Genomic DNA, 72,089 nt, shown 5'->3' with positions numbered 1-72,089 from the left:
CCAACTTTACAATGGTTTTATAGCCTGCTTTTTAAGTAACAATATATTGTGAACATTTCTCCAGGTCATTGCAACTGCTTTTTCTTCTATAACTTAATTGTAATAGCAGCATGATATTCTGTTGTTATGTACATACTGCCATTGATTTATCTACTTGCATATCATTGGGCTCTCAGGTTGTTTCCACTTTTTCACACACACACACATATATATGTGTATATATATATGATTATATATATATATATATACATATATACTGGGATAAACATTCTTGTCTCTCTTTATTCCCATTCATTATAATTATAATAACAAATTATAATAATTTCCTTATAATAATCCCCAGAAGTAGACTTTCTGGGTGAAAGGATAAACCAAAAACTTACATCTTTTGGAATGTACATAGAGAAACCCTGGTTTCCGGTTTCCGAGTAGTGATGTTTTTGCCCCGAGCTCTAACCCGACTCTGTGACCTTGAGTTTAATTACTCCATCTGTAGAATGGGAAACATGGTCACACACCCACTGTATTTCAAAAGATGATTCTGTAAAGAAGAGTGCAGTAAGGCTTTTGAAATATAGCATGTGATAGGCACTGATGGTGGTCTGCTCAGCTGCCATTCTTCATCATTCCAACAAGCCTTGGTTTTTGTCAGGTATTCACCCTTCCCCATTGTAGGCCTTGTACCTTTAGGGTAGGCCCGAATTGTCTGAGTACAATCTCCTCATCCTTGTCAGTGATAGGTTCAGGAATGGGCATGTGAACCAGTTTGGTTTCATGAGATTCAAGGGGGAAGTTTGCTGGGGCTTCTGGCAAATTCCCCACTCTTAAGAGGGAGCGATAGGAAGAGAGAGTCTCTCTCCCTGGACACTGAAATGTACAAACAGCAAGCTTGGCCATATTTGCTGCAATTGCCATATTTTCCCAGCCCGAGAATGGAACTGAACACAGAGTTGTGCATCGTGGAGAAGTGGGACGGGGGCCATTGCATTAGTCACCCTGCAAGACTGCCCTACCTCTCTTGTCCAGCGAGACCCAAATCTGCTGGTGTATTCTCTTGGAATCCATCACCTCGAATATAACTCCAATCCTGATCATTGTCCTTTTCATTTTCTTTCTGAATTATGGGACATGATTTTCAGTCTCTTATAGGTTTCCTTCCAGCCTCTCAGAGTCTCCCTTACCCAAATTTCAAAATAATTATGCATCAAGGGAATATCTGAGTGAAGAGGATAGTGCTCATGCAAACAATTCAGAAATGACTCACTCAGATCTGCTGAAAGAGCCTAAACCTGGCCTTCCAATTTAGTCATAGGAGCAGAAGATTTTCCACGTTGGAAGGAAAGTTGGTGTTCAACAAGTCCTGATCCTCTCTTGTAGACGAGGAAACTGAGCTTCAGAAAGCGTTATGATAATTTGCTACAAAGTCCATGCCAGCTGGGTGCTCCCCAGGCAGCAGCTGTGGGAGACTCACCTGCAATGCCAGGTGACTCCTGCCATCTTCAATGGGGAGCTTAAACCAAAATGTATCAGAATTGGCTCTTTCCCCTACCATTTGTTTCACGTGAATCAAAGTATCCCATTTGTAGCAAGAACCCTACCCATTACATTGGAAGTCCAGTCTTCTCCCAGTTCTTTCTAGGGATTTTTTATAGAAGTCCCTGGGGAGAGGTCTCCCAAAGAAGCCAGACTTCTTCCTGCAATTCTCCAGAGCTACTCTGGAGCTTCTCTTGGTCTACACCTCTTGCTGCCTTCTGCTACTTTAGCCTTTCATGGGACAAAAGCCTCTCATTTTGTATCAGAGTGTCAAAGAGGGCTGTTGTCACTATAATGATTGAAAACCACTGGTCTCTAGATGGTCTCTAAACCAGCTGGTCTCTAAAGCTGTTTAAGGTCCAATGGTCTGTGACCCTGGGATTCTGTATACAATACAGGCTTGTCACAAATGTACCAAATGCAAAATCATTTGGCCATTCTCCCAAACTACTCTATCTCATTCTTAAGTGGGTACAAGAGTTTGTGCAAGAATTTTTAGCTTTATTTGCACTGGAGATGTTGTATTGTCTTAAGAGAATAATAAAAGATTAGGAGTTGAAGCTTTTATTAGCAAGATATTAGTACTCTACCCATAAAAGATTATTTATTCTAACCTCAAATACTGTAAATACTGGGAGATCTTTCTTTTCATAGCAGCAAGATCTTGGAAACTATACTGACTGGATGGATGGTGGAGAAAGAGTGGTGCTTAGGTCTGGCTCCCTTTCCAGGTGCTCCTTCCCTTCGAGGAGTGAGAGGCCTGGGGGAGGCCTTACTTATCCTCTATCTGGCCACCTGTAGTTTCCCAATGACCCCTAGGTGGGGTCTTCTGTTAGTAAGGGGCATGGTAACCACTTAACATGAGAGCCCATGGTGATGACCGATCGCTGAAACTGTCAGTTGGTCAAATGATAAATGAAATATACGTGATTTTTAACCACAATTGGAAGACAGTATTGGGAAGATGACCACAGAAATTTTCCTGTATACTTATAGTAAAATTTGGAAATATTTAGCATAAGCCCAATCATTGAAAATATGATTTAAGTGTGATGTTCTGAGGATGCTGTCAGATTTTTCTTTTAATGGTGGTCAAATACACATCACATAAAATTTACCATCTTAACCATTTCTAAGTGCATTAAGTACATTCACATTGTGGCATAACCAATCTCCAGAACTCTTCATCTTGCAAAACTGGAACTCTATGCCATTAAACAGCTCCCCATTCTCTCCTCTGCCAGCACCCCTCCACCACCACCTTCCACTTTGTGTCTCTAGGTCCCTCGTATAAGTGGAATCCTACAGTATTAATTTTTTGTGACTGGCTTCTTTCATTTAGTGTAATGTCCTCAAGAGGAATCTGTCCATTTTTACATCAGTGTTATTTTAATTTATAAAGAAAATTTGGCAATTAAGAAAAAACAGATGACTGGCCTGTGGATTCACACAGACAGCTTCACAGGCAAAGGCTCTTGTTCAAACCACTGAAAGTCAAAACCTCACCCGCCGTGTCTGCCAGGGGGTCTTCTAAGGCTCTGCCAACCATGCAGACTCACAAGACCTCCTTGCCCTATGGACACCAGTAGACTCAAAAGGAGGCATAGGCCAGGATGCAGAGGGTTTCAGTGGGCACAGATGGCATTGCTCTTCTGCAGGGCCTTGCAGCAGGAAACAAGGCCATCCATACTGAGGTCAAAAGCTATTCTCTTTGGCCCCCAGGTAACAACTCTGGTGTGAAGAGATGAGACTCATGTCAGAAGGGCATGGAGGTCACCCTGTATTGGAAGCCCCATATCCCACAGGCATAGCTTCTGTTGTCCCTACGGGGTCATGCCAGTTATAAGAGTCACTGCCCTATGGGACACCCAAAGGTATGGCTTCCAATCTATTTACAGTTGTCCCAGTCTGGATACAGTTTACAATCAAGGCCATGTTTACTTTCTTCTATCAGGTTTCCAGAAAGCAGAGCAACAAAGTTAACCAAAAGTCAAATGTTCATGCCAAAGGGGAAAGGGTTTTGTTAATCCTTTATTCTTAGCCCTTCAAATGGTTGAATTAGAATTTCTGACATAGCATCTGGTTAAATAGAAAGGAGTCAGAATGACAAAGTGATCTGAAGAACTAAATTGCACAGGGAAATCTGTCATCTCTCATTGGTTACAAGTCTGTTCCCCAGCACACCCAGATTGATGGTGATGGAGCTATAATTAGAATGCTGCTGCCTGACAATGTGCCATCAAATATCACATTCTTTCCTAAGAAAAGGAAGAGAAAGCACATGGAAAGGGAAGACAGGGGTGCTGATCTATGAAGAAGGAAGCAGAGTGAGAAAGAGGAAGGCATTTGTTCCTGGCAGTGTCTGCCCCACTGGCAGGGGATTAGCAGCCCGTGGAGGTGCTGGACAGGAGTCCACATGGGTAAAAAAGGGAATTTGGGCAGCAATTTGTGAACTCTGTGATCTTGCTAAAGAGGGGTCTCTTTCTGACTTCAAGAGAGGAAAGTAATTCAGGCTATCAGTCATTCTGCAGGGGCTTTGAATTGCAAATAGAAAAACTGTGGACTGCCTAAGAGGTAGTGGGTCAGGGCTGGGATCTTCCCCTGCCCGTCCCTACTCCCCAGTCTTTTGTTGTAAGGTCAGCATTTGTAGTCAAAATGGACTACATACATCATCCCTATAGCTTTTTATTTTCATTGAAGACAGGAGTCCCTTTCTACATGTTACATATTTAATATACATAAAGACATTTCTGGATCTTCATTTATGATAAAGAGGGCGTGATGAGGAGAAACTTGAAAGATGGTTGCAAAGCCACTGTCACACTGAGGACAAGTAAAAGATGAGTTTCTCAAGAAACAGCCAGTCCATGAGTATGGGAAGCGCCAGTTTGAGGGATGGAAGAGGAAAGTTTGGCCTGACCCAAAGAAGGTCCCATGTGAACAGTGAGGTCAGGGGAGGTTTCCTGTTGGATGGCACTCAAGAGTATGGTCTGGAAAAAGCCAACAAAAGGACCTGTCTTCTCTGACTGAAGGAAGAACTCCAGTCCCTACTGGGATAAGAGCTAGGAAAAAGATGTCTATGCTAGGAGGAGCTTGAACAGGGGAGCCATCTGCCACAGCTGAGCAAGGTCAAACATCCACTTGTAACTTGAACAGACCAGAATGGAGTTCCTGTTCAGGATACCCCACCCCCACCACACACACACACACACACACACAAGTGAAGCCCTAGGAAGACAAAAGTTTTCTTCTTGTAATCCCAGCCCCTGGAAGCACTTAGCATTGAGCAAGCTATTCAATATGGCAGAACAAACATGGCCGGTCGGGAATGCTGCTGGATGCCTCGCTACTGAGGAACCAATTCTCCCTAACTTTTCTGGGGCATTCTTTTTTTTTTTTAAAGATTTTATTTATTTATTTGACAGAGAGAGACACAGCCAGAGAGGGAACACAAGCAGGGGGAGTGGGAGAGGGAGAAGCAGGCTTCCCACGGAGCAGGGAGCCCGATGCGGGGCTCGATCCCAGGACCTGGAATCATGACCTGAGCCGAAGGCAGACGCTTAACGACTGAGCCACCCAGGCGCCCCTTCTGGGGCATTCTTAATTCCTGACCCATGGCCAACCAGTGAGCTCTGACAAGAAAATGTACTTGCTCTAGGGATGTGAAGATCTGTGGAGAGTCATCATCAATGAGATAGACCCACAGGGTCTCAAGAGGTGACATGTGAGAAGAGCAGGAATCTCTTATGTATGTGTGGGCGTGCGCGCGCGCACACACACACACACACGCACACACACACAACCTCCAGGTTCCTCTCTTAGGACACAGTTACATTTGGGTTTTTTGTCTTGTTTTGTTTTGTAGTTTGGTGACATCTGGCAGCATTCAGTCTCTCCTCCAAGCTAACGCATAAAGAACTAAGGTGACCCGGTGTCACTAAATCATCACCAGCTGTGTCTAGCTTTTAAAAATCTGTTATTAATATCAGAGCTGAATGTTAGTTATTAACCAAACACTGCTTATTAATCATTTACAGGTATGTGGTGGTGGTGGTAGAGTCAAGCCCTCAAAGACAATGCCCTGGCAGCTAAGAATTTATGGGCTTTCATAATGAGAACAACAATAGAGTGGGAGAAGGGCCAATAGCACGCGTAAAGAAGAGGGCACAGGAGAATATGAACCTTCATCTAATACACTGTTCTGTTTAAATTGCCTTTTTTTTTTTAAAGATTTTATTTATTTTTCAACAGAGAGAGACACAGCGAGAGAGGGAACACAAGCAGGGGGAGCGGAGAGGGAGAAGCAGGCTTCCCGCCGAGCAGGGAGCCTGGTGTGGGACTCAATCCCAGGACCCTGGGATCATGACCTGAGCTGAAGGCAGACGCTTAACGACTGAGCCACCCAGGCGCCCTAAATTGCCTTTTAAGATGCTTGGAGGAAAGGGGTGGCACTACCCTGTGAGGACGGGAAGCAGTTACTGTCAGAGGAAATCCAGAACCTCCGAAAGTGGGGATGGGAACATAAAGCTGGAGAATCAGGCAGTTCATCCATTTCCTCCTCCAGCTGAGTGCCAACGGCCTGTGGGGTGCTCCTCTGGCAGAGTCTCTCTCCTGTCCCTGGAGCTCAGCAGTTTTAGGGTTCAGCTCTGGAGGTGTCTTCTCTAATCCTAAAGAATGTGACACCACATGTGAGCCCTTCTGCCAAGGGGCACACGAGCAAAGCTGCAGACCAGAAAACCACAGTCCTCTCCTCTTCCTCCCTCCTCCATCCCAGAGTATGACGGTGGAGACCAAGGCCAGGGTCCCTGGCGGCCCTATTACTGCTAAACTGGCAATGGCCACCTGCCAGGAACCCTTGGTAGAAGGCTGGGGGTTCCGTTCTAGGAAATCATCTCTCCAGAAGCATGGTCTGAGGTTACACAGAGTTTGAGGGTTCACCAGAGACACAAAGGATTCTGGTTGAGACGGAAGGAGTAGCCCAGAGCTTCGGGGCACCCGTGCGCATGCGTGGGCCTGCACACACCCCATGTGTTATACTATGTATGCACGTGCCTGTGCATTTGTGGAGTGCTCACAGCCACGGAACCAGCTCCTCTGACCAAACTATACTTGTGCTCTCTTTCTCAGATGACAGTAAAAATGTATGATCACTGTAGGGGAAAAATCAGAAAACACAGCAAGGTAGGAAGAAGAAAATAATCCCATCACCAAGAGAAACACTTAAACATCTTGTATCTGGCACTGCCATCTTTTCGCTTAGCATACTGAGAGTTCTTTATTTTGTTTTTCAAAATTGGGATCCTACCCAGTGTACTGTTTAGTTTGTTAACAATGTACTATTAAATTATTTTAAGTTACGGATGTATTGTGAATGTTCCCCCATATTCCCATGATTTTCAGTGCTGGTCTAGTAGTCCATGTCTGGATGCACCCAGCCAGATACTTTAACTACAATCAGGATAAGTACGTTTACTCATAACCTTGGCTCAAAGCACAAGTAAAGACGATGAGATCTCTGCTTGGCCCTATAACCCCCCAAATCCCATGACACGGCATTTTATTGGCAGCAGAGGGCACAGAGCATTTCATTGGCAGCTGAGGGCATACAAAACCATCTGTGTTCTCTTTCTTGTGTGTGTTTCTGGAGACAGAGACCTTTCTCTTCTCTCCTGGGAGGGGAGTGGTTTTCTCTCTCTCTTTGCTCCATTGTGGTCCATTGTTTTCCAGGAGCTCCAGTGTCTTTTGTTGGAGCATTTCTGAGTGGTTCAGAGCCTGAAAGGGGGGTGGGGGTTGGGGGGGGAAGCATTGGAGGGGGGAATACAAACCTCTAATTCTTGAATGCCTGTCAGTCAGCCTGCAGGCATTCCTTGGGTCTGAAAAGCAGCCCTAGTAGCCCTTTCAGAGCTAGGGGCACCAGGAGAGTGGACGGGAGGCCTGCGGTGTGGGTGGGGAGCCTTCACGCCTCCTTCTCCTCTCTGCTACCATTTAAAACCATCTGGAGGCAGGGAGGTAATTTGTTCAGCCCTTCAACTGTGTGACCACACACATTCTTTAAAGAGATGTTTACGTGCTTCACAGGAAAACAAAATTCTCCACAGAAAAAAGTCAGGAAAATAGTCTCCATTTTCTCTGCTTTCCCCTTGTATGACTCTCCACAAGAAAGGTATTTGTGGCCTCTCTTCAAGCATGCTTCAGATTTTCACTTTGGCTTTGGTTTTTCCCTCGCACCTTCCTCTTGCTACTGTGAAATGTGGTTGCCTGAAGTGGCTTTTCCTTTCATTCCTATCTTTCCAAGATAATCCATGGGCTCGTGTCTCAGTGAGGGAGAAGGTAGGAAGACCTTCCTAGGGTCATTCCCGACCCTCCTCAGACCCCTATTCTGGCCAGGGAGAGTGGGGTCAGCCGCCGGGCAAGGCGGAAGGCCCAAGCTCCTGACAGGGCCCACTGAGGATTGTACAGAAGCTGGGCAGAAAAAGCACAGGACTTTTTCTTTTTTAGAATTCTACCCTGCTTTTTCTTCTTATTTTTTCTCTGTGTTAGTGACCCAAGAATAAAGCTAAGGAGAAAGGGCAAATGTGATTCCTCAGGCCTAGTGAAGGTGGCGAAAGGCAGGATAGAACAACAGGTAATGATGAATAACAAAACACCACAGTTGATAGTTGTCACAGTTTAAAGAGCAATCTCATATGCATTATCTCCTTAGCTCCTCACACTAGCCCAAAGAGAAATACACGGCAGACATTACAGTTACCTCTGTAACTAGAGCCTGGGAACTGCAGGTCTCCAGTGGATGCTATGGTGTGCTCCCCAGATGTCCCCTCAGGACAGAGAAACTCAATCCCCTTGGCTGTGGGGAGTGTTGGCTGCTGAGTCCCCCACTGGGAACTGCTCTCCGTTGAAGGGCTCTGCCTCAACCAGGGTTTCACTCCCTCCCTGAGCCCTTGCTTTGATTCCAGGCACCTCAGAAAGGCCATCCCAGCTCCTGTCCACCCTGTGGGATCAGCCGAGAACTCTATAGCAACTGCGTCAGCGTCCAACACATCAGGTTTTACTCTGTGTGCCTCTTGGAAAGCTGCAATTTTCTTTTCTCAGTCAGTAACTCATCTTGGCTCTCTATCCATATCAACGAGTGTAGACATATAGTCTTCAACAGCTGGAAAATATCCCAGGGATATCTCATAATTTATTTATCCAATCCCTTATTGTTGAATATTTAGGTACTTTCCAATTATTTTTTATCAATTATACTTTGTTGAACATCTTTGTATATACATCTTTGCAAACTTGTCCAACTATCTTTAGGATGAATTTCTAGAAGGGGATTGCTGGGTCAAAAGATACTGCTCTCCAGAAGAGTGGCAACAATTTATATTCCCACCACAAGTGTTGGGAAAATCCCCAAATCTGTCTGTCTCAGTTCAAATTCATGACGCTAAAACTCAAATGGACACTCAGCGCTGCAATCCTACCACACGTTCTTACATAGTTTGCTTTCCTACTTTTCAAGATAATTCTTTAAATTGGTTTCATTTCTTCTTAACCCTACTGCATCCCTCCCCCCACACACACACATGTCCAGCTGATATCCTGGTTTCCTACCTAAAAAAGAAAAAAAAAAAATAGAAGCCATAGAGGGCAACACTCTTATCCATTCACCCCCAAATCAGTGCGCCCCCCAATCCCCGCCACAAACACTGTGTACTGGAACCCCATTTTCTCTGTCTTTCTCTTTCACTGTGGCAGAGTCCACGTGGCTAGCCATGGTCAACACCTTACTTGAACCACATTTGCCCAACTGCTCAAGGACTTCTCTCCTGTAACATTCCCTTTCCTTCCTACATCATCGTCATCATCTCTATCTTCTGTCTCCTGGATCATTGCCAACAGCATACAAGAAACTCTCTCATCTCCCATCTTAAAATACAAACAGATCAAAAATAACAAAAAAACAAAACCCCTCTTTTGAGCCCATGGCCCCTCTAGCCTTCACTCCATTTCTCTTAGGTTCCCTTCCCAAAAGGGAACATGTTCTCCACACTCTTCGCCACAAATTGCTTACTGTACATCCATTCTCCATGCTCTCCCAGTGAGTCCCTAGCACTCACTCCAATTGTTCTTGTCTAGATCATGGATTCCTTTCATGTTGCCACATCTAAGGGACACATCTTGGGCCTTGTCTTGATTGAGCCCCAGCGGCAGAGGCAGCGTCTACAACCAGCCACTCTCCTGAAAACACCCAACCATCCCAAATCCTATGATAATACACTCTGCTGGTTTCTTTTCTAACTTACAGGCTTCTCCTGCTCAGGTTTTTTTGCAGGCACCTCTCCCTCCATGTGAACTCTGAACAATTGGAGCACCCCAGGGCTCATCCTTGGCCTGTGAAACCCATCTCCTTCCTCCCCCACCCCTTTCTCCTTCTCGGTAATGGGCACAAAAAATCAATACCAAAAATTGACAAAGACAGCCCAAAAGGAAATAAATACAGATTAATGTCATATCATTTATCCACTCACTCAGTACACATTTATTGAATGCCTACTATGTGCCAAGCACTAAGGGAAGAGAATGGTGAATGAAATAAAGTCTCTGTTCCAAAGTCATGTGCCATAAAGTCAAAAATCTCCACTCAGAGCAGAGGTGAGTTCATTGCCAAGATCTCTGAATGGAGTAATTGCATGTGATAGCCTTTTTATTTTTTTATTTTTTTAAATATGTTTGGCTTGGAGCACCTGGGTGGTTCAGTCCGTTGAGTGTCCAACTCTTGATTTTGGCTCAGGTCATAATCTCAGGGTTGTGAGATTGAGCCCCACGTCAGGCTCCGAGCTGGCTGTGGAGTCTGCTTAAGATTCTCTCTCTCCCTCTCCCTCTGGCCCTCCACCCCACCCTGCTCATGCTCACACGCTCGCTCTCACTCTCTCTCTCTAAAATAAGTAAATCTTTAAATATATATATACATGTGGCTTTACTAAAGGTTTTGGGTTTTTGTTTTTTTTTTTTTAAGAGAAAGGGAAAACCAGGTTTATGCCTCTGAAGAAAATTTTGGCATAGTTTCTAAACAAACACACTAAAGATTCTCTAATCTTCTTAGAGTCATAAATGAACTATTTCCTTAAGTATAATTAGGAATAGCTTATTTTCTCAATTTTAAGTGAGTTTCTGAAACATACCACATGACACCAAGGATGAGTGGAAATTAGAAGCTGTTGCTCCTCTTTCTAGGTCATGAATCATAGCATCCTGCCTTTCTTCTACAATTTGCTGCAACTAATGTCTGAAATCTAACACCCCTGTCCTGGATTAACTTATAATTTAGAGTTAAAAGGACATTACCCAACTCAGCGCTGTGGGTGATTATTTACATCATGCATGTGGTGATAAATTAGGAAATCCTTGGGGCGCCTGGGTGGCTCAGTCGTTAAGCGTCTGCCTTCGGCTCAGGTCATGATCCCAGGGTCCTAAGATCGAGCCCTGCATCGGGCTCCCTGTTTGATGGGGAGCCTGCTTCTCCTTCTCCCTCTGCCCCTCCCCATGCTTGTACTCTCTCACACACACTCTCTCTCTCTCAAATAAATGAATAAAATCTTAAAAAAAAAAAAAGAAAAGAAAAAAATTAGGAAATCCTTGTATATTTAAGATCTTCCTCTCAGAGCATTTGGATATCTCTGTAACACTGCCTGTCGGGTAAAAAAGTAAGATGGGGTGGGGGTTGGTCTGGAGTTGTTTTCAGATATCTTAACAAACATTTGGACTAAATACGTAGAAAAAACAATACATTTATATATGTATAAATTATTTTTTCCCCCAAATAGCCACAGTGATGAACACTTCTGCATGTACACACACTTAGTCTACTGGCTTTCTGGCTTTATCTGTCCCTCCTCTTCAGACTTTGTGGGGCCCACTGTGTGGACATCTTGACTCATGAATTTTCTAGGCTAATTATCCCAGTAGATTTAAGCCCATTGGGCACCAAAGCAGTGGTTGGTGCTATTATTACTCTAGGGGCGGGTCACTTTCGCATGAAGATTATTTTGAGCTGAAAGCAGTCGAGACCTTGTGAGTTCCAGAGAAACTTTTTGCCCCTCCCTTAACTACACAGAGGAATCTAAATTGGAAATCTTTCCCAGAAGAATGGTTATTACCAGAGATAAATTTTATCTGAATGACCCATCTGTAGAGCAGGGCAAACATCTAATCACCAAACATCTGCTTTTTTCTTACTGCCCTGTGAATTGCATTTTTTCCCTTTGAAGTCCCAGACCCCAACCTCCTTCTCCTCAGTTCAGGAGGACATAGATACTTTCATTTTGCTTGACTGTCATTGGAATTTCCATGTCTGTGTGGATTCCCCGTTAGTACACTATGAAATTTGGTTTTCTCCTGTTAATCTGTCTCACGTCAACGTGATTCTTAGTCCAGCTAGAAGGACCTTCACGGGGACAGGATTTCTTGCTCCCTGACAGTTGGCATAGTCAGCAGCATGCTTTAACAATTTAGAAACAAGTCAAAGCTCACCTATCCTTACCAATCTCCAAAACTCACCTATTCTTCTCAAAATGTTTGTGGATGTTATAAAAGATCAGGACCTCGTTGCCCCCAACACTGCTGCCGCGGAGAGATCTCGGCACATGGGACACACAGCTGACGGAAGGCAAGAGTTCTTACCGTGTCAGCCTCCTAGAATCTCTATGTGCAGAGTCTGACGAAGTGAGAATGATGAGATCAGAGTCCTTTTCCTCTCTTCCCAAATTTAGATTAGCAGGAGCAAATGTTTGCGAAACTAGTTCCTTGGGCTAAGTGACTCTTTGGTTAAATTCGATAGAATACTCTTTGGCTGCTGATCCGTTTCCTCCCAGAGATTGTCTTTGTTTTCCTTTGCCTGTGTCTTTTACATTATTTGTCATACGAACTTTGCTGTGGGCCGATGGGCACGTGAGGTAAAGTCTGTTGCTAAGGGACATCTTAGCCAAAGCCACAAAATGGTGGGCATGGGCTGAGCATTTAAACACCATTAGAGCACTTGCCACCTCAAGCGGACTCCTGTGTTAGGATCAGTTGATCGTGGAACAGGTTAGATCGACACAAGGTCACCCATCAACAAAACGTCCATGCAATGAGGTACACTGGAAAACATCACAAAACCCCCCACTCTGTGGCACATCCCTCCTAGGTGTTAGTTTGGCTCCAGGAGACCCACGGCTTAGAAAAGCTGTTAATGTGTGTATACTGGATAAGACTTCCTTTTGTCTTGGTTTATGTCCTAAGAGCTTGGCTTTGTGACCAGTGAGAACATTCTCTTTGGTCTCCACCATCCAGAGGATGCACTAACAGGGCTACACCTTGGTGGCCAGTCAAATAGACTAGGGACCTAAGTCTCTCTCTCTCTCTGTCCAGCCATGGAGCTTGTCAAGAGAGGCGGCAGCCTATAGGAACCTTCGTCATCTCAACCTTCGTTGCTTGTTAGTGCTGGAAAGTCCCATTCTAGTAGCGCCTGCTCAATGTCACAGATTAGCAGGTCTGTGACTGGAGGCAGCTCACGATTTGGGGGGAGACTGGAGACACTGTTTTTACTACACCATGCTTACCGCCTCTGCAGTGAAAGCTTTTGCTTTCTTAGACTACTTTCAGGAGTAAACTTTTGGGTCATGGGGGCTGCATCCTCTATGTTCTCTCTGGACACCTCTTGCATCCTCAGTTAAGCCATTAGGCTTATTGGTTAGGGTTGCTGTTAATAGATCCTACTCACCAATGACCAGAAAATGGATCCTTTAAATTGGTTATATTTAAATTATATATATATTATATAGATATGAAATATATATAAATATATAATTTATTTATAAATTATTATAATATGTAAATTAAATATGTAATATATAAAATAAATATATAAGTTAAATTATATATATATAAATTTATACATATATAAATATATAAAATGAAGAGCTCCAACTGTCTTATTAGTATAATGACTAGTCTTAGGGACTCCTTTGACAAAATAAAAAAACAAACAAACAGAAATTAGACTTAAGACTTAAAAATAAATGTCCATATCCAACGTAAACTCCCCTTCTTAAAATCCAGGCACATCTGCCTATTTTAACTTCCCTTTCCCTATAAGATTTGCGGAGAGCACTCTGGCCTAATCTCTAGGTTCTAAGTATAAAGGTTGCTCCTGTAAGTGCTGAAAGCCAGAAAAGGAATTTAACAAAAGCCCTTGAGCCTGACTATAAGGCTCCCTTTGTTCCTCCCTCCCAGGGCTCCATCATCAGCCTCTGCCTGCTTCAGGCCTTCCTACACAATGTGCTTTGCGGGTGTATCCTAGACTGCTTATCACAAAAGAATTCATGTCTCCTGGACAGCAGCAGATTTTTTAAACCGGGAAGCCCTTTTACCTCTAGTATCTAGAAGATACTACCAAATTTAGAGAGAAATTACAAAGAATATTTGACTATATTACACAACCTTCCCTTCACAGAGGAAACAAACGACCAGAATTTCTCAGAGGCCCTCCTACAAATGATCTGCAAAAGACTAATAATCAGGGCTAATAGAAGTCAAGGTTAGGTGCATACCCAGGAAAAAGGCTTTTTATTAAAATGCTTTATATTGACTATATAGGCAAAAATCTTTTGGTTCCCATTTTAGTTAAAAATCTCCCTGATAAAAAGAAGCAAATTTAGCTTAAAAGGTGGGCCAGGGGGCGTCTGGGTGGCTCAGTCGTTAAGCATCTGCCTTCGGCTCAGGTCATGATCCCAGGGTCCTGGGATCGAGCCCCACATCAGGCTCCCTGCTCAGCGGGGGGCCTGTTCTCCCTCTCCCACTCCCCCTGCTTGTGTTCCCTCTCTCTCTGTGTCTCTCTCCGTCAAATAAATAAATAAAATCTTTAAAAAAATTTTTTAAATAATAAAAAAATAAAAGGTGGGCCAGTCCTTTGATATTCAGGCTGTAATTTTTTGATCTTTGGGGACTTAGGGGCAACTGTCTTTATTTTACAAATCTCTACAAAACCGAAATGCGATTTAGAAACAAGTCAAAGCCCACCTATCTTTACCAATCTCCAAAACTCACCTAGTCTTCTCAAAATGTTTGTGGATGTTATAAAATATCAGGATACTGAAACAAAATTGTCCTGTACTTTAAAAAAAAAAAAAAAAGTAAATTTTAAATAACAATTATCCTGAAACTCTAGGGGGAAAAATTTTTTTTTTACATTCTTTCTCTGTCCCTTGAAATTATAAATCTTATCATGTCTTTGAAATATAAACACAGCCCACAGTCTCCTGAGATTGAAGGAAAGAAGGGGGCGGGGGGTGTGGGGAAGAGGCCCTTTTAAAATCCAAACTGCTCAAAAGGCTCTAATGTCCAAACTAGCACATCTGAGGATAGGCAGATATGCTCCCAATATCCACTTTGGAAAAAAAAACTTGGGTACTTTCTGTCTTTGTGATGTAAACTACCTCCACCCCCCTTCCTTCTCTAGAACCTAAGAGCCAGTCTTTGAAATGCAAACTTCAGGGAGGAGTTTTTCACGGGGTGAGGGAAATATTTGGAAACTGGGCCTATAATGTCCTCTCCGCAAATATTAGTAAAAAAGCAAAAGCTGTAAAAGATTTTGTTTGCATCTTGTCTTTGTATTTTTGTGTGTTGTATATTGTAAATGTGAAATATTTTCTCTATCTCCGGATGGTACTGCTAAAATTAATTGTAAAAGAGGTCTATTTTAGCTGGTTTGAAGGCAAACACTTGTAAGGATTGGGCATTCTAAAACTCAGAAAGCTAGAAACTAACCCAAGTGTTTTCCAAGTTCATGTGATTTGGGAAAATGTCTGAAACGAAAGCTAATTTAAGGTTGCTGGTTTAATTAAAATAGACATATCTTTAGAATTATCAGCATTAAATATAAAACTTTCATTCTGCTTGTGTTTACTAAAAGTCAGAGAAGTACATGTTAACTCTCTTGCCAAATTTGTCAGGAAAAAAAACCCTTAGAATACTGGCTGACTTTGTCTAATGCCTCATGAAGTTTTGTGGGTAGTCTAAGCATAATTGTTAGGAGCCAGTGAATTAAGTAGGTGTAAGATAAAAAAGTTTGTAGGCAAACTCTTAAATAGCTTCTGAAATCTTTGGTAACCTAGAACTTTAAAATGTTGCTAAGTTAAATGGAGAGTAAATTTAAATTCATTGATTATCCTGATCATTTCAAATGAGATCAAATAATGAACATTAAATACTGAAAATAACTTACCTACTTTTGTCTTATTACAGAGAAACTCAAGATAAATTTGGGTCTGTTTGTAAACATGTTTTATTCTTTATCAACAGATTATATTATGAAAAAGTGCATATTCTTGAAATTTATGAAATATATTCATAAATTTGCCAATCTGAAAAATTCTGGTAGAGGAGACAATGCACAATTTCTTACTATTTGGTTTTCACTAAAAATTAAGGTTTCTAAGCATGAAGAATTCTGATAAATGTAATTAAGACTACTGGAGCTAAGGGAGATAATTCTGTATGCAAGGAAGGTAAGATACGTGTTTTCGGTAAGAAAAAAAACCAACAACCCATCTTTGTTGAAGGAAAAGAAAATAATTTTGTCCTAAAGTGAGACTAGTTATTTAAAGAGGGAAAACATAGGACAAAATCTGAATGTAAAAAAGAAAGTTGCAGAAGGTTTATGGAAAAAGAATCTTTGGAAAAAACTTTTGTGCATGGTCAGTACTGGGTAAGATTAAGATAAATTGAAGTAAATAAACACTGAGGCAAAATTAAAATTTTGTTTTCTCTCTGTGAAAAGGACAGAATTTCCTTAAACTATGGGTCTGCGCTTAAAGAGAAACTGTAAACAAAAGTTTTCTTTATCTTTTTAAGTTATCTGCCTAAAAAACAATGATCTGTATTGCCAAACTAATCTCCTAAATTTATCAGCTCTTTGATTACTTAAGAAAACCGAGTCTTAGTATTTATTAAGAGCTAAATTTTGTTCACAGCTATGTAACCTGTTTGAAATCTCTTATTGTCATTTTGTTTACATGGATCATTTGATATTGTTTCATAGGGATTTGTGATCGTATTTAATCAATTTTGATGGATATTTTTTGACATATTTCCAAAAATCAAATTCTAAAAGGAGGTTTTTGACCACAATCTAACTGAACCTTTCCAGGGGGCCCCTGGAACTCTTTAAAAACAAGTTTTTGAGAAATTAAGATAATTAGGTTTATTTGGTGTGTTAAATTACATGGGAAGCATTGTCTAGTAAGTGATAGTAAAGCCGCTTAGATGACATTTATGTAGATATATTATTAAAATCAGTCTGTGTGTGTGTTTTAAATCAGTGTTCTAAAAACTATGTGAAATGCCTAGAAATCTGATGTCCTGGTATGTTATTATCTTGACCTGTTGTGGGTCATAAAACTAACCAAATTTCCTTGTCAATTGCATTGTGATGAACTCTAATCAGATCTTTAACTGTGGCCATTTTTAAGTCTTTTATTATTTCCCGACAGTTATACTTTTACTCAGATGCTTTTTATAAAAGCTTCTTGCAAATGTGCTTTATCTTCAGGGAGGTGCATGGAAAGAACTCAGTACAGGTTTCTGATAACCTCAAGACCATAAAACTGAACTAGGTAAAAAAAAAAAAAAAAATCCAGAACTAGTGAAAAAACTGGATTCAAGCAGAACAAGAGTTAATAATCACATGGGACCTCAATAAACTAAGGAGGATAATTATAATTTTTATGACTTTTTGTTTGAAACATTGCTGCCTTTAAAAAAATACTGTTTTTTTTTCCAGATTGAAGAAAACTTTTTCTCTTAGGCTAACTGACAGCAATTTGATAAAATATACCTTCGTGACTAAATTGAAACGTTTATCTTTTCTCCCTACCCGCCAGAATTCAGAAACTCTCAATGAGTAGTCTTATATTTTTACGTCAATGTATTTATTTGCCTAAGTTCAATAAAGAATCTGTTCTCTTTATGACAGGACACAATTGGAAATCTTGGTTATGTCACCAAGGCTTTGGCAGCCATGTCATATTTGAGAGAGACATGCATAGTCTCAGATATAAACAGACAGCTTTAAGGAACTAAGGCTGACTTTATGGAGCCGATAAGGCCCCTTGGAAACATCAGCATGGTGCCTTGCTCACAGAGTTCCCAGCAGTCTTACCAGGTGAGTAAAGAAGGTCACTTCTGATAGGTGCAGGGAGCTCAAGATATTTTGGAACCTTGAGAAGAGAGGAATTCACCCAAATCTATAAGTATTGCAGATGAAATCAGATGGCAAGTATTTGGCTTGGCTTCTGACCTCAAGAGGTTATTAAAAGTTCATTCTAGGGATTCCTTATGAAAAGTTCCAGCAAAGCAGAGTTTAAAAAGCCTATATGGTCAACCACTATTGCTGCATTTATGTAAATAATCAGGCCAAGTTTGGGGTGGGGCGGTGTTTGTTTTTGTTTTGTTTTGAAATGAGACTTATTTTGCAAATAAATTAGTGTTAATTTGGCTACCTTCGGTAAAAATGAGGGTGATTATAGAGAGAATATGTTTCCATAACACACCTTTGTAAATACTAGATTTTAACAACTATTCATTATACGCTGAACTAAATCCTGATTTCTTCTAGTGTCCTCCAAAGCCTGGCTCCAGCTCTCCAAACTAACATTTTTGAATGTTCTCCGATCTTTCTGAGTTGGAATCATTTGAGAACTAAAACTTCCCTTTTTTAGGGCTTGCAAACTTAATATAAACGATGTGATGTAAATTTCAGAGAAATCGCCACAGTAGCTCATGTGTAGATGATCTTTGTGCCTCTTGCTCTATGGCCACTCAAAGGATCACCAGAGACATTTAGTGACAAACCAAGAAAATCTGTCCGATTGCCACGGCCTGCCCTCACTCTATCTAAAGAGGCTTTAAGTCTGACACCTAGAAGTCTTCTCAACCGGCTACCCTCAGAACTCAGAGACTGGTGTATAACTTGATCTAATCATTAGCCACTGCTTTTCTTTTGTTTCCATAGATAGGCCTCTTCTTTAATACCTGATTACTGGGACCATAGGCAAACTTGCAGAGCATACCTGCATCACCACCTCCTGAGGTGAGTTTAACTAAACTGACCTATTGTCAAGACCAAGGAGAGTGGTTCAGTGAGACAAAACAATCTACCAGCTCAAGTTTTAACGTGTGAAACTTCGGGAAGTTTCAGATGATGGAACTGAAGGGGCCAAAGACAGGCCTCCCCAAGATGGGCCACTTTGGCCTGAAGATTATCTTGACCTGAAAGCAATTGAGACCCTGTGGGTTGAGAGAAACTCTTTGCCCCTCCTTTAACCACACAGAGGAATCTAAATTGGAAATTTAACCACACAGAGGAATCTAAATTGGAAATCTTTCCCAGAAGAATGGTTATTACCAGAGAGAAATTTTTTCTGAATGACCCATCTGTAGAGCAGGGCAAACATCTAATCACCAAACATCTGCTCTTTTTCTTACTGCCCTGTGAATTGCATTTCTTCCCTTCAAAGTCCCAGACTCCTACCCCTTCTCCTTCGTTCAGGAGGACATAGATATCTCATTTTGCCTGCCTGTCTTTGAAATTTCCACGTCTGTGTGGATTCCCCATTAGTACACTATGAAATTTAATTTTCTCCTATAAATCTGTCTCATGTCAACTTGATTCTTGGTCCAGCCAGAAGAACCTTGGAGCAGACAGGAATTGTTGCTCCCTGACATTACTCTAAGGTAAACACTCTCTCCCATTTCACTATTCTCAAAATCTCCAAGAAAAGTTTTGAAACCCAAAGAATTGCCTCCAGGGTCCTGGGGCCTCAGAGAAGGGCCTGCTTCTCCTTGGGTCACATGTGCCCTCCCATGACGGCAAGTTGTCTAGCAGAATTCCACAAATAAAGCCAATTTCACATAGTGTTGATAAAACAGACATTCAGCTAATGGCACTTTTAGGGCAGAGGTGAAGGGACACAGGCTTGTGGTGTCACCATCTTTGCAGAAATTGTTGCTGGAGGTCAGGTCCGATACCACACGCCTTCCTGGCATTGCTGGTGGCTTTCCCGTCCCTCCTGCGTGGCTCTCCTCAGCGTGAAGTCCCCTCCTCAGATTCAGAAAGGAGAACCCCCTCCCCCCCCTGCTGCCTCCCCCCCCCCCCCTGCCCAAAGTCGTTCCTGTTGCCCTTCCATTTCTCCACTCGGTCTATGGACCTCAAGGCTGTCAGTCCTTCCACCCAAGCTGCCAGATGCTGTTCAGGAGCCCTCTTTCCTCTCCCAGGTCCCCCTGCCTATCTGCCACAGGCCACAGCTACCTGTCTCACCCCCCTCCTCATCTTTGAAAGCCACCTGCACCACGTTCACTCTCACTGCTGAGACATCATCTTAAAAAATAAAACCCCCGACCCTTCCTTTTCTTCTGAGCCAGCATTCCAGGCCTTGCTTCTCCCCTCTGGGACCTGAGATTTCATTCATTTCCCCTCCATTTCTGGAATGTTGCTCCCCCATCTGCCCTTTGCTAGCAAATAGGTTTTAGCTGCTTTGCTTCCCAAGCATTCATGTAAATTGTCTCAGCCTTCCCTGGCTCTCTCACTATCTGGGAATGTTTTGTAAAGTTGTATCTGTCATGTTTATCCCAATTATTAAAGCAAAAGGATGCTAACCTACCATCCATTGAATTCCCAACCCAGTGCTCTCCCCATCACCAGAAATGACCTCTATTCCTCCTCTGGCTTTTCTTCAGCCCGGGTGAAATGAAATCCCCAATTTCCTTTGCCCTTAGTGACCTGCATGCAACAACCACACAGATTCTTCTTCAGATGTCTTTGGTGAGATAATTCACATATTTTAAGGAAAATGTACCTCCAAGGACACAATTATTTTAGCTCTTAATTCTTTCAATACTTAGACTATTTTTACCGAGACATTCAGCTTTTCAATTAAACGGATCCTTTTCTGAAGAAATTGTTCGAAGTTTGCAGCACCCATGATTCCTTCTCCCACGAGAGGGCAACAATCAAGGGCGGATTTCAGAACTTTCTGGGGGGTTGCCACACTTCATTACAAAATTTTTCTGTTTGTTCATTTTCATTGTAAAAAGCTTTGCTGAATGTAAAATCACCTTTCCAATAGCACAGCTCTTCTTATCTCTCTACCACGGTGTTTAAAAGCACTTCGTCTAAGCTTTTCTTAATTAGGTTAACTTCAAATCCTTGTTCATTTAGAAAAAAAAATTTTTTAAGTCCTTGCTTATTTTAAAATGAGAAGACCCCACAGGGCTTGAAGCCTCCAAACATGACTTCACACTAAAGGCAAGGAAGGTGCCAGTGCATGCAAGGGTCCACCTTGGAGAAAGACTGGGGCAAATGGAAACACTCCTAAGAGAGTTACCATATGCTGGAAAAAAGAAAAGCCTGGGGCAAGTAAAACTGAATAGCAATTATTCTTTAAATTTCAGAAAAGCTCCCATGTAATCCAAGTTGGGTGCTATTTACAAAACATTCTGACAGGAGGGTCGACCAGCTGGTTCTAAAGCTGGCTAAAGAGAGGGAATATGCAGCCCCTCCTATCAAGTGAGGCCAGACCAACTTTTGCCCACCACTAAAAAGCCAGCTCTCTCCTGGGCCCCACAACACATGCTCCTGGGATCCCAACCAGCCCCCCCAAGCCCACAGCCTCCTTCGGTTCACCAGCCTAATCAGTGGTGGGGAATCAGTGCTGCTCAGCCCAGGCTTGTGAACTTCTAACCCTTGGAGCATTCTTATCCCATTGTGATAAAATCCACAGGGCTCAACAGTTTAATTCTTTTACGATCACGGAATATATACCAGGTGCTGGGGGAGGGAGGGGGAAGGAGGGGAGCAGTGAGGCTGAGCTGTACAGATGACCCAGTCCCCTCTCCCCAGGTCCTGAGGGTCTAGTTAAGCAGAGATAGATTGGGTATGAAACCAAAAATAACATGATAGAATGAAGTCAATGGAATAATAGTGCAAAGTGCTCAAGGGATTCAGAGGAGAAAACAATTCCTTCCATAATGGGGAGGACAGCAAAAGGGGAATGAGGCTTTTCACAGCAGAGAAAGGGAGGGGGCATTTTTAGCTGAGGGAACAGCCTTGAAATGTAGGCTGTGTTTAGAGACCATTTTTAGCTGTCTGGCAAGCTTACAGGGGAAATTCAATAATTTGACAGGAAGGAGTTGGACTAGAACTTTCACATCAGATCTCGCCATGGAGGGGTCGGGGGCTAGTATCCTCCTTGTTTCGTGGAAGTAAGGCATATAAAAGTAGTTTTTGAAAACTTTAAAAGAAGATTTCCCTGGCTCGTGAATTCTTTGGAATTACAGAAGGGACTCGCAGATAATAATAATAATAATAATAATAATAATAATGTTATAGTAATAATAGCTACTACTATTATTATTTTGTCAAACTGGAAGCGATTTAGGGCATACGTTATCTTTTAGAGCTGAAAGAACTTTAAAGACCACCTCATCCAAGTCACTTACTTTACAGATGAGGAAATTGATGCCCAGAGAAAATTTCTTGTCTCAAATCCCTGGCAGGTTAGGGGCAAAGCCAGGTTTGGGGCACAGATTTCTTCCCTCCTAAACAAGTAAACCAGGTTACTTGCCACTAGAATGTCTCATCTGCACCGCTCCTGGCTATGTTTCAGGGAAGAAAAATGATGGCTGGAGTTTAAGAGGTTTGCCCCGAGTCCCACAGCCACCGGGGGCTCACGTGGAACTCTAACCCGGGACACAGGGCACGATGAGCCCACGCTTTCCTAGAAACATTCTTACTAAAATTAAACCCATTCACGAGGGATGAAGCACGAGAAGGCCGAGTGAGCGTGGTGATGAGAGCCCGAGAATGCCTGTTTTGCCAGTCACGACCTGGGTAGGAAACCCAGGGGCTGTGGGGAGCCTGCTTCGCCTCAGCTGCCACGCAGCCTAACCACACACACTCCAAGCTGCAGGGAGCTCTCTTTACTAAGGTTTCGCTGCAATATGGTTTAAATTAGACATTTCTTGCCTGAGTAGAACAAATCACTTAGGTTATAGGCTGACAAAAAAGGAACAGTCTGCATGCTTGGAAAGCTTAGGGGGAATTAAATTATGTGCTGTCACTTCAGTGCCGCTCCTCTGTCCTCCCCACCGCCACCTCTCAGTTGCCTGCAGGAGTCCTGGAGCCTTGCGTGCAAGCTGAGCCATAACCCAAGGCTTAACATAAACTTCGGACTCTCAGGTCATTGGGAAATAACAGGTATATCCGGTTGGGCCTTTTGTGCTTGTCTGCACGCAAATTAAAAGTTCGTGCAAAGCTGAACTCCCCGGAGCCTCTGGTTAGGGAGAGGGGAGGATGCCTTGGAAGAGAATTCTCACACCATCTCCCTGTTTATTTTTTCAGGGAATGGCCCCTAGCGCTTGTTTATGAGAAGTTTGCACCTCTGGGAGCCTGAGCTCAGAAGGGGCGGGCTGTGGAGGTGGCTTTGTGCCAGGCAGTCTGCTGGGGAATGGGGCTCGGAAGGACCCCAAGGCAAGGCTTTGAAGGGGTGTAGTTCTTATAGACCTTCAGGGAGGAGGCTTGGGGTGGGGGGGCGTGCCAATTCCCACACTTGCCCCGCTGGTGGCAAACGATGGTAAGGGGGCTGGCGGGGGCAGAGTCGGGTGGGGAGGGTCATTGGGGGGCTCCTGAAAGCCAGGGGCCGTACACCCAGAGCTGTCACCTTGGCTCCTCACTGTCCTCAGTCTCTGATGACCCCCATACAATTCAGCTCCGAAGCCCCCGAGAGGATGCTTGGAGCTGCAAAGGGGGTCGACTCTGTCCCCACGCTTCATCCCATGGGAAGCAGTAACATTCAGGCTTCCTGCCCTCAAACTTGAGTTTTTCTCCATCAGGAGTTTGCCCACTTGGTGTGGCTGGGAGCTGGCAGAGAGTTTTTGGTCTGGTAGACCTGAATTCAAATTTTGGCTCAGCCGCCACAGGGAGCTGTGCAACCTTGATAACTCTAATCGCTTCCGCCTTGCTTTGCTTGTCCGTAGAAAAGGGATTGTGGTTAATAGTTACCTCAAAGGGTTGGTTGTGAGAGATTAATGAAAGGATTTCTGTCAAGTGCTTGGCACACTGCCTGGCTCCAAGTGCTCAGTAAATGGTAGTTCTACGTTATCGGCTGTATATTCTTTTTGTTGTCATCGTTATGATTGGCAGAGCTGCTATCTGAAGAGCTGCTGCGTTTCAGGCTGTGGCTCAGATGCCGTCCTGGGCCCACACCCGAGCAGGACCCCTCACCCTCCACCTCTTCCCCTGCGCTCTCCCAGCCCCCCGATTCAGACATCGCCTGGGCTCTGGCAGCAGAGCTCGGGCTACCAGCCTGCCTCTTCTTCCTGGCCCTACTTGGGACTTAAGATGCATCGTCCCAGCCAGACACCTGTGGATGGTCCTTCTGGGTAGCCCAGCCGGGCTGCCACACAGTTTGAATGTGTCCACACGTGTCTCCAAGGTTTTCCTCCTCAAACCAATAGCTGGGCCATCACTCCCCTGAAATTGACCCCCACTCCCACCAACTTCCTATATCAAGACTACAGCCCCTTAGATATTGCTTAGATAGGGGCGCCTGGGTGGCTCAGTCGTTAAGCGTCTGCCTTCGGCTCAGGTCATGATCCCAGGGTCCTGGGATCGAGCCCCACATCGGGCTCCCTGCTCAGCGGGAAGCCTGCTTCTCCTTCTCCCACTCCCCCTGCTTGTGTTCCCTCTCTCACTGTGTCTCTCTCTGTCAAATAAATAAATAAAATCTTTAAAAAAAAAAAAATAGATATTGCTTGGATGGAGAGACAGTCCAAAGAAAAAAATCACCTTTTAAGCTTAGACAGCGGTTCCCAAAGTGTGGTCTAGGGACTCCTTGAGAGGGTGGGTGGTCCCCAAGACCCTGCCAAGGGATCCCCAAGTTTCAGACTGGTCATAGGCTATTCTTCGCCTTTCTCCCTCTCTTTCTCTCACCTTTCCAGGGGCCTTTCATGCATGATGTTTGCGATCAGGACAGACTGAATGCAGAATCAGATATGAGTATTCATCTGTCTTCTGTTAAGTCAGAAATTAAGGTGATTTGTAAGAATGTAAAACGATGCCACTCTTGCTAATATTTTTGATTTTGGAAAATATAGTTATTTTCCCTAAAAACATGTTATTTAGGTTAACATAAATGTATTAGGTTTATTCTTGTCCAATGAATAAATATTTTGAATTTTGTGCATTTTCCTTTCTAAAATTGTAAATATTGGTAGATGTAACTTAGATTGAACAATAGCTCTTTGGCTTCAATAGTAATCTTTTGGAGTATAAAGATGTCCTGAAAACAAAACATTTGAGAAGCACTGAGCTAGTATTTTGGCATTGGGGTCTATGAAATCATCCCTTTGCTCACTTATTCTAAATAAAACCATCATTTCTGGAGATTTGGAATTGTGTGAATTTTATAGTAATTTCAATGTAATGGATTTGAGTGTAGCAGATCTAGTCATGAAGCCCATGTGGAATTCTCATTCCAGCTCTTGGCATGTTCCAGCCACTGTTTTAAAGGAAAAATTTCTAAGCTCTCCCAAGACCAGACTGTAAATTACAGAGATTAAATTGTGTAGGGTAGATACCAGGGAGAGGCTCTGCTGGGAGGGGAGAGACGGGGTTTGAATCGCACCCCTCACTGGAACCAAGATGGTTTTGCCTGCTGGGGTCCTGGCCCATTCGAGGGAGTCAGCTTTCCCTGGCAGGATGGGGTTGGGTGGAGAGGCTTGGGGTTGCCCAGGTCCTTAGCAGCCATAATCGTGCCAGAGAAGTCTAAACTCAGCATAGAGTTGGGAGGGAGGGGCTGTTGTAAGATTCAAGATCCTAGGCAAATTTAATGTGTCTTTCCTGCTGGGGTATGGATCAGTTTTGCAGCTTACAGACCTGAGTTCAAATCTTGACCCCCTCTCTTGCAACCTGTGTGACTTTGGGCAAATAGTTCACTGTCTCTGAACCTTAATCACCTTATATGTAAAGTAGGCTAAAATTAGCAATACTTTGAAGATGATTAGGAGAGGTCAATGAAATAGTAGATGTGAAGCACAGAAAACAGTTCCTGGCACTGGGGAGGAATATTAGCTCCTTGTCTTTCTCTGTCTCAACTTGCTTTGTGATGTTAGGCACCCTAAGATCATAGAGGGCCATAAAGCACAGGCCCTGACCTTATGACTGTTATATCAGAGTGGAGGATCGTCCTCCCAAGCTGGGCACAGTGCTCTCGCACGTGGCCCTCACAGTTGGTGTGTTTACCCCTTGTTGAATTCAATGATATGTATAATTGGGTTTTTACCTCTCCGGTCTGCCTCAGGTATGGTGCTGAGAGCCCAGCAGTAAAAGAGAACAGAAATGAGGGCTTCTGGGAGTCAGATCCCTCCCGAGTCCTTGCTGGGGAGGTAGATTTCTATTTTACCCAACGTAGCCCCAGGTAAGCCTCTGTGGCGTGGCGCCGGAACCTGGGAGCTCAGGGCTCAGTCACATTCTTAGGGCATCAAGAAGTCCCTGAAATAGTGAACAGAGAGCAAGGGGCCTAAGAGCACAGCTGGTGGTGAGGGGCCTCACCCACACCTGAACAAACTAGGGTGCCATGCTTTCAAGGCCCAGAAACTGCCAGAGCCCTCCTTCCTTCTGCGTCCAAACCCTTAAAATGAACGGGCCACCAGGGACTGACTCAGCGCAATGGGGAAAAGAAAAACAGAGATTAGTCACCACCGAAGTCCGGACTATTAAATTTAACTTTCCATTTTGGATGGGGGAGCATTCTGGCCAATTTCCTCCGCGGCATTTAAGAACGGGGAGCTGAGAGCCGCCCCGCCCTGCCTTCCGGTTCTGGCTCCTGGGCATGGCCTCGGCCCCTCCAGCGGAGCTGTTAGATGTGCTTTCAGCCCCACCTGTACTTTCAGAAAAAAAGGCCGGAGCTTCTGGGAAGCTGGAGAGCACTGTCTCATTTGTACAAATCACCCGGAGGTCGCTTGAGTTCTCTCCAATTTGCACCACGTGGAGTGGTGCTTTCTCAACTGTCCTTGGCAGGGAATCGCATGAGTGTTGTCCCGGAGCCTCATTACTAAGGGCTGCAAAGCATTCACAAAAGCCATGGTGGGACTGGCCCCAAGCTGAGCTGAGGGGAAGGAACCCAGCACGGCCTTGGCCACAATCTTTCGGGAACATGGCATCCTCCCACCTAAAGAACTGCCTCTGTACTAGGGTCCTGAGGTGAAGCACGTCCAAGGTGAGCTGACACGAGGTGAGGAAGGGTACGGCCCGGCTGCCATCTGCGAGGTGGAGGAAAATGCAGCTTGGCTATTGGTGCTGAGCCCTTCTGCCAAGAGCAGCCTCCTACAGGCAGCAGTGAACGGCTCTGATAAGGAAAATCTGTGTCCCAAGATGGAGCACGGAGCCAGTGAGAGAGTCCCAGTCCTTGCCCCGGGGCTCTTCCGGGTCCTTCTCTCTGCTCTGCTTCCCGCGCAAACCAATCCGGGTTCTTCTCCCTGCCCCGCTTCGCGCACGCGCCGAAGGTGCCAAGTATGCGGAAGTAGAAGTGTATAAATTGTCCCCTTTGTTTGGGCTTGGGGCTCAGAACTTTGGAGACCACTCTCTTCTGAGCCCGCCGGCATTAAATAAACCTCCTCCAAGATCTGCGGGTGCTGCTTGGTTCTTCCATAGGGCGATCCAGTGCAGCTTCCGTAACAGTCCCCCACAGAATCAGGACCGTAGCTGACACCGTGGGAGCCCCTGCCGGGGGCCAGGCACTGTTCTAAAGCTTACACGTGTTGGCTCAGTGAGTCCCCTGGTATGAACCCTGTGAACTAGGTCCTGCTATCACCTCCGTGTTACCGAAGCGGAACCCGGGCCCGGGAACTGATTGGATTTGCAGCAACTGGAGTCACGCAGATGTGGGTGGTCGAGCCGGATTCAGACCCCCGGCTGGCTCTGCTCACCGCGCTGCCTCAGGAATACGAGGAGTGGGTGACTGGTGTCACCTTAGGCTTTCAGAAGCTTGCAGGTGGGTAAGGGCGTGTGTCCTTATCCCTGTGAGCACCACGTACAGGACTCTGACTTAATGGAAAGGAGCAAGAATTTATATCTGACCAAAACAGAAAAAATATGTATAGGTTTAGTAGTAGTAGTAGTAGTAAACAACAACAATCAGTAATAGTAAGGGCTAACTTACCGACAGCTCGCTCTTCGCTCACTGGTTCCCTCACAGTATCTCATTTAATCTCCACGAGTGCCCTCGGAGGTGGGGATAGTGTTACCTCTGTTGCACAGAGGAGGAAACGTGGGCTCAGCAGAGTTCAATAAGCTGGCCGAGGTCACTGCTGATACACTGAGGCACACTGGGCCTCACACCCAAGAGTGCCTGGTCCCCGGAGCCAAACTCCTGATAAGGGGGGTGTGCTGGCTTTACTGTTTTTAATCTCCTTGGGAGGATGAGACAAGCCTAGAAGGCACTTGGGCCTGAGCCCAGGAGCCTGTAAAGACTTGCCATTATCCCAGAGGGGACATCAAGGCACAGCGAGGTCACCCTCCCACCCAGGCATCTGTGATGTCTTCCACAGGGATGTGGAGATCCTGAATGTTCCCCCTCTGATGCTTCACAGGCTTTAATCTGGGGATTTCCCTCATCTGTCAAGAAGAGACATCCGAACACAGATATCTTCAAAATAAGGAAGAGGTCTGAAAGACAAGTAAGCTTTTTGTTTTGTTTGTTCTCTTTCTACATTTGCAAAGCTAAATGAAAGCGTGGTTCTTTATAGAAGGAAGAGGATTTTGGCACAGACTCCTCGGCATAAAACCCCAGGTTCCTGAGGATGCAAACCTGGTGCACCTTTCCAGAAGACAAAGGGGGGGTAACAAGACCCTTTAAAATGCATATGCCCATGGTTTAAACATCTCTCCTGGAGACACACTTGCACGTGTACATAGAATTGCACAGAAAAGTGCAGGATCTCCGGTGAAGTCTATAACAAGTGAGACACAGCACGAATGACCATCTAAGAGTTGGTGGAATGAATTATGCTATAGTCATACCATACAATAGTTCAAAAGCGTGAGGTAGGTCTGTACCTTCTATTGTGGTCACCAAGTGGGAAAAAAAAGTCACCAAACAGTAATTTACAATCTCATTTGTATTAAAAATACATACATACGTACAAACATATGCATGTACGTAAACAGAAGGTGCATGGTTCCCGGGGTCACATCTGAGAAGGGGTGGGAGTATGGGCTTCCCATTTTCCTGCATATTCTTATATTCTGATTAAATCATTTGCAGCGAGAATCTATTTATGTGCTACTTGTGTGTTTTAAAAATTTCTATCTGACCAAAAAAGAAAATATACTTTATATATATACATACATATATAAAAATAAATACATGTTGTAAATATAAAATAAATAAATATTTATCCCCATGTTGTTTTCCCGCTCCTGATTCTGGCCCTGAGGGTCAGCAAGAGTAACATAGCTTCCATGGACCGGAACACTGTCTTAAAGCCCCAAGATGCATTTAATAGGAATTAATGCAAACCTCATTCTTAGTTTTTTTTTTAAAAATTGATTGCCTAAGGGCACTTAAAGGCTCAGAATGGTATCAAGTCTTATAATGAAAGCTGAAGACTTTGGTTGATCACCAGCCTAGTATGGGCACAACAGTGGAATGCAGATTTTTAAAACAGTACAAAAACCTTAGTTTGCGTTAAAAGGAACACTGAGTCTTCTGGGAAGTAACTGCGTCCCTCTGGGTTGCACAGGATGTCACCCACACCTTTGGGGGTATGGTGCTCGGTTTCAGGTACGCACTTAGGCATATTGAAGGACTACATTGTCTAGAAGGCACAGACAAGCTGGATAAAGCTCTAGAAACCCAGAGTGACTTGAGGAGCTGGAGCCTTTCTTGGTTGATGAAAGGATGGCTCCGTGGCAGTGTAACAGCCATCTTCAAACACGTGAAGGACTGTTACATGAAAGGACATTAGTCTTGCTTCATGTCTCTCCGAAGGGTAGCTCTAAGTTCAGCAGAAGACAAGAATGTTCACTCCAGATTCTTTGGTAACGTTGGAAAGAACCTTCTAACATCTGAAGCTTTCTAACCCGAGCAGTCCACCAACAGGCCAGGCGACGGCTGAGAAATGAACACTCCCCTTGGCGAACAGAAAAATCCCGCTGGGGGTTGATGGTCAAAAAGCCAATGTATAATTATCCAGCCCTCGCGTTCCCTTTTGGGAATGGGCAGGGGAGGGATAACCACGTAAGTTATTTAACTGCCCAATATTTTCTTAAGCCCTGCATATGACTGCAGTTTTTGACCTGCAGTTTTGCCCCTTGGAGGAAAGAGAAGAAAACCTGTTAAGGAAAACAGATCTAACCCTAAAAGCTAAGAGGTTCATGGAGTAAAAGAAGACTGGAATCTGGATCCTCAACCAAGAATCCATCCCAGATCTGGAAGCTGTACCAGTCAGCAGCCCACGGCTAGACACTGATTTCGCTGAACCCCAATGTACATTTTTGTTTGGTGGTTGCACTTTACTTATTGTTGCTTTATGCATTTTCTTGGTAACCTGGTAAATATTCATTTTTAGGAAACAAAAATGAAAAACAATATCCTTCATCTGCCTAAAGGTTTTCTCTGCTTGACCGAAGTTAGGACATTTAAGCTGCATAAAAGCCGCCGATGGCTCCGTTCTCAGATTGCATCTTCCTGCTTCTGTCAGTTTCCTTCCTCCTCTGCCTTCTTTCTTCCCCTTGCTCTGCATTTTTCCTTCTTTCCTGCCTCCCGTTCTCTCCCCTTCCCCCTTTCCTTGGGTCCGTCCTTGCCTCACGTCACCTGCATTCTGTTGACCGAAGTAGTGGACAGCAGGCTTAGTTCCACTGTGAGAATGGTGAATTTCAGGAACTGGGTAGCTGGTAGTAAAAACTCAGGGAACAAAGGTACAGAAGCAACCTCGGACCTTGACGTCCCTTCCCTTCCTTTGGATCATCACCGTCCTGAGTTAGTGATTGCTTCCCCCCACAAACACGGAACAGGAGAGTCCCATTGGGTGGGAGACTGCCCTAACGATCACTGGGTTCTCTGCTAGCCCCAGCCTTTGATATTTTGCCCCTTTTTCTTTTCTTAGTTGTTCTATCTCCCTGATCTCTTTTCTTACTTTCTTCACTCCTCTTCTCTGTTCTCCTCTACCCCTAACTCTTTACTGTCTGGGGAGAGAGAAAAGGTGGGCAGGAGGATGGAGAGAGAGAGAGAAGGAGACAAAGGAGAGCAGAGACGGTGGTCGCTCCAGAAAGGACAGAGGTCTCAGAGGGAATGCAGGTGACGTGAGGCAAGGACGGACCCAAGGAAAGGGAGAAGGGGAGGCAGGAAAGAAGGAAAAATGCAGAGCAAGGGGAAGAAAGAAGGCTGAGGAGGAAGGAAACTGACAGAAGCGGGAAGAAGCAATCCGAGAACCACGCCATTGGCGGCTTTTATGCAGCGCGGGGAAATGGTAAGTGGCTTATCTCCTGGAAACAAGACACAGTGGGACCAGGGGCAGAGGCTGTTTACATACTATATTCCTTTCACTTTCTTTTTTTTTTTTTTTTTAAGATTTTTATTTTATTATTTATTTGAGAGAGAGAGAGAGAGAGCACATGAGAGGGGGAGGGTCAGAGGGAGAAGCAGACTCCCCGCCGAGCAGGGAGCCCGACGCGGGACTCGATCCCAGGACTCCAGGATCACGACCTGAGCCGAAGGCAGTCGCCCAACCAACTGAGCCACCCAGGCGCCCCTATTCCTTTCACTTTCAAAAGGACTTGAAGGAGATCAAAAACCCAGATACACTTAGAGCATTCAAAGAGCAAGGACAGCAAAGAAGGGAAGGGGCAAATCAGAGAGGAAACTGGGGAAAGCCATCCCCGTTGAGCACGTCCATACGTTCTCCTAGCCCAGAACTCCAGGAGCCGCAACAGATGAAGGAGCCCCATGGACACGCCAATCCCCGGCTCTTGTCACTGTCCTTTCTCATAAGAGATTCTCAATCAAAACTGAGGAGACAATGTAAGATCATAATGTCAGGAAGATAATTCTTTCTCATGCTCCTAGTTTCTATTCTTAGTAACTTTTAATTTTTTTTGAGTAACTTTTAATTTTGATACAATTTCAAACTTACAGACATGTCGCAAGAACATCACAAGGAACTCTCCTTTACCCAAATTCTCCAATTATGGACATTTTACCATATTTGCTTTATGATTTTCATCTGTCTCTCTCTCTCTCTCTGTCTCTCTCTCCCCCTCCTTCCCTCCCTCCCTCTCTGTTTTCTTGAACTATTTGAGAGTATGTTGCAAACACGGATGCCCATTCACTTCTAAATACACATGAAAGTATTCTGGTGGGAAACTGGAATAACCCAGTGTAGCTTTGTGGCTTTCATGAATACCAGACTATATGGAAAGAGCTTAGTGGGGCGCTCGGGTCAGAAGGGGAGGAGGGCTAAGAAAATGGTCTTAAGCTGCACTGATTTAGAAGTGACCATTTCTTGGGTTTATTCAGGTCAATAAAATTAGCAAAATCTTCCAAAGCAAAGCTGTTCCCTATGCTTTACATGGAATTGAAAAAACATCAATTGTTCACATCAAGTAAAAAAAAAAAAAAATGAAAGGGGTTATGGCTTTGGTAGGTAACACTCTGGGCTCCAACGTCCTTATCTAAGAGCTCTCAGGACCACTACTACTGAATACAAAGGCAGAGAACCCAGAGGATCACCGCCAGCGCCCACGGTGCTTTGTCGATTCTAAAACACACTGAAAATGTTTTTAACCTCTGGGAAATTAGATTATGTCTTATTAATCGGTGGCATAATTAGAAATGGCAGCCCCCTGTGTTTACATTAATGCATAAAACAACAGTGCATCCACAAATAATAACTTCTTAGATTAGATGAAATAAGAAAGATTTGTTAGCTCTGTGCTTCTTAGCCCGTGTGGACCAGGAGGAAGGAAGCAGAATCAAGTCAGGTGGGGCACAGGGTTTTGATGTTACCTGCTAAGAATCCTCTTCCCAGCACATGATCTGTAGCTTCCTACTACTCCTCTCTCTGCCATACTCTCAGTGGCCTGGGACACTTGCTGTACCCCGACTGCTATTTCTCTGCCTGCTAGCATGGGTCTGATGATGGATTCTTGCGCATCCCATATGTCGAAGACTTGCGAGAGACTGTTGCTTTTACTCCTCTCTCCGCTCAGTGCATGTGCATATGTGTGTTTGGAGGGGGTTGGGAGAGCACGGTGTGCAGCCGCAAGATTGACATTATGCTGGAGGATTATGCTAGAGGGAAAGCCCATCAAGAAAACCGACTTCTAGCCTGATGACATAAGGGCTGACTTTCCTGGCTATTGGCTCCAGGTGTAACGCATCTATCTGATTTGCTGATTTAAAATGACGATGAAGGGGGAGGCTGGGTGGCTCAGTCCATTAAGCATCTGACTCTTGATTTCGGCTCAGGTCATGATCTCAGGATTGTGAGATGGAGCCCCATGTTGGGCTCCACGCTAAGTGCAGAGTCTGCTTGTCCCTCCCCCTACCCCTCCGCCCTCCCTCCCCCAACCCAAATAAATAAATAAAATATAAAAAAACAAAACAAAATGATGATGATGATGATAATAGGTTTGGGGTATTCTTCAACCCAAAAGGGAGTGATGGACAGAAGTGAGATACATGAGGACTGAGGGGGCTTTTATCTCTGGCTTGCTAGCATGTTCTCTCTTCCCACGTCCCTCTTTTCCTGATATCAGACCTAGACCGTTGGCCACAGGGTGGCCTTATGCTGGCCTGGCGTGTCAGAGTCCTTCCGGGGTCTTGTATAATGACCTTGGAAGAGAGACACTCTCTTTTTCTTGGGGTGGTTCATTTGGGGCTGCCTCTGGCCAGCTTTCCCAGCACATAAGGAGAGTCTCCAGAACAAAGCCCAAGCAGAGACCGGCATAACAGATATCGGGGAGAGCAGCCCCAGATCCTTCCATCCTGTAAGGTACCACAGTTAGCCTTCTCTGCACATGAGCCAGTGCATTCCTGGTCTGCTTAAACAAGCTTGTGCTCGATTTCTGGTCTTTGGAATCAGTATAATATAAGGTATTTTAAACCTCCACTTTAAACTCTCTCTCTAGCTTAGCTGTTCTTTTGAAAGTTATTTGCACCACATAATTCAAGTTTGGGATCTGGGAGGGCGAAATGCCCATATCCTGTGCTGTTGACTGAAAGGAGATCCCAGGGCCTTAAATACTACTGGCTTTGGTTGAGAAGTTGTGTTGGTAACTAAAGAGCCTGGTGTGGATTCTCACTAGCAAGAGGGCCCTGCCTTGAGCTGGGTCGGGGGTCCCCACGGGCCACCTAGGATTTACCCTACGTCTCTGTCCAGTACCAGATGGATCCTCCACCACAAAGTCTGAGAGAACCTGAGACCTGCAAATTCTGAAGAAGCTGTTATCATAGCCGGTCATTTGGGTTTGTCATAATCGATAAGGACCTGCCTTTTTGACAGCATGGGCCCAACTGGTTACTCTGCTTTTTAGAGCATGTCCTAGAACAAGAGCTGAGCCCAAGGCACCACAGCTTGGAGGATATGCTTAAATTATTGTCTATGGCAAGCGGGCATGCATCTAGTTTATCGAAAAATTATACAGCATTATTCAGGAATTATTAACAAGAGGGCTTAGGAATAGCCTTGGGTTATACTTTTGAAAACAGTAATGTACTCGATTTAAAGGCAACCCCCATTTGCTCTGTTTCTGGTAGGGATGCTGGGATAGAGGCTTTCAGGAATGTTTGATGGCTCAGAATTGGCATAAGCCCACAGACAATTCCCGTCTATTAAATTAACGCCTACTGAGAGATTGATGCGTGCAGTCGTCTTGAACTGAATTATTAGGCAAGGGTCTTGCTAAAGCTGGACATTGTAAGGTTATGAACCTCATTTCACAGGATGTGCGGGCCAACACAGCTCTGGGAAACCAGTGCTTATTTACCCAGTTGCTCAAAAATAACTTCATCATGGATTTGCTCCATTACAGTGTATGAAATCATTTTCAGAGAACCTCTCAAAAACTGCTGAACGGAGACTTTTACAAAAAGCATTTTCTTATCGGGTCAGATGTTTTATTGTTGGTTTCAGTCTCTCACTGAAGGTGTCTCTTTTCAGACACCTCTTTAGGCTTCTTTAAAATTTAACCACTTATTTCCAGGTCAGCTATGAGGCATAGCCCACAGGCCTCCCTCATCCAATTTTATTGCAAAAGGTGACCACACTATTTCTTCTTTCTGATCCTCAGAGTCCTCACTTCTGTAAACAAAAACAACTATTTAAAAAAAATCCTTCCAGCTGAATTTTTTTTTTTTTTTTTTAAAGGCACTCAGGAAAGATAGCATTTGTGCTTTTTTCATCTGAGGATTTCCTTCCACACAAACGGGTACGATGGATCTAGAATGGGACTCAGGGGGTTCAAATTCTGGCTTCACCTCTTGATAGCTGGTAAGAAGTGGGAAGGAGAGAAAACCATCAAGCATTTCAATCACTTCCTTGAAAAGAGAAATCATTTAAGATTATATTGTATTTTTTTTTTTAATTTTTACTTTTTAGAGAGGGAGAAAGAGAGGGGTGGAGGAGCAGAGGGAGAGAGAGAGAATTTTAAGCAGGCTCCACGCCCAGCGGGGGGTGGACATGGGGCTCAATCTCACAAGTCGCAGATCATGACCTTAGCCGAAATCAAGAGTCTGAGGCTCAACAGACTGAGCCACCCAGGCGCCCCAAGATTATACTGTATGACTGTAATTGTATTGCAGTGTGTGTGATCTTCGTTAAGTCACATAACCTCTCCGAACACCAGTTTCCACATCTGTAAACTGAGAAGCAATAGAAAAATAGAGATGTCTAGCATGGGTAATACTCAAAGCGCAGAGTTGTCACGTGTTAAACGCCCAACTTTTATATTGACGCTTGAGGATCCCAGAGGGAGGTACAATTCCAGCCTGGGCAACTACCATACATCCCACCCTTCCCTGGGCTCGCCCTTTCCCCAGCCTTGCGGAGAAGACCTTTGCTCCCCAGGGGCTTGCAAATGCTTTGTACCAGCCTGTAAGGAAGGGCGCAGCCGGCCGGGGAAGCTACCGGGGCGCGAGCACCTCCAGCTTCCCCCCTTCGAAGGAAGCGTCCCCATCTCGAGTTCACAGCGCCCACATCCGCCCCCGGATAGGGTGCTCAAGGGCGTCCGCCTCGGTGGCCAGCCGGGGTGCGGCCGTGCGTGCGCCGCGGAGGGTGGTGGCGGCCGGCACCCCGCCCTGGGCCGCCGCCCCCGCCGCCTCGGCGTGGCAGGTGCCGTGAGAAGCGCCCAAGGATATGACCAGAGCCCAAGACTTTCCAGAAGCCGCGCACGCAAAGCCCTGCTCTGCACGCAAGGGGGAGGGACAGCTGAGGAAACTTCGACCCGATAAAATTGATAGGCGCGAGGAGAACGGCCTCCTGCTCCTCCTCCCCCTCGTCCCTCCCTCCGGGATCATCAGAGCGCCGTCTCTCCGCTCCTCGCCGCGCGTTCGCCCCAGCTTGGCTCCCGGCTCTGGGCCGCCGAGGGTCCCGGACGCGGCCAGCGCGACCCCGCGCGGGGCAGTGGGCGGCGCCACCTGGGGGGTTGCGAAGCGGGAAACCTCGCGACCAGCTGCGCCCGGCCAGCACCGGCCTTTGTGTGCAAAGCGCGGCCGGGGCCCGGGGTCTGGGAGCGGAGTCTTACGGGGATTCTTGATCTCGCTGCGCGAGGGGGAAGCAGAACTTTGCGCGCCAAAGAGCCTCATTTGTTTGCACGAAAGTTCCAATAAATAAAACAACTAGGGATGCTGTAAAAGGCAAGCGCCGCCACCACCCGGCATTTCGCGTTCCCAAACCGACAGGTTCCCTCTCTCGGCCCGGGCGCCCAACAAGCCCGAGCGGGTTTCTCTCGGGGAACGGAGCTCAGTCACCGAGAGGGAAGGGGGGTCGTGCGCTCCGGGCGGGGGGCGCGCTCCCACGGAGAGCGCCCCGGGACCCGCAGGTTCTGTTCCCAGCGCGCTTCCGGGAAACTGCGGCTTCGATGGGGAGCGACTGATTAAGTGTGGTTTTCCGGCAAACGGGAAATTCACACCGCAGCTTCTAGCAAAGCCGCCAGCCACTGCGCCCAGGCCGTCGGGAGAATCGCGGCCGTTTAGCGTTTAGCGAGCCGGCGCCCCGCCCCCCGCAAGCCCCGCCCCGCCAGGTTCGGCCGTCTCCTCCCCCCACCCTCCACAGACCTTAAAAGCCAGGCGGGATGGCGCGTTTTGACTCCGGCGTGACTGCGTGCAAACGGGCCACGCCTCGGCGACACCAGCTGTCAGAGACACGCGGGGGTCCTGAGGGCTGGGAACTGGCCGCACTCGTTGACCCCCAGTCTCAGTCCGCACTCTGTGAGAAAACCCTCGCTTTGCCGAGGCCCCAGGTATAGCGGGGCTCGGCAAAGGAGACACCCTTCTCGGTCCCCAGCCCAATCCCAGCGCCCCTGGCTCGGACGACGTCTAGAGGCCCCAGAGTGGGTGCTCAAGCTCGCAGAGCAGCAGGTGTCCAGGCGAGGCCTCCGATTTCCTGGAGACGTCTTGCCCTCCACAAAGGCCCCGGCCCGATTTCGGAGCCGTCCATCCCGCGCCGCTGGAAACCGCGCCACCTCGCAGGTCAGTCTATCCGCGGAGCCGCCTTCCCGCGGCCTTACCGGGCCAGGGTGGTAGCACTGAGAGGGAACTGAGCGCCTCCGTCTTGATGCCCTCCGGGTTGTCCCCTAATTGCTGGAACCGTTACGGAGCTGGGGGTTGAGGTGGGGACGGAGAGTCCGGGGCACAGAGAGGTGGAAACGCGCTCTTTCCCGTCTCCTTAGAGGAATGGGTTTGGGATGGGAAGAAGCGTCCTCTGCTGCTTCCCCAGTGAGCCCGCCCTGACCTACGCGCGACCTCCTCCCTTCCCAACAGCGCACCGTAGCCGGACGCCAGGGGTGGGGGCGTGGGGCGCCCGCTTCTTTCTCTGCACACCTGAGCGTCACGCCTCCGCCCTTCTCTCTCCAGCATGGCCACCAGCCTCGGTGCCGAAGCTCCCCTGCAGCCGAGCGCGCTGTCGTCCCAGCAGACCACGCTCCTGCTGCTCCTCTCGGTGCTGGCCGCTGTGCACGTGGGCCAGTGGCTGCTGCGGCAGCGGCGGCGGCAGCCGGGGTCCGCGCCGCCCGGCCCGTTTGCGTGGCCGCTGATCGGAAACGCGGCGGCGATGGGCCCGGCGCCGCACCTCTCGTTCGCGCGCCTGGCGCGGCGCTACGGCGACGTCTTCCAGATCCGCCTGGGCAACTGCCGGGTGGTGGTGCTGAACGGCGAGCGCGCCATCCGCCAGGCGCTGGTGCAGCAGGGCGCCGCCTTCGCCGACCGGCCGCGCTTCGCTTCCTTCCGCGTGGTGTCCGGCGGCCGCAGCCTGGCTTTCGGCCCGTACTCCCAGAGCTGGAAGGTGCGGCGGCGCGCGGCGCACAGCACCATGCGGGCCTTCTCCACGCGCCAGCCGCGCAGCCGGCGCGTCCTCGAGGGCCACGTGCTGGGCGAGGCGCGGGAGCTGGTGGCGCTGCTGGTGCGCGGCAGCGCGGGCGGCGCCTTCGTGGACCCGCGGCCGCTGACCGTGGTGGCCGTGGCCAACGTCATGAGCGCCGTGTGCTTCGGTTGCCGCTACAGCCACGACGACGCCGAGTTCCGCGAGCTGCTCAGCCACAACGAGGAGTTCGGGCGCACGGTGGGCGCGGGCAGCTTGGTGGACGTGCTGCCCTGGCTGCAGCGCTTCCCCAACCCCGTGCGCACCGCCTTCCGCGAGTTCGAGCAGCTCAACCGCAACTTCAGCAACTTCGTCCTCGACAAGTTCCTGAGGCACCGCGAAAGCCTGCAGCCCGGGGCCGGCCCGCGCGACATGATGGACGCCTTCATCATCTCGGCGGGAACCGAGGCGGCGGAGGGCTCGGAGGACGGCGGCGCGCGGCAGGACCTGGAGTACGTGCCGGCCACTGTCACCGACATCTTCGGCGCTAGCCAGGACACGCTCTCCACCGCGCTGCAGTGGCTGCTCATCCTTTTCACCAGGTAAAGCCTCCAGCAGGCGTGGGCCGGGCCTTCCTTCCCTCCCCTGTAAAAGGCGGAGCGGGACTAGGATATGCTGAGGTCGCGACGAACGCCCAGGGTTTGGGGTTCTGCGCCAGAACCTCTCGAAGGTTCTGCACCTCTCGAAGCTGAGATCGCGGCGCGAAAGCTCAGCTCGGGAAGGAAGGCAGAGTGCGGGCCGAGACCGCACGCGCACCCTACCCAGCCGGGCCCCGACCGCCCGCATCTTTGACCTTGTCGCTCGCTACCTCTCCAACTGGGGACAAATTTGTGAGAGCCCCCTGAAAGGCAAGATCTTCTAAGTGTCCGCAGATCAGCCCCGATCTCTGCCGCCTTGGCACAGCAGAAGCAAAATTGGCACGGTTCCGAAAGAAAGGGTAACGGGCAATATGTTCAATAAACACAGCAGCGAATCGGCTCGGCCAGTCCCGGGCGCAGATCAGAGGCCGCCCAGCCCCGGCGTTGCCAGCCAGCCGCGCGTCCGGGCTCTGTTCCCGGGCAGAGGGAGCGCTCGGAGGCCGGCCCCGCCCGCGCTTACCCGGCACGGAAGCTTTAGGAAGGCGGCCAGAAATTAGCAGGTTGTGCTGGGTTTACGAAACCGCCGCGCTAGTTGTGTTAGTAGCGTCCAGGTAAAGAAAATCGCAGAAGCAGTCTTACCGAGCGCACAGCGGCGCCTCGGAAGGCAAACAGGGTATCCAGGGGGCGCCTGCGGACGGACTTTTCTGGTCCCCGGGCCCGGCTCGGTTGGCAGGCTGGTCGGCAGTGCCCACCTGGATTACGGTCGCAGACCTCTGGGAAGCTCTACACGCAGGACGCAAACGGGTTGCTGGTATAGGGTGTTGCCAGACTTAGAAAATAAAAAAGAAAATTCACACAGGACATGCTCTTGCTAAACGATTAACCATCGTTTATCTGAAATTTAGATTTAACAGAGCAGCCTGTTTTTGTCCGGGAACCCTGCTCCAGAGGCAGATGGCTCCCTCAAGGCACATCTTGGTTGCCTTGAGAGACCTGAAGTCCTGGTTGTACCATTTCTTGGCTCAGAAGGAAGCGGCGGGGGATGCTGAATTTGCTGGCAATCCAGACATTGGAAGGCAAAGACTGCTGCTTTTCTTATTAGAATCCTGCAACCTCTATGTCCTTAGATCCTGTGCAACTACTTTTATCAATGGAATTTTTTGTATATTTAACAATTGCTTTTCAGTATTAAGAGCACAGAAACACATATGGGCAATGAGCAGAAATCAAATACAAAGAAGTCAATAATAGATCGGGAAAAGACATCCCAAAATGAGATCAGTAGGTCCTTTGCATCCCACCAGAAGCATATCATCTTTTGAAACCGCCTTTTTTTTTTTTTTTTTTAAATCAGAAACTGAATTGGGCAGCAAAAGTAAATTAAACAATTTTGGAGTCACTTTCAATTCAATATAGCTGATGAATACGTTTTTCTTTTTAGTGAAAAGACAGTATGACAGAGGTTGGCAAATTGCACTACCCATTTTTGTATGTAAGTTTCTTAGCAAAATACAACCATGCCCGTTCATTTATGTATTGTCTGTGGCTGCCTTCCTAGCACAAGGCAGAGCTGGAGAGTTGTGACGGGGCGTTGGTCAGCAAAGCCTAAAATATTTACTATCTGGCCTTTCATGAAAAAGTTTGCAGACCCCTGAAGTATGATGTTCATGAAGCAGTTTTTTAAATCACCCATAATTTCATACCATACATGTTTAAGTTTTTTTCAGAGATGCAATAATTTTTTACTTTTTTTTAAACTTCTGACGTTTTCACTTATTGTAATGGACATTTCCCTGTCTTTTAAACTTTATTTTGGTGATTTTTGATGGCTCCCTAGTATTTTTGTCATAATATCCCCATTATTTTTGATCACTTCTTTTAATAGTGTTGATTGCATTTTTTAAATTTCAGCTGTTGTTGTAGTTATATATTTTTGTACCTGTTGTTTCCTGCACATACATTTCTAGGCATGGATTACTGGGTTCAAAAAGAGTGGGGAGGAGTTATCCTTCTGCATCTTGCTTTGTACTCAGATTTTGTTTTCCAAAAAGACAGTACTTTTGTATTGCCAACAGTTAATAAGCATTACAGCTTGTACCATCGTCTCTTGAATGTTGGGAATTTCCTTTTATGTTTAGAAGATGTGTAGCTTTATCTATCAGGATACCAATTTGTGTGAAGTGAGAGGAGTGTATGTGCTAGAATTATCCTGGGAGGTGAAAGAAAAAAAGGATCCACTTTTGGGGCTGCTTTTTTACCTTTGTGGGTCCTGGGTGCTCTTGCCTCTGAAGACAGCTTACCCCATAAGAGATTTTTAATGACATTTATTACTAATTGGAATAAAGATAAATATATTAAAATTACATATTAAAACATTTTCTTTGACCTAATAGTTCTTCTTCTTCTTCTTCTTCTTTTTTTTTTTTTTTTTGTTTTGATTTTGAATGAAATGAAAACATTTTCATGGGCCCCTGGAAAGTTTTGTGGGTCCTTGTGCTCATGGAGAAGTTGGCTTTGTCCTTTAGGAGCTTTTTCAGGCTAGAAAACTTAAGACTGTTTTCGACTTACGAAAGGAAAGAGAGCATTAGCCAGGTGAGGCTTATTACAGGAAATGTAACTATTAGTTTATTCATCCTGTAATTTAGTGAGAAATTAGGAAGCGGTTTGGGATTCTTTTCTTTTTTGGGGGCTGGTAGTGTTAATTCAGCCACTGATTCAGATAAAGAAGTTGAAATTAAAATAAATGGTCATGTGCTTTCTAGACGAAAGAAGGATTCATTTTCCTCACTTATTTTCTCCTTCTGCGTTAACAACCCAACAGGTATCCTGAAGTGCAGGCTCGGGTCCAGGCCGAACTGGATCAAGTCGTGGGTAGAGACCGGCTACCCTGCCTGGATGACCAGCCCAACCTGCCCTACGTCATGGCCTTTCTTTATGAAGCCATGCGCTTCTCCAGCTTCGTGCCCGTCACCATTCCTCACGCCACCACCACGAGCACCTCTGTCTTGGGCTACCACATTCCCAAGGACACGGTGGTTTTTGTTAACCAGTGGTCTGTGAATCATGACCCAGCGAAGTGGCCTAACCCAGAGGACTTTGATCCGGGCCGGTTCTTGGACAAAGACGGCTCCATCGACAAGGACCTGGCCAGCAGCGTGATGATTTTTTCCATGGGCAAACGGCGGTGCATTGGGGAAGAGCTTTCCAAGATGCAGCTGTTTCTCTTCATTTCCATCCTGGCTCACGAGTGCAATTTCAAGGCCAATCCAGACGAACCCTCGAAGATGGATTTTAATTACGGTCTGACCATTAAACCCAAGTCATTTCGAATCAACGTCACTCTCAGAGAGTCCATGGAGCTCCTCGATAGTGCTGTCCAAAAGTTTCAAGCCGAGGAAGACTGCCAGTGAGAAGCCACAAAGAAGCGAGCTCGAATTTTAGAAGTACTCAAGGGGGGGGGATGGGGAGTAGACTTTGCTAGCTCCTCGGCGCCACTTTCTCAGTTAGCCTCTGGAGTGAGCATAAACCAACTGACCGGCAGATGATGTGCTTCACACATGTGCTCAGAGGAGCGCTGGGCTCTGAAGGAGCTCGTGGAAGGGTTTTGGAGCCAAAGAATTAAATGACCGAATGAAGAAGAGTTTCAGTGACCATGCTTCCGTGGGTGGGGTCCGAGATGGATGATCCGCTGCTGAAATCTGCCCCGTAGGAAAATCGTAGTAAGCAAAGTTTTAGAATATATTGTTGAATATGCAAAGGCAAATAATTTCAGTGTAAGACATGGGATTGAGGGTGATAAGGGAAAAGGGTAAAGACCAGAAATTCCTTTCTCACCTCTTCAATGAAAAATAGTTTAGGGAGGCTGTAGTATCTAGGGATGGATTTGTCTTTTTGCCTAGTGATATGCTTTCTCTTTTTTTTGCATAAATCATAAAGTCATTTGCTTATAAAGAAATTAATAGTGTGGTTGATTCAGTGATTATAGTAGGATTCAATGATTTATCAGGAATTTTAAAGTGTAAGTTGTTAAATTGTAAAAAATTCTAAGCCGAAGTCATACCTCTGTTGTTGCCAAAGTACAGAATCTCAAAGATGAGAAAAAAAAAAAAAAAGATTTACCAGCCCAGCTAAGCTTTACAGTATATGATTATAATGCACTGATTTCAGGAAGTTTCATAGGTTAAAAAAGTCACCAAATACTAGTCAATATATTTACATATATAATTATTCATAAGCAATATGTATTAGTTAGTAGATTATTAAATAGTATTAGCTATTTTGGTTAAGAAAAGTTTGAATAATGTACATTTTTCCAAAAGAAAGACCAATCAAAAAGTACAATTCAACCAATTTGGGCTCAAATACATGAAATGATCCTATTTTAACATGATGGAAACCAAGGTAAAGCGAAGTCCATTCTCTCATCTGCAACTTGAATGAGAACTAAAAAGTCTCAAAATTGGATCTCTAAGATGTGTTCCTTATTACTTTACAACATATTTTCTAAAATTATATTCATAATCTAGAATCTTTTTGTGAAATCGATGTAGTTAATATGTTATAATTCCAAACTCTTGGCATGCTTAAATTTTAATTAGATTTTAAAGCCATTCTGATTGTTGAGTTCCAGTTGAAGTTACTGGAAATCTGACCATTGGCCTGGGCAAGGCAGAGAAATTTAACCTGTGTCTGCCTGATGAGTAGGGAAAAATGCAATGAATTACCTAGATGTTCTCTTTATTAGAGAACCAGGGGGGAGATTCCCATCATGATAGGCCTAGTTTCTTAAATGATTTTTTAAAAAATAGTGTTCATGTCTGTGTTTTGGAAAGTCAGAATCAGAAGGTAGTGTTAGGAGGCTGTTTTGAAGATTGCATCACGTTCCATTGGAGCCCATCAGATCAGGCGCGCTGTTCAGGATGGCCGGCCTGGTGAGCAGTCACTTTGGTAACTGTGAAAACATGAAGCCTGAATGAAATACATATGTTCCATTTATGTAAAGAGCCTGAAAACCTTACAAAAAAAAAAAAAAACACAAAAAAATGCATGATGGAAGATGGCAAAAGTTCAAAGTAAAGGTTGGAGCTTTAACTTCCATTGCATGTGAACTTGCAGAGGAAGGTGTACCATGTCCTGAGAGCTTACTGCTTCTTACATTCGGTTAAGCTTTTTGGAATCTTTTAATCAAAATTACAAAGGGAAGAGTGTCTGATGGCTGTGCGTAGGGGTGGTGAGAAAAGAGAGGAAAAGGAAGAAATATGGTTAAGCTTTTCCCCACTCATTCCAAATTAATTCATCTGAAGCACAAAATTTGAAATACGAACATTTAGAAAAATGTTTTGTGGCCCAACGTTAAATCCCAAGCAGACTTAAAAAAAATCTACAACACAGAAGATCAATTTTGTAATTTGGAATTCTTTTATTAATAAACATTTCGTATAATTTTAGTCAATAAGATCTCATAGCTCTACCTCTTGAGTATGTAGAACTGTGCCAGTATTTTTAAAGGCACCAAAGCCAACTGTAGAAATCGGGCTTACTCACTATATTTAAATTTTTTTGTCACCAGGTCTTCGAAAACGTGATTACCCTCCACCCTTAAGCAGGGCCGAGACAGGAATTTTAGGCTGCCCTAGCCCACTTACTCTGAGACATGTGTGGTACCAAGAGTAATCATGTACCAATCTGGATGCCTCATTAAGTCAACCAAGTCCAGATGTGCTAGAATCTGTTTGTACGGATGTAGGCTCAGTTCGTCTGGGACTTCTGGCAACGGAGAAGCTGTGCTTATATAGGAAGTGAGGTGGGCTCTTGGAGGCTACCTGGCTTATTTAAATACAACTAGGTTATTCTATATTTTATAATCTAGTTAAAGGAAGGAAAGCAAAACCCAAAACAGACAAATACAAATAACCAAACTTGGAGGCTACAATAATCCAGCTACTGGTTTAATCAGAAAACCTTATTTTATTTCTTCCAGAGAAAGAATGTATTTGCTGGTCACTATTGTAGTCAGAATATCTACTCCAGGTTATGATGATAGTTACAGTATATTGTTTCTTAAATGCTTCCTTTATATACTGAAGCTTTGACTTTGCAAGAAGATTACTTTTTTCCAAACAAAAAGATGTCTCAGGTTTGTTTTGTGGGTTATCTGAAAGCTTTTTTTTTTTTCTTCTCTGAAAGCTTTCATGTCTCAGAACTTAGCCTTCACCTGTGAAATGCTATTATGTCCTTAATATTTCCTTATTAGATCTATATTAGATCAAGTAGTTGCATAGCATTTATATTAATTCGTATGTTCTTAGCTATGACACACTGTGTGGTACTTTAGTAGATGTTTATAGCTCAACGATAACTTTTTATTTAACCTTTTCTTATTTTTGTATTTTATCATGTTTGCTTTTAACATGTACAGAGCAACTATCATACATAGTTGTAACTGAAATACATTTTGGTGACACAGCATTAACATGTATCTTTTACTCTTCCATATACCAGATTAAAAACATTCTGTATCTGTAATTACCTATAACTGGACACCATTACCAAAATAATAAAAATCACTTTCATAATCTTGTTACAAAGTTTTACTTTATGTTGTGGCTAATATGCTACATTTTTTTCAACATGCATCCATTCATTAATGCATCCATTCATTTCAACTACTACTTATAAGTGCTTGAATTAAAATGTTGCATTGTAAACATTTTATTTGGTCATTTGACATTTTAGGCTGCTTGCTTTTTTTTTTTTTTAAATAGGCTTTCAGCGTTCAGTTTCCTATCAAATTCCTGATCTCTATATTTTTGAGTTTATGAGAACCAACACAGAAGTTAAATTTCAGTGGCAAACACCTAGCAAAGTGGGAGTTGATTTTTAATTTTGAAAGATGGACTAGACTGAGACTTTTAAGACTCCGATCTTTTATTTTTGCTTCATCTAAAAAATGCAGGATGCGCTCTCACCCCTCAGCAGCACGCCAGTCCTTTCTTTTAGTATTTCATTCATTCGTTTCCTTTTGTCATGAAAGCTTTTGTGTGTGTGTGTGTGTGTGTGTGTGTTTTGAAAGCTTTTGTTTTCAATTTGGTTGATACATATTCGTTCATTCATTTTTAAGGTACATGTGCCTTAACTAATAAATGCAATTAATGTCCAATAAAAATAAAATAGAGGAGAGCATTCTGTCACATACTCTGTGGAAATATTTCCTGCTGACCTTTCTACTGGGTGAAAGATGTGACTTCCCAGGGCCGCTGCTGGGACTCTCCAGGCTCTCTCCTCCCCACCCGCACAGATGACAGGGTGTGCAGTGCCAAGGGCTCTCATTTCTTCCAGACTGAAGCTCCCATTACCGTGAAAACAGAAAAAGAAACTGGGAAGTAAAATTGCACACAGTGTTATTGATGACTTGGCTTGACAACGTTATTGCAGCAACTAAAAGGTATGGCTATAAATTAGTTTAATAGAAAACCCACTTGTTCTCCAAATGTGCTAACATAGGATCTTCAGAATGGTCATAAAGTTTTGGGACGAGTGAAACACATTTTTCCACAGGAGAAATTTTAACAAAATTGTAAGTGGGGTCAGGCGTTTGCAAAAATGTCAAGAGAGTTGAATTCTACCCAATCAATCCACTAAAATATAAGGCTGGAGTGCAGGGTGGGAAATAGATGTAGCTTTAGACAGAAGACAGGCATGATTGCTGCAAACGCATAGAGGTTATTTCTCTGACCTTGAAGCCAGTCCATTTTTCTGCAGAAGTTCGGCTGTTGACACTCCCTCCCTTCGCCTCAGTGACTCACATGCTCCCTGCTCTCCAGTTCTGACCTACGAGCTATAATTCTCAGAGAAGGGAAGAAAAAGAAAAGAATACATTCAGAAGCAATTATTTTGAATGGGGAGGATTGGAGAAAATCTGGTTTAAATAGGTTTGGGCAAGCTACAGGCAAACGACCGCTGATGCCTGGAGCTGCTGATGCTCACACACAGGCTGCGTGGTCTACACTGACACTTCCCAACACGAGGCAGGTAGGAGGGGAAGACGCGCAACCAGAGTACACTGAGCACGTATTATGTTTGAATCACCACGCTAAGCATAACCACGCAAGAATTCTGTGTGGGGGCAGTAATGAAGCGTGTCCTACACTGAGTATTTGGCAGTGTCCGGATGGTCCCCAGACATGACTCCAAAACCTGTTGTCCTCGTGCTGCAGTGTCACCTTCCGACCTGGCTGTGTTTGGGGGGACAGTCTAGTCTGTCTGTTTCAATCCCTCTGATCCTTGGGTTTCACAACCATGCATCTCCTCTGTCTAGGGCACATTCCCCACGGCAATCAGGGTGTAACTGACATTGTGAAGTGCCAGGAAGACTCACAACACTCCTCTCTTCTGAGAGAAGCATCCTTAAACTTCCTTATTAAAAAGAAAGAAAAGAAGGGAGGGAGGGAGGGGGGCAGGGAGGGAAGGAGAGGGAGAGAAAGAACAAGAAAAGAAAGAAAAGAAGGAAAGAAGAAAGGAAGAGGAAGGAAGGAAAGAAGAAAAGGAAAGAAAAAGAAAAAGAGAGAAAGAAAAAGAGAGAAAGGTCACGCTTTGTTTTATAATCCTAAAACTTCCATAATCTGTTTGGGCTAAGGATCCTTGCCTGAGCCAAAGGCCATTCATAGGTAGGACCAGTTGCCTGTGAAGTGGCCTGATGCAAGAATTCTCTCTGATAGGGGGACACCACACTGGATATTGGCTAATGTGACCAATCAGAACGTTTCCTGCTCTCAGCGAATTGAGTAGGGTAAACACAGAACATCCACCAGCGAGAGTACAAACAAAACCAAGGCATGAAGGAGATTGGCATGTTGACGGGAAGCCTGCCTTTGAAAACAGCTTCCTGGAGCTACTGGAACTAGGATGACTTGAGATCCCTCTAGGTGATGAGAGTCTAAATCAACTAACGAGCTAAGTAAGTATTATACTAAATAACACAATATTGTACAAATTGCACAATGTAATAGCACAAACCCAACAGCCACTGAGATCCCTTCAGGTCAGAGCTAAGAGTCACTCCACCGGCCTGGAAAATCTAGGCTCTCTTAAAAATTTTTAATTCTTTTTTTTTATTCCTACCTGCCTATTTTTGTTTCTCTCCCTCTCTTGGTGCTTCATGGGTACTTTTTGTTTGCGTGTGTTCCAGCAAAATTTGCATTATTGTTTTGTATACATGTGGTTTTAATTTATGTAAGTGCTCTCTCTATCTCATCCTGTCGCTTAGTCTTCCCTTCGTACGATACTTTCAATATTGTCCAATCCCGTGGCTTCTGCCCACTGCCTTGTGCTTCCGGGCATTCATCCACCACATTTTCTCTATCCAGGTCTTGGGAACGGTCACCCAAATGGCCTCCGATTTCGTGTGTCCCCAAATAATGCTGCAAGGAACATTTTTGTACATGTTCCCTTGTGGACCTGTGAGAAGTTTGTAATAGACACCATACCCATGATCAGAACTGTCAGGTCAGCAAATTTGTGTCTACGCGATTTAGGGACTGTAAGCATGTTCTCCAGGATGCAACCAGACACACTCCTGTCAGCCGCGCGACGGTCCTTCTACACCTACGTCCCCACCAACACATGGAAATGACCTCATTATTTTATACATGCAATATACTGTTTAGGGAGGTATAATGCATTAAATAGCCTTTTTTTTTTTTTTTAAGAACTGTCTACCCTCATTTTTCAATACGTCCTGTAGATACATCTGTGGTTCTATCACATCTCTCTTCGATGGTACAATCATTAAAGCAGGCCCCGGGTGCCAACAGCTTGTTACTGAATGATGGTTTGCATATACAGTTATGAATGAACAAAGGAGTGAGTTCTATTAAACCTGCTTCTCAGCGCTGATGACACCATCTTTCCTGACTGCATTCTCAATCTGTGCCCTTGAAGTCTGACCTCGGTTTCTTCTCCCTGCCATAATGTGGAGCTTAGTTAAGGTTTTGAGGTTCTAACTCACCCTGAAGCAAGCAGAAATGCCAATCCTGGGTCTTCCTTCTGTGGTATGAACTGTGGCTTTCAAACATTTTTTTACCATAATCCGCAGTATAAAATATATTTTGCATTATGACTTAGTATGTACCTATGTGTGTGACTGTACTCACATACTTATATAAAAATAAAATTTACCAGGGCGCCTGGGTGGCTCAGTTGGTTAAGCGTCTGCCTTCGGCTCAGTGCGTGATCCCAGGGTCTTGGGATTCGAGTCCCGCATCGGGCTCCCTGCTCAGCGGGAAGCCTGCTTCTCCCTCTCCCTTTGCCTGCCGCTCCCCCTGCTTGTGCTCTCTCTCTCTCTCTCTCTTTCTGTCTCGATGTCAAATAAATAAGTAAAATCTTTAAAAACATCGCATTCACCATTGTTTCCTGTGATGTGATCTGTTTTCAAATCTACTTTATTATTTTTCATTAAAAATACACCGTAATGAGATACCACCACAAACCTTTGATAGAGGCTAAATTAAAAAACAAACACCTCATCATAATAAGTGCTAGAGATAATGTGAAGATGCTAGAGCTTTCAAACATTGCTGGTGGGGAGTGCAAAATGGTACAGTGTGGTGCAGCAATCCCGCACCTAGATATTTATCCTAGGGAAATGAAAATTCACTCACATAAAAGCTTTACATTAGTATTTATAGCAGCTTTATTTATAATCACCCCAAACTGGAAACAACCTGAGTGTGCTTCACAGGTGATTGGCTAAACAAACCGTGGTACATCCACGCAGAGCGGTGACACCCAGCAATAAAAAAGCAATGAACTCAGCCGATCTATGCACCAGCTTGGAGGAACCTCGAGGGAACACCAGTGAGCCAAAGAAGCCATCCTCCAACGGTTATATACTGTATGAATCCAGCTTTGTGATGGTCTCAAAAAGACAAAAGTAAAGTGATGGAGAGTGGATCCCTGGTTGCCAAGGGTTAGGGGTGGACGGAGGCCGTGACTGCAGAACATTTTGGAGTTTGGGGGGCTTTCTGACTGTGGCAATATAGTTACACAGATCTATCCGTGCGTTACAATTTATAAAACTGTACATTAAAATAGGCTGAAAAATAGTTTTGAAGGAGAGTTGGTGCAAATGAGCTTCAGTGAAGCTGAATGGAGGTTGGCAGGCAGACAGGACAGAAGCTGCTGGAAGACAGAGAAGCACTGAACAAAGAAGGTCAAGTCCAGGGGTGTGAACCAGCGTCACCTGCGTTGAGTCCTTGTAGGCTGAGGGCAACGGGTGGCAGCAGGCCCTCAGAGCAGAACCGGAAAGTAGGACACCAGCGTTTGCAATGAACAACAGCAGCTAAAAGTCGTGAGTTGGAACCTGCCACTTGGTGCAATTTAAATGCATGCTGTAAGTGTTAACTGAGCACCTACTGTGTGGCAGGCACCGTTCTGGGCACTGGCGATAGAACAGTGAGGAAGATACCCGGCTCTGAGCTCTTGGAGCTGATATTCTAGTGGAGCGGACATGGAGAGAGAAAAGAAAGAAGACTTCAGTTAGCAGTAAGTGCCCTGGTGCTGTAAAGACAATGAAACAGAGTGGAGTGTGTGTACGTGCGTGCGTGTGCGTGTTGGGGGAGTCTAGAAGGAGTAGCCTTTTGGAAGGAGGTGGCAAGGAGCAGAATTAAGGACAAGCATCCTCTTCCTCCCACCCTATGTGAAGGAAATAACCTGCACTGAGTGTTCAGACAATAAATTAGTTACAAAAAAAAAAGCTGGTTACAACCATTAAATTGATTCTATGGTCACTAATGAGTCACAGGCCACAGTCTGAAATAAAATCACTTCAGCACGCCCAGTGACAGATGTTGTAGGCAAGCCCTTAATCAGCTTTGGCTTTTGGTTTTGCCGCATGGCATCGGGATGGTCCAGACCGTTTCCTGCCTCTGACTCCCAAACTCATTCCCGATCCTGCTCCCCGGGGAGCGTGGAAGCAACTCCTGGAGAACCACCAGCGAGTCGGCCCTCTGTGTACACACGGATGTTGGCGCTAACGTACTGGACAACGGTGCTTTGAAAAGTACAAGTTAAAATGGCCTGCGGATTCTGCAACTTTACGAGCAGCAAAGGATTTCAAATTGATTCTTTGGAGCACTTAAGGGATTTTCTTCTGGAATATTTCACAGACTCTATCTCTGGCCCTTGAATGAAACTTTTATTGTATCTGATTGAAAAGGATTTCCACCCTGATTTCCGTGGGCTTGCGGAGAAGAGCAAGCAGTCTGGGGTTACTGTGTCCCGGGTCTCGCATCCCCGGTATCGTACTGCGCGTCTGGCGAGGCTTTCTTTGTGGGCCTTGCTTTGCTGTTGTATCACTCAGCTCTGGCTGTTGTCCAGGCGCTGGGACACCAGAGCGCGGGTCACACCCAGCTCTGAGAGTGTTACACAGCTCCCTTGGGGCTGGCAGGCTCTGTGCTGGGCCTTCTGACGCCTCCTCAGCTGCTAACCCCCCCCCCCGCCCCCCACATTTCACTGCTGCCCCACTTCAGGGGGCCACGGGGCACCTCGGCTCTCCTACTTCCCTTTTCAGCAATCATCATTTTAACTTCAGACTCTGCTTCTGCAGTTCCCATAGCCTCCGAGCAGATCCAGTTGGCACGCTGCTTTCCCAGCACTTGGCATTGACATTGAGGGAAAAAGTGGGGAAACACAGGCTGGACAAAGAGGTGGAAGAATAAGGTTGGTTTTTTACTGTTGTGTTTTCCAACGTGGTTTCCAGAAACTCATTGTGGTAAAAAGTGGAGCAAGCCTGCTTGCCACTTAGTTTTCTTTTTTAACTTCACAAGATGGTTCTGGAAATACCTATCAAGGCTTTGTTAACAAAACCCACCCAAAACTGTCCTCCCTCCTCAGGGCCCCACCAGGCTCATTTTCTCTGTGACCATGTGGCAGGGGGTTCAGTCCATGATCCAGAGCTGCCACTGGGCTCTGCGGAGTTCAGCTCCTTTATCACTTTCTTTGCCCAACCTTCTCCTCCGGCCCTCCCTCTAGTCTGAGCTCAGACCTCACTTTTTTTTAAAAAGATGTTATTTATTTATTTGTCAGAGAGAGAGAGAGAGTGTGTGAGTGAGAACACAAGCAGGGGGAGCGGCAGGCAGAGGGAGAAGCAGGCTCCCCACTGAGCAGGGAGCCCGATGCGGGGCTTGATCCCAGGACCCTGGGACTGTCATATGACCCAAGCCAAAGGCAGACCCTTAACCGACAGAGCCCCCAGGTGCCCCAGACCTCACCTTCTTGATGAAGCCTACCTACTTTGACCACCGGCCAGACACTCTCAGCTCACCTTATCTTACTCTACATTTTCTGTGTTTCTTTTTTCCTATTTCATAGCACGTATTTCCTGCTAATATAACATAAGCCTAACCTTTCCATCTTGTTTACAGTTTATTGTCTGTCTCTAATGGACCTCACTCCACAGAATGTAAGAATGGACATCTTTATATTGCTTGGGAAGTAGAATATCCAATCATCCCGCTAGGTTTTCTACACAACATCTGTGTGATCTGATCACTGCCCGAAATAATCCATTCTCACACACACACACACACACACACACACACACACACACAGTTAATTGTTGTCGTATAGACCTGTGCTGTCCAATAAGATAGCCATTAGTCACATGTGCCTATTTAAATCTAAAGTATCTAAGATTGAAAAAGTTAACAGTTCAGCTCCTCAGTTATACTAGCCATATTTCAGGTGCTCCGTAGCCACGTGTGGCTCGTGGCTCCTGCCGTGGACAGCACAGATATAAAACACTTCCATCACAGCAGAAAGTTCTATTGGACAGCACTGCTGTAGATGAATCAGTTTGTCAATGTATTGGATTTTTTTTTTCTTTTATCCAAGTGGTAGCTATCTATTTAGTGTCTACTTGGAGTAAGGCACCATGAAAAGAAATGCATGCTGCGCGGGTTAAATTCAGAGAACTTGCTTCTTTCAGCAAGTGGGTCTGAAGATAAATATAATATGAAAAGATATGTATCAAAAGCCTTGAGGTAGATACAGATAAAGGACTGTAGGAATTTGAAGGAAGGAGAGATTTATATTTTCCAATTCGGGTAAGAAATCAAGGAAGACTTCTTGGAGGAGGTGGATCTGAAACAGCAAACTGCCCATTACTTCAGTGTGAAAGCACAGGACACTCAACACCTTGAGATAACTAGAGGAGAGGGCCTGTATACAGTCATAACCTGATGGGAAAGTTAGCTCCACACCAGGAGATTAACAGTGACAGTTCCCAAGGCTTTGGGGTTCTGCTTTTACCTCTCCCTCCCCTTTGCCCTGGGACAATGAGTCCCCTGGAAACAAAGACTTCCGGTGCTGACGTCCTCTGCTTGCACAGGGCTGGGACTGACAGCACCTGAATGGTTCCTTCTCCAATGCTTCCCCTCTGCCTGGGAGCGGCAATGCAGGGAGACTCTTCTCCTAATGCCGCTTCCCCTTGTGCGACAAAGCTTGAAGCCTTGACCTAAAGAGCTCTACTGCAGGTTGATGAGTGATCGAATGTGATTTTTCGGATATCCGAGATTCTCCGCCTGGGCTCATTTACCCTCTCCCCTGAGCCCGTAGGTGCTGACTCGCATTAGGCCGGACCTCACTCACAGGTGGAGGACCCCACACTCCCAGCTGGAAAATAAACTCAGGGCAAAGGAAGAGGGCATGTGAGGAGCACAATTATTTCCACAGAAATCAATTAAATCTGGAAGAGCTGCTCTAGCTCTCCAAGGCCGCTACTGCGATTTGAGTACTTGCGGAGTGCTTCTTCTGACACCGCGGGGACAGCCTCAGGGGCTCCGCGGGCCACCGGCCGTCTAGATAGATGCCACCTTCTGTGGTTCGCACCAGAGGTCAGCAAACCACAGCCCACGGACCAAATCCGGCCCATGGCTTATTTTTTTCCAGCTTGTGAGCTCTGACTGGTTTCTACATTTTTTAATGGTTGGCAAATATCAAAAGAAGAATAGTATTTAGGGACACATGAACATTTCATGAAACTCAAAATTCCATATGCGTAAGTTAAGTTATGCTGGGACCCAACGACATCCATTTATTTGCTTTTTGTCTATGATTGCTTTCCTTCCCCAGAGGCAGAGTTGAGAAGTTGTGACACGGACCACGGGGCCCGAAAAGCCGACAATATTTACTCTCTGGCCCTAACAGAAAAAGGGTGCCAGTCCTGGTCTGTACCATCCACTTCTGGAGGCACCAGCGAATATTGATAATAACTTCTTCATGGTCCTCAAGCACGTTATGTTTGACAGAACACTTCCCCGCGCACCACTTTCCCCTCTGTCTTGAATTGTCCTGGGCTCCGGCTCGGCTCTGGGAGGCTGAGGTTGCTTCACAGATAGACATGAGCCCACAAAGCCAACACCCCAGATGAGGGTATTCAGGAGCAGAAACGGGTGACAGGCATTTTTTTTACCAAGGCAATATTCCAGATTGTTTGAAAATGTAGGCATTGAATAACAGACGAGAGAACATAGCAGTCACGTTCAGGCAACATTCAGACCCACGCAGTGTGGTAACATTACTGAAACAAAATAAAAAAAAACAGATTGTGGCGTCAGGACTTGAAGTTCTTGCTCAATTATTTTCCTCTTCCCCGAACGATTTGGTTTCTGTAGGTTTATATCATCTGAAAAAGTGCCCTTCACAATTATTACGCATAGCCTGAGATAATTGAACCAATCAAATAAACGAAAATTCTTCCTCTTACATGGTCACAGGGGACACTCTGAAGCATGTTTTTGAGCAACTCTCATAGGATCTTCCATGCAGAGCGGAGTAAATCAAGTATAATTTTATGTCCATTCAGATCATTTATTCACATCCAACTTATGCTTTTTTTTTAAGATCTTTTTTTAATTTAATTTAATTTATTTATTTGACAGAGAGACACAGCCAGAAATGGAACACAAGCAGGAGGAGTGGGAGAGGGAGAAGCAGGCTTCCCGCGGAGCAGGAAGCCCAATGCGGGGCTCGATCCCAGGACCCTGGGATCACAACCTGAGCCGAAGGCAGACACTCAATGACTGAGCCACCCAGGCGCCCCACAACTTATGCTTCTAAGAATTGTTAAGAACTGTTAGATTTTGTTATAAGAGAAAACTACTATAAAAACAAACACATTTCCTGATTCAGTGGTGTTTATTCTCTGTTCAAGGAGACACACTCGAGCACCCCGAACACAGTGGGATGGATGCAGCAACAGTTCTGGATGAGGTGCCAGGGGGAAATAAAGATCAGAAAAGACCCAATTCCCCTAAGGAACGTGGGGAGATGAGGGTTGGGACTGGCTCTGCCGAGGAGGTTCCATGTGAACTGGGCCTTGAAAGATGCTTAGGGTTGACCAGAGAGACAAGATACTGGGAAAGGGGGCTGAAAAGGTCCTGGATAGGCGCTGAGGTGTGGAAGGTCCTGGTGGTCTGCCTGGTTCCCTGCTGGGTCTCCGGTGCTTGTGACGGTGTTGGCCCCTCGTACGTGCTCAGTAAATACCTGCTGGATGAATGAATCTGACGTGCTTGGGGGTAAGTGATAAAGATAGAGTGGGGCCTTGCTTGTATACTTAGTAACATGCTATTTGGGAACCATTGCAGGGATGAGATGAGACTGACTTTTAATTTGATTTTTCATGCATCTGTGGATAAATAAATAGCTTGTCTTGGAGCCCCTGGAAACAGCTTGTACTCTCTCTTCAACAGTGTTGCTGAAGCATTCTCCTGCTCTGGCACATGGGGTCGACATTGTGTACGCACTTGGCACTCCCGTGAAACCTCCCACACGGCCCAGGACATTTTAGCTAAAGTGCTGAGATATCCAGCTGTTAACAATACGCCAGTAACAGCCACCTGTGGGCTGTTTGGTCTTAGGTAAGACGGACTGTGCGTCTCTGGCAATTGTATTTGGAAAGCACTATTCATTCTCTCACTCAAAAAAGCATATCATGATTCAAGTGAGAAAGTTATATTATTATAGGAATAATTTTAAATCAACTGCTTTATTTATTTATTTATTTGTTTATTTATTTAGAGCATGCCAGGGAGGGGCAGGGGGAGAGAGAGAATCCCAAGCACGATCCACGCTCAGCTTGGAGCCCAATGTGGGGCTCGATCTCATGGCCTTGAGATCATGACTTGAGCCAAAATCAAGAGTCGATTGCTTAACCGAGCCATTTATTTTTAAGGGACATTATTATTTGTACTTGTTGGTACTTTATTTTTATGAACAAATGACTTTCAATCTCACAGTGATTAAAATACACAACTGGGATTTAGAACCAGTGCTTTGTTCTACAAAGAGCCTTGACATTTATGGATTTGGCAATCGTGGAGTTAGTGACCGAGGATCCATTCCATACAGTGATTTTTCGGAGGCACAGATTTGAATGCCATGGCCAGCAAGGCTGGAGGATGGGAGTGAATCCATTAGCTGGTGAACCCAGTCCACTGCCCACCTGCCCATGTCAAAATAGCATTAACATTTTCTACTTGACCTCAGGGTCCTGTAATTCTTGGGAACTGATTAAGAAAAAAAGTTTGTAGAACATGTCCCCAGGACAAACAACGACTGCTGGTGATGACAATAAAAAGACAGAGAAGTCATCAAACAAAGAAGGATCCTGGTGGCGCCTGGGTGGCTCAGTCGTTAAGCGTCTGCCTTCGGCTCAGGTCATGATCCCGGGTCCTGGGATCGAGCCCCGCATCGGGCTCCCTGCTCCGCGGGGAGCCTGCTTCTCCCTCTCCCACTCCCCCTGCTTGTGTTCCCTCTCTCGCTGTGTCTCTCTCTGTCAAATAAATAAATAAAATCTTTAAAAAAAAAAAAAAAAAAAAGAAGGATCCTTAGGCGGGTTCATCAGTGCCTATGGAGAATTATTAAGAATATGAAGGTCACTCAGAATTTCCATTTCCACTTGACTGCATGGTACAGAGGGCATGTAAAACTCTGTTGCCATTCACAAACACCTCCAGACACATCCCACCTGACTGCCAGGGGTCAATTATATCTTCAACACTCCCTTGGCAATTTGGTTTTGCTATGACTCTGCATGACCTTGAAGAAAGGGGTTGGCAACTCAAAGATAAACATCAAACCAGACTTGGTCTAATTACATAAATTCCAGATTGGTGAAGCCTGAGCTAATGAGGTTTCATGCCCTGAAGGACATCTTAATTCTTGTCACCAGGCTTGGGGATGTCTTTCCTGAAGAGGCTCACTCCCCGGGGCGTAGCCTGCCCCACGAGGCCACGTTCTAACTTGCTCTCCCTCTCTCCATCTCCGATTCTGGCCCTTAAAAATAACAAGCCCTTTATGATACTTTCCAGGTAATTTTTCTAGGTGGAAGATTCACAAAAGCACAGGATTACCCATGAGCCTTGTTTGGATGCTGCTGCCCTCTCTCATTTCTTTCTGATACTTAGGCATCAGCCACGGCGTTGGGGGTGGGAGGGTTGTCCAACTTGAGTTTTGAAGTTGGGTGAATCTCTCTCACAGTCAGGAAGCTAGACTCAGATTAAGAATTGCTATTTGACTTCAAATTATGTTGCTTCTATTAAGCATGTTGGGGGGAAACCATAAATAACAATCCTAGGCATAATCTTCCAAAATTAAATAAGAACTGATTTCAATTTCTTAAACTCATGTCTTTTAAGGAGCAGCTTGCTCTCAGAGTGAGCCTGAGATCCTGGTTTTTTGTCTACATAGATCCTATAGATAATAACACAAATCACAATAATTCAATAGAACAACATGTTATTATACCAATACAGTAGATGAGGAGGTTATGGTCATCACTCAGAGCCATGTAGTGAATGGTCCTCTGATCTTACTTTAAGAAATACATGTGGCCTTCATGCAGGGTCATGTTTTCTCTTGTTTCCAAGTTCATAATGAGGTGACCAGGAGCTCTCTCAGAAATTGAACCATGGTGGAATATCCAGGGCATCTGTTCTGCCCAATTGAAGACTAGACTGCATCCCAGTCAGCCAGGGCAGAGGCCTATGGACTGTTAAAGACTCCACGAGAACATCTGAGATCTGAAAACAATATAATGGACTGGTGATGTTGCTTGACTTTTCACAAACACGAGAGGAGAATCAGAGAAATTGGGGCTGTAAGTGGGGACATGTGGAAGGAGACGTACGGTCAAGGGACATATTTTGTCAAAGTAGGTAATGCTCAGGCAGGTGTGTATGCTGGCCACAGCGGTCCTACAGGGAGAGGAGACGATGAGGCAGGACAGAAAGGAGCCTGTTGTAGGGGCAAAGTCCCTGAGAAGGCAGCAGAACGTGGGATACACAGCACATGGGGATGCTGGGCCAGGGACGTGGAGTCCATGTAATGTGGGGCTAAGCGCTTTCATCAAACCTTGGGTTCAAATCTAGTCTCTGTCAGTTTGTAGAAATGTGTGAATTTGTGCAAGTTAACCTCTTTAAGTAGCCATCCCCTCATGTGTAAAATGGAGGAATAAGATCTCAAATTTAAATTCCTCCCCGAGTCACAAATACACACACACACACACACACACGCACGCACATACACACGCATACACGCTCGCTCGCATACAAATCACTCATATGTGAAGCAAGATTACGTCCTCAGTCTTTCCACAACTTACCTTCTGGAATTTCTCTGTCTTCCCAGCCCACATTGGCCCTCACCCCAACTTGAACACGCCGATTGCTGCTGGTCCACTGGGTGCCGGAGGGCAAGGATCTACACCTGCTTGGGACATGCCTGTGGATTGTGCTGGAAGCGCAGGGAGCCCCCTGGCAGGATGATGGGGGGGACAGCCTGAGGAGAGGAGGGGCTGCCGGGAAGTGGGCGGGGGGTGAGAAGGGCTTGCTGTGGGTTTGTTGGACATGGTGCTGGGCATGTTCCCATTCCTTGTCTCATTGAATCCTCACAGCAAGGCCTGATCCTTGGCATCTGGGGGCAGGGGGTGAAACAAGAGACATTAGGGCCTTGGGAGGGCAGGGCCAGCCCAGCATCCTTCCCTGCTGTCCTTCCTGACCCCTTAGGAAACACACGGTCCAGCCTTAGACAATGGGTGGTTTTGTGGCAAGGGAGGAAGAGGGGTCTTCCCTCATCTGTCTGTAAACCTAATTCCTCTGTGAGTGGAGGCGGGGCCTTCTGGTAACAAGAGGAGTGAAAGGGAGGGGGAATGTTTCCATCAACACAGAAATGATGTAGCAGAGGGGCAGGGGGGTGACATTGGAGGGACCGTGCCCCTCAAGTAAAGGAAGTCACGGCTTCCAAGGAAGAAGTGAAAAAACAGGAGTGCCTGGGGATGCTCAGGAAAAACTTTACAGACTGCATGTCACCTGCCATCGACGCCATGGCCGATCTATGGATTTAGGAACCAGACAGTTCTGAATTAGAATCACATTTTGTTTTTTTTTTTTTTTAAAGATTTTATTTATTTATTTGAGACAGAGAGAATGAGAGCACATGAGATGGGGGGAGGGTCAGAGGGAGAAGCAGGCTCCCCGCCGAGCAGGGAGCCCGATGCGGGACTCGATCCAGGGACTCCAGGATCATGACCTGAGCCGAAGGCAGTCGCTTAACCAACTGAGCCACCCAGGCGCCCTAGAATCACATTTTGTGACTCACTAGTTTTATGACCTTAGACAAGTTCATTACTCACTAGTTTTATGACCTTAGACAAGTTCGTTAGCCTCTCTGGGCAATAGATTTTGCACTTGTAAAATGAGAACAAGCCCAAATGACTAAAACCCTAAAGGACAATCCTAAAATGAAGACTGAGTTTTCTACAACAATCATATGCATCAGAAAAAATATATATATATGAATTAACGTATATATATGGAATGCTGAATAGCATCTGGCTTTTAACCGTTGCTTAAAAAAAATCATTACTGTATTTTCATCATCATTTAAACATTTCAAATTAAGGTTGGGTGCAAAAAAACCCTGCTTGGCTTCTAGGGGACATACCCGAACCGGCAACACGGGCCTGACCCTCCTGGTGCTGAGAGGGGCAGAACTTCTCAGGGCAGGGCTGGCATGGGCGATGCTGAGACGTGACGCACGGTCCTCAGATACGGACTCCACAATCGGGTCTGGTGAGACCAAAGTATCTGCCTCTACTTGTCCGAGGTCTACCTGTTAGTCTCAACCCTGTGGGGTTCCAAGAAGCCCCCAGTGTCATCAACCCACGTTCCCTTTTGATTTCAAAAGACTTTTGCCGGGTGCCTGCTGTGTGGCAGGTTTCATTCTAAAAGCTATGGGTACAAAGACTGAAGGCTTGCGCTTGCACCCCAGCGCAGGAAGATGGAAGGAAGCCACCGGCCACGGCCCCGAATGCGCAGGCGCGGACGCAGACGGCCCCGAATGCGCAGGCGCGGACGCAGACGGCGCCGCCGCGCAGGCTGCAGACAAGGGGCTGTAGCCCTGAGCCACGCAGGAGACAGTGCTGAATTTCCCAGAAAACAGCTTGCACAACACGGAGTATCAGTTTTCTCCTTGGCTCCTTCCCCCATGTACCAAGATAACTGAACCAGTTACACAGAACACTCGGCTTATGTGATTGTTGGGAAAAACCAAAAACACCCCAAGGGAAGGAAGGCCAAAGTGCCTGGTGCAGAGAGACTGGCAGCTAGCGGCGGCCTTGCCCACAGGCTTCCTGCCCACCCGGGGACCAGGCCGCCTCCGCGCAGGGCTCCCCGCAAGGCCAGGCTGAGGCCCTCCGTGGAAAGTCCCGGAAGGCCTCCCTCGGGGATCGGGAGATTTCCGCTGGCTCAGCGGAGCCAGTAAGTGCCTTCCGTGGTCTAACTGCGGGGAAAAAATGGAAACAAGGGAACGAAGGAGAAGAGAGATGAGACAAGGGACGGAAGGCAGCCAGCGTCCTGGACGCCAGACTTGCAAGCGAAGTCAAAACTACCAGGCTCCCGAGCTCTACAGGCTTACAAAACACTCCAAAGTATTGCATTTAATCTTTTCTTGAAATTCTCATTCCCTCACCTCTCTTTCTGGCCGCATTGGATGTGACTCCCAGCTCAGGCCTGCGGGAGGTCTGTTATTTAGCCTTGGGGAGCCTGTGTTTTATCACAAAATAAATAAAATGGGCATAATGACCTTGTGGGGGAGAAGGACAAGAGCCGGAGTGGGTAAAGCATTTCACGCAGTGAGCCATTTGGGGGTTTCCTGCCTTGAGTTACTTTCAAGCTCTCAGCAGCCAATGGGATCCTGAAAGGATGGTCGAACAAAATATGTGGGTCCGGGAAAGACTCACCAGGATTCTGAACTCATTTTGAGACCCAGTTAAGTCAAGGACACCGACACGGATTCCCCAGCGAGTGTGCGCGCGGCACGGTCTTGGCAGCAACGGGCTGTCTTCCCCCAGGACTTGCACCGAGTCCGTGGATGCCGCCGGGCCCTTCCTCTGGGCTTCTGGGCTGTGAGCTCCTTGCGGGGCCTGTCTCTGCAGATACTCGCTCAACAACAGGCACTGACCGCATTCTGACGTGTGGGCAACGTCAGGGACACGACAGGGTTATGGGGATAAAAAGCAACATGGAAACATCTCGGGAAGCCGTGACTAGCCCGCAGAGGCTCTGTCCCGGCAGGAGGGAAGCTGAGAAATCCTCTCCATGTCGCTATGCCAATTATTTTACTTGCGTTTACTCAATCTTTCTCACAAAATCTTGCATCGTAGGAATTTTTAGCACCGTTTTAGGGATGAGGAAATGAAGGCTCATGGAGCTTAAGTCACTGGTGCAACTTTGCGCACGGAGCAAGAGCGGGTCTGGACCTGAATCCGATTCTGAATGCAGTATTTGTTTCTCTTTTATATCGTGCCACCTTTCCCTGGAAGCCTCAATTTATGGAAAATAAATGAACTCCAGGGATAAAATGGCACATTTCCCCATGTTCTTTGCTCTGCACCCCCTTTCCTACCCTCTCTCTCTGGAAAGAGATCATGAAGCCACCAGGACCCCGGAGGCGGCGGTGGCCATCAGCACCGTGGATTTTTGGCATATCTGCCAGCTCAGTCTGGCACATCCTGGCTCTGATTTCTCCCTGCAGGAACCTGAGAGTCTGTCTCTGTATGTGTTATCAGACCGGCTAAAGAGTTACACATGTCAGCACAGAAGAAGAGAACTTTGTTGTTGGCTCCGCGTCCAGGAAAGTCTCGCAGCTCCCCTGCTTGGGCCGGAGCTCTGTGTCTTTCATCAAGTTCCTTAAGACGCCTTGCTGCCTGCCAAGATGAAGGCAAATGAAGCAGGACGCTCCCGGGGGGGGGGGGGGGGGGTGCGGGGAACGCTCCCCCCGGGGCCCTGCCTTTGGACAGGGTGCTGATTATTCCGTGGCTCCCAACCTTCCTTCGGAGGGAGGGTATCTGGATTCTTGCTGGGTCTACAAAGCCCATGGCTCCTTGGGACATGAAAGGTGACAACGGCGAGGGGCGTGCTTGTTACAAGCAAGGCTCAGCACAAAGGGAACACTTCCCTCTGACCAGAGTTTGCAAAGTGTACTCACATTTGTCATTTTGTGCCCTTCTTGGGGGAAGCCTATGAGCTGGGCACAGCAGGAAGAAGTATCCCCAACAACACGTTCTTGGCTTGCTGAGCACACTGAGCTGTGCTCCTAGTAAGCCTCCTGGTGAGACCGTCCTGCAGGGGATGGATGCTCCTGGGTGACACCTCAATCTCTCTGTGGTGAGATCTCCGCAATTCTCCATCACAGGCACCTCTTTTTTTAATCCTCAAGTTGGGCCCGTCAACAAGGGTCCCCTGGGTGTGCGCCCAGCGAGGCTCTTTTTCCACTTGTCCTCGTTGCCTCTGAGCCTTGAATTCCTTCCTGGCTGGCATACTTTTCCCGGCTGTGGTGTTCAGGGCTAACGAGCGTCCGGACCTCAGGGAGCAGTTACCGCGTCCTGTGCGCTTGGAATGGGAGGATCCCTATGACACGGGCAATGCCCAGAGTGAACAACCGTGCCACGGGGGGATGGGTCTCAGGATGCCGCTGCCTCCTGCTGGGAAACAAATTTACAGTCTCGTCCATCTTTCCCACCCTCTTTTTCTTCCAAGGGCTCCTTTACTGCATAAGTTATTTTACGTGCCCTCTTGATCCTCTGTCACACTGGCATGTGTATCTGGGTGTACTTACAGCCTCTCTATTCTGCTTCCCTGAGCGGTTCAGCTATTCACTCACAATACTGCTTTTTAAAAAAATCTTTTTATTGTTATGTTAATCCCCATACATTACATCATTAGTTTTGGATGTAGTGTTCCATGATTCATTGTGCATAACACCCAGTGCTCCATACAATACTGCTTTAATTCTTAGAGCTTCATACTACATTTTTTCTTATCGGGTTGGTATGCTTGCCCTTCCTTCCTTGACTTTTCAGAGTCTCCACAATTATTCTTGCTGTTGTTTTTCTATTTGAATCTTAGGACACAAAAAGAATCTTGTTGGCATTTTAATGGGAATTATGCTAAATATGTAGATTAGCTGAGGAAGCTTTGGGAACTTCAGGATGCTGTCTTCTTAGTCAAAATATAGTAGGTCTTTCTACTTGTTCACCCCCTTGAGGCCCTTAGATTTCTGCTGTGTATCAGGCACGGTTCTTACGTTTACTCCTAGAGATTTGACTCGGTCTTGTGGTTGTGGTAGATAACGCCTCACCTTCCATTACATCTCCGACCTGGCTCTTGATCTCTACACACCGCACTGTCTTAGTAAACTCTTATGTTTGAAAATAGTTTTGCAGCTATTTCTCTCAGGTTTTTGTGTATATAGTTTGATTTACCTACATAAATAAGATATTTATTATACTCTGTTAATATATTACTTCCAAATGGACTCTGTAATTTACTTGCCTTTTTAAATTAGAGCTAGTACCAGGGCGCCTGGGTGGCTCAGTTGGCTAAGTGTCCAACTCTTGATTTCTGCTCAGGTCATGATCTTGGGGTGGTGAGATCAAGCCCCACATGGGGCTCTGTACTCAGCCTGGAGTCTGCTTGAGATTCTCTGTCTCTCTGCCCATCCCCTGCTCATGTTCTCTAAATTAATTAATTAATTAATTAATTAATTTGAGAGAGAGTGAGGGACAGAGAGAGAGAGAGAGACCAAGCTGGGGGAGGGAGGGACAGAGGGAGAAGCAGGCCCCCTGCTGAGCAGGGAGCCCAGTATGGGGCTCCATCCCAGGACCCTGGGATCATGACCCAAGCCAAAGGCAGCTGCTTAACTGACTGAGCCACTCAGGAGCCCCAATAAATAAAATCTTCAAAAATTAGAGCTAGTGCCTCCAGAATAATATTAAATAATAGTAATGATATCATCCTGTCTTATCCCTGACTTCAGTACAAATGTTTCTAAATTCTAAATTAGTAGCATGATAGACTCAAATAAATATCTTTTATCATTTTAAGAAAGTATCTTTTTATTTCTTTTTTTTTAAGAATTTCTTTTTTAATCAAGAAAGGAGGCTATCCTATACTTTGAAAAGTTCTATATGTGTGTATGTTTTATCCTGAATATTTTAATAGAGTTTTAATATTTGTAATTTATAAATAAATGAATGTAAATATGTTGGGGGATGCCAACTTTTAAAAACTGATTGAATCAAGCATGCAATCAAAAAAGTTTGGACACCAATGGGCTTACAAGATTGCAGTAAAATTACTTATATTAAAATATTAACATTTACCACATAGAATTTAGCTTTTTTTTTTTTTTTTTAAATGCAGAAGGCACTTGAGGATCTTGAATGCTTTAGGTTCATCGTTATGGATACTGGTTATCTTATTAGTTGATGGAAGATTGGCTAACTAAGCATCAATCATTGGAAGGTCTTAGCTCACCTCTGAAAAAGTCTGATTTCTATGGCCCTCTGAATGTCTTCCTCTACATCAGATGGTTTCAGGGAAGCAGCGACATGCTGGGTTTCCCCAGCCACACCCCCCATCGTGGAGGCACCATAATATGACAGAGGAGGGATGGAGGGTGGGCCTGTGTAGCCTGGGTCCTGCTACTCTGAAGCATGCCTTGGACAAACAGAGTGTCCTGGTTGAAAGACGCTCTTTCTGGCAGAGGCAAGGTGGTGACATATCTATGGGCAGACCACTCAAAGGATGGGAAGGAACCAGACCTCATAAAGACTCATTGCTTCAGCACAGTGAGACTTCCTGTCGGGGCCACTGCCAGAAGTCTTCTTGAATAGATGATTCTGACAAATAAAGAAACACAAGTGTTCTTTGTAGTCATAAAAAAGAAAAAGATGGCTAGAGGGATAAACATCTGAAACAACAAATTCTTTTTATAGGATGTCTGGCTTTCTGCAAATTTTTACTGAACCAAGACGTGTTCTTTTTAAATTAATACATGCAGTGCAAAAACTCAAAACAATATGCTGATTTATTCCATAAAGATAATTCCCAGGCTAACTGTGGTTTGTTTTACATTGTCAACAAGAGTAGGGAGTTGGGGGAGGAATCTTGTCAAGTCCTGGAGATGAAAAGTTTGGGTCCACATAGAATGAATACTCTATAATCTAGAGTAAGTTCAATCTCAGTCTCCTTCCTTCCCTCCATGTTCCTCCCTCCCTCCCTCTCTCCCTTCTTTTTTTTTTTTTTTTTTTAAAGATTTTATTTATTTATTTGAGAGAGAGAGAATGAGAGAGAGAGAGCACATGAGAGGGGATAGGGTCAGAGGGCGAAGCAGACTCCCTGCCGAGCAGGGAGCCCGATGCGGGACTCGATCCAGGGACTCCAGGATCATGACCTGAGCCGAAGGCAGTCGCTTAACCAACTGAGCCACCCAGGCGCCCCTCCCTCTCTCCCTTCTTTTCTCTCTCTCCTTCCCTTTTCCTCTCTCTCTCTAAATATATACATATACATACATGTTTATATATGTGTGTATATATATATATATATATATATATAAAATAAACATATATGTTGAAAATTGCAAATTTAATTCAACTTTAAAAGTACTCATTGAGCACCATGGGAACACAAAAGCAAGATAAAATGGAGTGCCTTTCAATCTATTTAAGGAGTGACTACATGTGCATATGGATTCAATAACAATTCAAAGAAATTCAGAATTGTGGGGCACCTGCGTGGCTCAGTCGGTTAAGCATCTGCCTTCAGCTCATGACCTGAGCTGGGTCCTGGGATCGAGCCCCGCATCAAGCTCTCTGCTCAGCGGTGAGTCTGCTTCTCCTTCTCCCTCTGTGTTCTCTCTCGCTTTTGCTCTCTCTCAAATAAATAAATAAAATCTTTAAAAAAATACAGAATTGAATAACGAAATCAGAAGCGTGGACTGTGTTGCAAGAGGTCAGAAAACTCATGACTGGTTGTCGGGATTGTATCAGTGGGGGTTCCCATAAGTATAGCGGAGCAAAGGGGGGAAGAGGGACATAGGATTCATCTTCCTTCTCCCAACTTTGTTCCAATGTCACAGGCTCAATCTAGCTGCTCACCTTTATTTCCGTGGGGTTTCTGAAGGTCTGTTTTTATGACCTCGTCCCGGGATGGGAGGCAAATCAGAGCTCCTGTCAGCTTCCTTATGTGCTGTCAGTGTTAAGGCAAGAGGGAAAAAGTGAAACCTACCAGCAGGTGAGAAGGATGTTTTTGGCTGTAGGATTATTGAGTTTAGTGCCATCCGCTAGTCAGAGCGAGTCAAGGAAGAAAGATACCCAATGAGCCCATGAAAAGATGCTCAGTCATTAGTCAGCGAAGTGCAAATTAAAACCACAATGCAATGCCACCACACTTCCGTTAGAATGGCTAAAATTAAAGACAGGCTGACTGTGCCAAGTGTTGGTGAGGATGTGCAACAACTGGAACTCTCATTTATTTCTGAGGAGAATGCAAAATGGCGCTGCCCTTGGAAAAGCAGTGTGGCGGTTTTTCATAAATCGAACATGTGACAACTTCATGCCTAGGTTTTTGCCTCCTCCTTCCAAATAAAAACATGTCCTTGAAAGACTAGTATATGAATGTTCACATCAGCTTCATTCATAATAGCCCCAAACTGCAAACAATCCCGAATAGGTGAACTGATAAACGATTTATGACATTCGGGTTATGCAGTATTACACAGCCACACAATGGGATGAACTACTGATACACCAAATAACATGGATGGATCTCAAAAATGTGCTCAGAGAAGGAATGATTCCATTTATGTGATATGCGCAAAAACAATTAACCTATAGCACCAGAAAGTGGTTGCGGTTGCCTGAGACTGGGGTGCGGGCCAGAGATGGAGTGGGAAGGGACCCAAGGGAACTTTCTGGAGAGATGCACCTATTTTATATCTCGAATGTGGTAGGGCTTAAACTGGTGTATGAATTCGTCCCGATGCATCACACTTGACACTTAAAATGAATGCATTTGGTTGTATGTAATGTATACCTCAATGACGCTGATGTAAGAAGAGAAGGAGGAGGCCCCTCCTCTGATGAATGGGCTTTCAGGACAGGGGCACCAGTGAGAGATCGCACTCACTTGTGAGAAATGCCTGGGGGTGATGGACAGTGAGCAGCTCGGCCCCACATCTGCTACAGTGTTGTTCAAGGGTGGAGGCTGAGTCAGAGCCTGGCAGGCACAGTGCACAGTCTGCTTGGTTGGATGCTGCTTTTGAGACCCAACTCAGTTCAATGGCTCCTCCCTTGGACAAGAAACTTAAGTTGGGAGTCTAGCTAACTGTGGTTCGGAAGAGCATGCTTCGTGGGCCCTGTGCATCTTGAAGAGGGTCCCTGCTTGGAGAGCTTTTCCGGTCTGAGACAAGGTGGGAGGTCAGAAGGAGATGGGCAGCTTTTGCGTCTGCGCCCCCAGCAAGTTATCCTCTTTGTAAAGATACCGGGTGTTCATAATACATGGCTGAGTTTGGGAAAATCCAAATAAACTTCCCCTCACCCCCAAGCTTCTCAGCCAACTCAGTGAGCCACATTGGAACAGTCTAGATTTGGGGAGGGGAGATTTGCAACTGTGAGATAGATCATAATCTCCACCAAGTCTGTTCTGAAATGTAAATTATAGTTATGGAACAGTGATGATTCACATAATTACACTGAAATTAAACCGGAAACAAAGTGTGACTGTGAGCAGCATCTTGTAGAGAAATTACCACAACCAGATGTATGCAAATTGTTCCCTAAATAGAGTAAGTCACTTTTCCAGGACATTTCCATGAATTTATATTCTATGGACATCCAAATCCTATCCAAAGCCCATCTTAATTACTGTTTTCCTTTCCAATGAACCATTTCCCCCACTGTGGGAGATACTTGTGTGTCGTTGGCTAAGTTAACAATTACACGAACTTCCAGAAGTCTTTGTTTTTACAAATAAAGGAGACTGCTATAGGCACTTTTTAGGTAAATAAAAACAAAGGAAAAAGAAAGAGTTCCTAAGTACATTAAATCTAAAATGGTTTAAGGCTGATTGTATGGATCTGAATATGATTTCCTCCCTCACTGCACATGCCAGGGCTGGGAGTCAGGGCACCTGGGTCCAGGCTCCACTCTCTCACGAGCTAGGTATGTGACCTCCAGCAAATCTAACCTCGTTCCAGTTCCCTCACAGGCAAGTTAAGATGGCACCATGTCCTTCCCAATCTCAGCAAGTAATAAGTTTGCACTGAAATGTTACATCTGGTGCTAGCACTTTGAAAAAGCAAAAGTTTGATATGAATATAAAGCAGAGATTTTTTTGCATTTAAAAGACAACTTTTACAATGTTATAAACACAGTATATGTGCTACCACTAGATGTACATGCAGTAGGACTGGTCCCTAAAGCAATAAAAATCATCTCATTTTAAAATTTTCCAATCTGTTAGCAGCAAGCTCAAGGGCTAGGTGTCCTCCAAGAGCAGTGCTCACTGTCACTAGGTTGTCAGGAACGGTCCTCTGTCACCTCTCTAGATCGTTTTAAGTTCCACACTGGGGGACGGCAGGAGTTACTTTATTACTAAACCAAGAGACTACAAACTGAAGCCTGGAAATGGAATATGAATTAAAATTTCAAAAAGAATAAAACAACAACTGGGTCCTAGAAATGCCACAGTGATTAAGTCTAGTATATGGTCCATATTCCATTCAATGCAGGCGGTAGTAAAAAATAAAATGGAACGTCCACGTGTCTGTGTTGTTTTTAGGGGAGAAAGAGAGTACTAGGAATTTGAAGTCAAGGGCTGGTCTTGGCATTGCCTCGAGCTTACTGCCTCTGGCCTAGCCCCTGAGCTGCAGGGTGGCTCCATTTCCTGCCCTGCTTGCCCCCCTCCTTCCCTCTGCTCGCTCCCACATCATCTCCGAGGGTAGAAATGACCCTTAATTTTCTTTTAGGAACTGTAGGAGCTGTGAAGTGCTTTTGTGTTTCTTGAGTTGTTTGATTGATTGATTGATTGATTTTTTAAAGATTTTATTTATTCATTTGAGACACAGAGATACAGAGAGAGAGAGAAAGCATGAGCAGGGAGAGAGGCAGAGGGAGAGGGAGAAGCAGGCTCCTCGCTGAGCCAGGAGCCCGATGTGGGGCTCGATCCCAGGACCCTGGGATCACGACCTGAGCTGAAGGCAGACGCTTAACCATCTGAGCCACCCAGGTGCCCCTTGAGTTGTTTGATTTAGTTGAACACATGTTAATTGAGTGCATACGGCTAGACAGACCATACAAAAGTGACGAATACCTGGTCCTTGTCCTCGCCTTGCTGAAGATCTAATGGCTGGTCAGGCTCACAAAGGACACAAAAAGTGCCTTGCTATTTTGAGAAAGGAGAGAGCACATCTAGTTATGTGGATCAGGAAGGTTTTATGGTGGAGCTTCTGTCACTTGAGCCAGGCCTGGAGTGGGGAGAGAGATGTCCGCAATGCGGGGCTTGATTGCAGGACCTTGAGATCATGACCTGAGCTGAAATCAAGAGTTGAACACTTAACCGACTGAGCCACCCAGGTGCCCCTGACTGGGACCTTTTAAAAATTAGGACAGCCAACTTTGGGCTCCAGATGAATTTCATACACACCACGGTGCGACTAGTCCACCTGACAGGAAGTGGCTGCCCACTTAGGGTTCTGTGAACAGCACAGCTAAGTGACATTAATAATTCCTAATGCTGTTTCTACTTATAATTTTTAGCAGATTCTTTTCCCCAGTCAAATTTCCCAAATTTAAATTCGCTGGGTTGTGTAAATGTAAAGTATTGAAGAAGGAAGAAAGGTATAATTTAATTCTTCATATGCAAACTTTATTTGCCAACGCTTAAGAATGCTGTTTAAAAACAAATTATCTGAGTTGTAACCAAAGTCTAATTAAATAATTAATTTCATAGTATAATTGTTCAACTTGTTTTATATTATAGAATGGATACATTTGAACATTATAGAAACTTGTTTTAAAAAGCAATTTAATATGTTTGAGCTTGTTGTATACAAAATAATGGTTTAGAGGATTAGAAAGTGCTCCAGAATGACAACTCCCTGAAGTTACAATTTCTGTTCTTCAAAATCCAAAACATGGACGAAATGTATGAATCAATGGTTTTCAAGATACTGGACAGTGGGAAAGAAAGGACAGTAATTCCTGAGAGACTGTAACAAACAAGGTGAGCCCTACAATTCCCTGGGGTTACTGCCTTGAGAGAGTTTCCAGGCAACAATGCACAGAAGGGGAGCCTGAGAGGAGTCCCACAATCTCCTTGAGTTGAGGAGACAAATTGGTCAACAAAATGCCAATCAAAATTCTAGCTAGATTTTTTTTAGAAATTAAAAAACTGATTCTAAAATTCAGATGGAAATGCAAAGAAGCTAGAGTAGCTAAATCAAGTTTGAGAAGAAACAAAGCTGAAGGAATAACAATATCTGATTTCAAGATAATATAAAAGTACAGTAATCAACAGTGTGGTGTTGGTGGTAATGCTGATGAATAGATCGATGGAACAAAATAGAAACCACATACATATATGGAAAACTGATTTTTGACAAAGGTGCAAAGGCAACTCAGTGGGGGAACAAGTCTTTTCAACAGATAGTGCTAGAACAATTGTGTATCCACATACACAACGAATGAACTTCAATCCCTACCTCATGCCATATACAAAAATTAACCCAGAATGGACCATAGGCTTAAATGTAAAACCCCAGGTATAAAATTTTTAGAAGAAAATACAGGAGAAAATTTTTATGACCTCAGATTAAGCAAGGATCTTTAGATACACCACCAAAAACAATATACATGAAAGTATAAATTGATTCATCAAAATGAAAAACTTTTGTCCTGTCAAAGACACTGTTAAGGAAATTAAAAGCCACAGACAGAGAGAAAACATTGACAAATTACCTATCTAATAAAGGACTTCTATCATACAGAATATATAAAGAACTCTCAAAATTCAATAAAAAAGAAAACAAGTATCTCAATTAAGATAATGGACAAAAATTTTGAAAAGTACTTCACCAAAGATATACGAATGGCAAATAAGCACATGAAAATACGCTCAATGTAATTTGCCATGAGGGAAATGCAAACTAAAACCCCAATTAGATATCTCTACACACAGAGCAGTAGCTAAAATTTTGGAGAATGATGATACCAAATGTTGTTAAGAAGGTGCAGGAAGTGGAACTCTCATTCATAGCTGGTGGGAATATAAAATGGGATAACCACTTTGGAAAACAGTTTGACTGTTTTTTAAAATGCTAAACATCATTAGCCATCAGGGAAATTCAAATCAAAGCCACATCGAGATACCACCTTACACCAGTTAGAACAGCAAAAATTGACAAGGCAAGAAACAACAAATGTCTGAGAGGATATGGAGAAAGGGGAACCCTCTTACACTGCTGGTGGGAATGCAAGTTGGTGCAGCCACTCTGAAAAACAGTATGGAGGTTCCTTAAGACGATAAAAATAGAGCTACCCTATGACCCAGCAATTGCACTACTGGGTATTTACCCCAAAGATACAGATGCAGAAAAGAAGGGTCACCTGCTTGTGACCCAATGTTCATAGCAACAATGTCCACAATAGTCAAACTGTGGAAGGAGCCGAGATGCCCTTCAACAGATGAATGGATAAAGAAGATGTGGTCCATACATGCAACGGAATATTACTCAGCCATCAGAAAGGATGAATACCCACCATTTGCATTGACATGGATGGAACTGGAGGGGATTATGCTAAGTGAAATAAGTCAAACAGAGAAAGACAATTATCATATGGTTTCACTGATCTGTGGAACGTAAGGAATAGCATGGAGGACATTAGGAGAAGGAAGGGAAAGATGAAGGGGGGAAATCAGAGAG

The 72,089-nt window shown here is 45.3% G+C and overlaps 1 protein-coding gene across 1 annotated transcript; it reads left to right on the top strand.

Annotated features, from left to right (window-relative positions):
• Positions 1-36,908: 36,908 nt before the first annotated feature.
• Positions 36,909-45,410, top strand: LOC116636022 (cytochrome P450 1B1). The gene is made up of 3 exons (XM_032410321.1): positions 36,909-37,304; positions 37,689-38,732; positions 41,590-45,410. Exons 2-3 carry the CDS (start codon positions 37,690-37,692, stop codon positions 42,176-42,178), a joined length of 1,632 nt encoding a protein of 543 aa, XP_032266212.1. The 5' UTR covers positions 36,909-37,304; position 37,689; the 3' UTR covers positions 42,179-45,410.
• Positions 45,411-72,089: the final 26,679 nt, after the last annotated feature.

Source organism: Phoca vitulina, unplaced genomic scaffold, assembly GCF_004348235.1.
Source record: "Phoca vitulina isolate PV1807 unplaced genomic scaffold, GSC_HSeal_1.0 scaffold12, whole genome shotgun sequence".
NCBI lineage: Eukaryota > Metazoa > Chordata > Mammalia > Carnivora > Phocidae > Phoca > Phoca vitulina.
The sequence above is the reverse complement of the archived record's forward strand: the minus strand, read 5'-3'. Positions and strand labels throughout refer to the sequence as shown.

Coding starts and splice junctions, on each gene's coding strand:
- LOC116636022 (XM_032410321.1), top strand. CDS start 37,690: ATGGCCACCAGCCTCGGTGCCGAAGCTCCCCTGCAGCCGAGCGCGCTG. Junction 38,733..41,589: donor CTGCTCATCCTTTTCACCAG/GTAAAGCCTCCA, acceptor ACAACCCAACAG/GTATCCTGAAGTGCAGGCTC.